Here is a 72,089-nt window from a genome sequence, read left to right on the forward strand (position 1 = left end):
TTACTGGTGTTACCTTCATCCTTTATCGGTGTTACCTTCATCCTTTATCAGTGTTACCTTCATCCTTTATCAGTGTTACCTTCATCCTTTACTGGTGTTACCTTCATCCTTTATCGGTGTTACCTTCATCCTTTATCAGTGTTACCTTCATCCTTCACTGGTGCTACCTTTATCCGTTATCAGTGTTACCTTCATCCTTTATCAGTGTTACCTTCATCCTTCACTGGTGCTACCTTTATCCGTTATCAGTGTTACCTTCATCCTTTATCAGTGTTACCTTCTTTATCCGTTATCAGTGTTACCTTCATCCTTTATCAGTGTTACCTTCATCCTTTATCAGTGTTACCTTCATCCTTCACCCGTGGTACCTTCATCCTTCACCCGTGTTACCTTCATCCTTCACCTGTGTTACCTTCATCCTTTATAAGTGTTACCTTCATCCTTTATCAGTGTTACAATCATCCTTCACTGGTGTTACCTTCATCCTTCACTGGTGTTATATCATCCTTTGTTAGTGTTTCTTAAAATCCAACTAGGGTAACCTTGATTTATAATCAGTGTAAGCTTCATGCTTTATCAAGTATTTTTATTTCGGGTCTTCTCTATTTGGGGTATACATGTTTGCGGTGGTATATTTTTGCGCTTGTGTATGAATGAGTGCCACAGTATTCAGGCAAATGACAAATATGAAAAAAGTTTGCGGGGTATTTTTAATTTCGTGCTACCTTTAACATCCGCAAATACAGCGAAATCAAATCCTCTGTGAATATTACCAACTACACAATATATTAAAACCTCTTCCATCTAAACACAACAAAATTGTAATAAGTCATCTGTCCCAAATCCCTCTGGGTGCAAAACATTAGATAACCATTTTGTTAGAATGTTTAATAATTACATAAGGTATCAGTAATAATTTTCATGTACATGTAAAGCAATGAGACACATAGAAAAAACCAGGACTTACAAAGATCATGCATCACTAGACCCTGGACATACCAATATCGTCTATCGACTTGGGGAAGTCAAAACATCTTATGGCTAGCGTAAAGTGCGCAGTTTTTCAGCTTCTTACTCGCAAAAACGCATAAAATGTTTAAAAAAAAACACTACGAGAAAACGATATAAAACGTTCTATTTTCCAATAGCATGTTACAAAACTAAGACTTTCTGTTAATTACTAAAATTAAAGGTCACTGCAACCATTTTTTATTGACACCTAAAAAATAAAGAATGTAAACACTGCGGTCTAATTCATACATTACCGCTCGTAACCCTGATGCTGCGCATGCGTATAAGCATAGAAAGAAGCAATATGGCGGACGCAAATACGAAAAGGCGACGAGGACATAAAAGTTACCTTACAGATTTTCCATTTCATTGTAATTGTCCATATATTCGACAACAAACCATTAGGCATGTTCACATTTCATAAATCCGAGTTTAACAGGCAAAATCAATTGGCATTCAACGTGAGGCTACGTATACTGTACCCAAAAAGGAACGCTACCCGATATTTTATCTTGCAATACTGAGGGCCACAACGTTGTCCGACGGAAATAGGCCTACATTAAAAGTTAACTTCACTTCTTGGTGTGGGAATAACTAACATGTTTAAGTGAGGATTTGATTTTGTGTCCGAGTGTTCATTGAATATGGTGTTAGGTAATCACTCCTTACGGTGGTAGGTAACACATCTAAATGTGATTTGTTTTTAAGGCTTAACATGCAAAGTAACACTTCTCAGAGACGATTTTGTGTAAAGACAGTCCCGCGCGGCCGTAAGGTAACACCTCTCGGTGACGATTTGGTGTAATGTCGCTCCACACGGTGTAAAATGACAGGTTTCAGTACTGATTTGGTGTAAAAGTAATTCCCTTACTGTGTAAAGTAACACTTTCAAGTGAAATTTTGGTGTAATGCCGCACCCGTGCGGTGTGAGTTAACATTAAAGGTATCGATTTGGTGTAAAGTCATTCCCCTTACGATGTAAAGAAGCACTTTTAGGTGAGAATCTGATGTAAAGTAACTCTCTTACGGTGTAAAGTAAAACTTATAAGCGAGAATTTGGTGTAGTGCTGCACCTGTGCGGTGTAAGATAACACAAAGGTATCGATTTAGTTTACCCCTTACGATGTAAAGAAGCACTATTAGGTGAGCATCTGGGGTAAAGTCACTCTCTTACGGTGTAAAGTAACACTTTTAGTTTAAACAATATTATATTCAATATTCAACATTGAGATATACATATAATTCAAAACTTAATCATGAGGATTTAGTAACAAGCTTAAAGCTTATGTAAAACCATTTCCTCAATTGTTTTTAACCGTAGATATATTAACAGAGTGGTCTTGTTCAACTAAAAAAGGAATGCTGATGTCAGCAATAAGATTACAATCCGAGTTCTGGTCATGTCATTGAAATGTTATAGCGTACAACTTAAATATGAGTTATTATTTTTCCCAATATTACCTCGTAGATGAAGAGTGCAGAGAGTATAGAACATTTATACATAACATTTACGTTACAATTAAACAGAAATACATTATAGATAGTGTACTAAAGTGTACATATACATTATAAGATAGTTGCACGTGTACATGAAAAAAATCGAATTAATAGAATTTCATAGAGTATACGTGGAAGAGTTTACATAGACATAGTAAGTTATAGTTTTAATTCCACATGTCAAGTAAATTGTCATACAAATTAGGATTAACATTGAGACATATATAATGTGGAAGCATAATGAAAAATGGATATTAATACATTTGTGTAAATACAATAATGTGCAATATATGCACTATAATGATAAGTACATTGTGACCAAGTGAATAAGAACGAGATCATTGTTAGGGTAAGCACATTCAAGCTACATTAACAAATGGAAATGGATACGATTATGCAAATCGTTCATTTTCATTATATATTCTTGAACAGCTATTACGATTTCCTCGTTTTGTTTCATAGTTAAATCGGGACTTCCCCCGAGTAAACATTTAGTATTTAAATCATAATTGAGTAACCAAATGTATTGTTCTCTTATGTTTGTGTATTTTTATTTTTCACAAGCAAATAAATAATGGAAGGTGTCTTCAATGTAACCACATGTACAAAAGATAATTCAGTTTAAGGACAGACACAGAGGGGTTTTCTCTAATAGTGGTAGATAGATTGTTCCACATAAGGGCAGTAGAAGGAAGGAAGGAGTTTTTGTAGAAACTGGTATTAGTTTTCATGGTAGATAATTGATTTGATTGTCTAGTTCTCATATTATGTATTTCGGAATTTCTCCGTGGAAGTATGCTAGAAAGAGAAGACGGAGTATGGTTATAGACCATGTTGTGGAGCTTGAATATCATATGGTTTTTCCTGCTTTCTGCCAATGTGTCCCAACATGTATCTTTATATAACAATTCTATACTTACTAATTTTGTTGCTCCAGTAACAATCCTTGCTGATTCCTTGTGAATAGATAATAGTTTATTAATAAGGACAACTGATAGAGACTCTACGCTTGAGAGTTCAAACAGATTTTCAGATAAATAATTAAAGGTTTCACAAAAAATGAATGCATGATCAGGACTTGGATGTAAGGCATTCCAATGACAAAAGTAATGAAAACAACAAAGTGTATACACATATAAAGAGACATACGGGGATATTATGCACCATGGAGTAGTTGAGATAAGATAAGTATTAAATATGTACATGTGCAGCAAATTTGGCTTGCAAACTTCAGAGTAACAAGATAGATTTCGGTATGTAAGATCAATCATTAATGAATAGTTAAAGTTAGGTATAGATATAATGGTTCTCATATCCTACGACCGGGTATGATAAGTTCAACAACGCTGCCAGTATTCAGCGTTCAGTAGTAACAAGGTTGCAACTCTTTAACAAAGTCCACTGAAAGTTGGAACCGCAGGACTTACCTGAAACCCGGATACGTAAAGTGGGTAGAGACACTTACGATCGGAATCAGATCGCGAACTGATACATATGATTAGTCTGAAATACAGTCCGTCATTCCACCACCGGATTTGGGAACCGAGACACCATTCCTATAGACGAAATGGCCGTAGGGTACGAGATCGCTCTCACGTCGAATAGAAATTCTTTCGTCCGCGAGGTTTTTAATGAAAATCTTGCCATCGATTGACCAGGTCTGCAGTATTTTTCTTGGTCTTCACTAAATTCCTGGCGTTATAAGAGATGGAGTTTCTAATCTTGGTTAGATCCTCATTTACCGTTATATGCTTATAAGTTGGGATTTCTTTAAAGTGTTTCCTTGCCATCATTAGATTGCGTTTCGCGTCTCGACTAGACAACCGAGCAGTTATCTGTTGTGGTTTATTGCACATTCTTGGACCAACACGATAAGGCCTTACAATGACCTCTGGTTTGAGAACTACCCCTGGGAGTTTGGTGACCGCATCGAGGATCATTTCCGTTGTACTCTCGACACCATTGGACTCCTCGAATACAGAAAATCTAACACATTCCAGACGGCTGTATTGCTCGAGATCATCTAATTTATCTTTAAGATCGTCATTTTCAGATTTACATTGATTTCAGCTTTAAGAGACACGATTTCATTATTCACCATAGCCTGTCAGGTATTATCATATTTCGGACACTAAGGGCAATGCGTTAAATGTCAAGGTCAGTCAGAGTGCAAGAGGGAGGCTGAGTGATGGGGGTTGACGTCATATGCGGTGTAAGTTGGGCAAGACCTTGGGAGAGGGGCAATATTGGAGATCCCAGGAAGCTGAGTTGCTGGGGCGGAATATGGTTCATGGCAATGATTGGACTATGGTGCTAAAAGTCCACAGACAGATAACTTCCGTCCAGCATAGTGTCACAATGAGATAAGGAATTATCGAGCTTATTTTTTTTTGGTGATCTCGACTTTAACGACGACGTGGTTTGGTGTCAGTGTTCTCTTTTACCAGTGTTTATTATAATGCTCCTGTTACATAGACAGTACACAAATACTTACTCGTACACATTCATTAGAGTGCACAGTACGTGCACTTGGTGAACCAGAGCACAGGTGAGTTGTTTATCGATTTATTAATAGGCTTCAGAAATCAAACGTACAGGTAACGTTGACATAACTGAAGTGAACTGTGACCTGAGAAAATATTGTAATGACTTATATTATTAAGTACAGACATTTTTACCATCTTTTCTCCTCCATGAAGCTACCTCTGTGGCTCTTAGTTTCCCAGACATTGAAATGACTCTCCATGGTGCAGAAATGTTGGGGAACTTTACATTTTCGTCGGAGCTCTGTTGAGAGTGACCACTCTGCTTACTGGTCACGTGTCTTTTAGGTGAGATTCTGGTGTAAAGTCATCCCCTTACGGTGTAAAGTAACATTTTTCGGTGAGAATCTGGTGTAAAGTCACCCCCTTACGGTGCATTTACACCGATTTAGGATTGAAACAACACCAAATGTCGGTATACTATACACTTTTCTTTGTTGTGATTAACTTTACATCAGAAATGGTGGTACCATAAATTTTACACCAAAACAGGAGTGAATTTACACGTTAAAAATACTATATATGGATGAACATAACACTAAAAGTTTACAATGTATTTTTAAGATGATGGACAGTTAAGGCAGTTCATGTTAACTGATAGTTAAAACAATACATAGAACAGTTTCGACAATCACAATTATTTCATCGCCAACCAAATATGTCAACCAAAAAATATGAATTGCATAAATTGAACTTCAACATAAACAGTACAAATCATCATCCGTTAATTAATTATTCCAGATATCTTAATTCAATATATCATTATTCTTCATATTCTCATCCAGTATATCATCATCCTTAGCAAATAAATCATCATTTTACATATCCAAAACCAATATATCATCCTTCCACATATCCTTGTCCAATATATCATCCTTCCACATATCTTTGTCCAATATATCATCACCCTAAATGTCTTAATTGTCTATTTAGGCTTAATTAAAGGGTTTTTGGAATATTAAGCCTACGATTTATCAGACTAAGGTGTAACAGGCCTTCGGAATACTGAGCGGACATCCTTTACATAAGACAACAAATAGTTAAGGACTACCGTCAATTTCGGATTTGAAGTTCAGTTTGTCAGTGATACCATCAGACGCCGAACGCCCTGAAACTAGCTTCAAAAGTTTCAATTTCAATGCAATATTAGAATGATTGATAACTAACTTACATCATGTATAAATTATCAATGTAATCCTTTTCAATCCATGAAATCAAAGTTTCGGTTTGACTGGTCTTTGTACCTCTTCATATTCTTGATATTGTTGTTCTCGCCTGTAAAGGAATACTTGGTTTGGGAGGCTTTGAAAGTGACGATATATACTGAAGTGTGAAAGTAAGTATACATTGGAGTTTAGGACAAAATCGTACTAAGGCAGAACACACGACGTCGCAGTAGTCTACAGGGTCCATCGCTCTTGTTGAGACAAAATCTAGATTCGTCTGTGAAAACTGTGGTGTTGAAATTGACGTTGGCGATCCCACTGGAGACGTTGACGTCGATGACGTTGTGGCAGAACCAAACCTTTTTATGGCCGCCGAGCTTTTAACGAAAAACGTCTTATCAATTATCAATGGCGAATTGCGGGGTTCACCTGTGGGATAAGACACAGTAAATATCCTCAACTCCGATGAGAACAGTAAAAATATGAAGCATCTCTAAATTATTTAAATACTACATATTTCTCTGGGACTGTGTTTCTGTATATCATGTTCCTGATGATGCAAGCCACATTTTAAACTAGAACACAATTATCTCCCTAACAAACAGAAAAGAAAAAGGTCTGAAAATGAATTTCTTTAAATTGTCTGAAATGCCTTAGCTGTGTTGACCTTAGCCCGTGTACAGGAATCTTTTTCTGTCAATCTTGTGTGACAGGAGAAATGTCGGGGTCAATATTTTAGTATATATATATCGATATTTCAGCATTTCACAAATACAAACGCAGAAGTCTTGCACTTTCATATTGGTTTTGTCTGGTCTGTAACAATCCCTTGAATAATAGTACGTTTCCTTACCAAACAAAGGAAAATGAGTAGGCAGTTTTCAGAGTTACATAAACCCAGTTCATCAGCCGTTTAAATCTTAATGTATGGGTTCGAGTTTCGCTCGAAGCAGTTTTTTCTAATCTTGAAGTCTTTTAATTTCGATTTTGAAGGGTTTTTTTACCTATACCAATATATAGCCATCAAATATTTTTATGTATATTCTTTACACAATTACTTTGTTTTGAAATATTGTATATACTTAAGTTTAAGTTGCCATATTGATAATATCGGACCAACGTCGGACCGACTTCCTTAAAGATGAAGATGATATTGGCCCGCTGTGAGACCGATTTAACCTTGCATTATGCAATCTACATGAATATTCATTTACGTGTAAACAGTTGTCCAAAGCTGCAAAACTTCATTCTGTCCTAGTTTTCATTTGTTCTTAAAGAAACATGAACATTCCAACATAGTCAGAAACGCAATAAAGGTCTGATGGCACTGACCTGATATCAGTATGACAAATGGCATGTATAGCCGACATTCCGTTATTCAGCCAACATCGGCCCTATCTCTGAATGCTAACAGGATACAAGTCATATTCAGAAAGGAAATCAGAGATAACATAACACCTGATCTGTCATGGGAGATGTTCATGTTATTTTGTTTCATTATTATTATATAATTTTGAGGAAAACACGGTGACATGTATATCATGGTCAGCGTGCGTTATTTCAGCAATCCTTGTCTCGTTAGACCAAGCCGTTACATAGACAATGCATGATCTGTACTTTCAAAAGGTGATACAGGTGGAATAAGAAAAGCTTACCCTCCAAATATATTAAATAGACATCACAGTATAAACACCATTCTTTTTATTGGTTGCACGTGTTATATGTACTTCCAGATGCGTTTCTATGCTATCCCGATATTCACAATTGATTTTCATTTTCGTGTTTGACCATTCAGTTTATAAGGAAACCATTTTCAAATTAAGAGCTAATATCACCTTGGGAAAGTTTTGAAAATGAGGCAGTTCAATTGCATATATGAACGCATGTGATGACGGAGAAAAATATAGTGGCACAGTACGTAAAACCTTGTTTTGCGGCACCTGAAATTATTATGGACGAGAAGACTTTGTTTAATGACCAATTCGAAATTACGAAAACTTTTACTAGCCATAATTTCTGTAAAAGTCTAACTCCAGTCGTACATGTATTGTATATTGTATAAATAACATACAAAGCTTTGACCTAGTTCACTTTGATCAGTTATCCTCAATACCATGCACCCCTTGATTTTCATTGGCTTTTCCAGGCAACATTGAAGGCACTGAAAACAACTGACCAACCTTACCATTAACAAATGAAAAAAAGTTTGAGCCATATTGAGATCTATTTCAAAAGAAGGAATGTATTTTGAAGTTACTGTTTGGAACTGGTATCAGACTGATTTGTTAAATTTTGATGTCTTTGTTATACATACAATAAATGAAACAACATAATGATACAGTGATTATTAATGTATAAAAAAGGTCCTCGATACGATGACCCCGCCCTCGCCTCCTATAAATTTTACTGGCCCTCTATGGCTCCGCCCTCGCCTCCTATAAATTTTACTGACCCTCTATGGCTCCGCCCTCGCCTCCTATAAATTTTACTGACCCTCTATGGCTCTATAGAGGGTCAGTAAGTGACAATCTAACTTATAATATCATCATTTTACATATCCTCGTCCATTAATTCATTATATCATCACCCTAAATGTCCTAATTGTCTATTTATGCTTAATTTATCGACTGCAGTTGTCTGAGGAATTAAGGGTTTTTGGACTATAGAGCCTACGAATCATCAGACTAAGGTGTAACAGGCCTTCGAAATACTGAGCGGACATCTTTACATAAGACAACAGATAGCTAAGGACTACCGTCAATTTCGGATTTGAAGTCCAGTTTGTCAGTGATACCATCAGACGCCGAACTCCTTGAAACTAGCTTCAAGAGGTTCAACTTCAATGCAATATTAGAATGATTGATAACTCACTTACACCCTCAAACGCCATTCCACATGACTGAAGCCTGCCATTTTGTTCCAGCACTTGTAATAACGACGTTTTGTAAAGTTGGCAATTACCGACTTTACAAGCAAACGTGACCAGCTTTATTTCCGTTATCTAATGCCAAAGCTGGTCAATTAACGAAAAGATGTCTTTTATATTACAGGAGAGGGTGTCTATATCTCTGAAGATGAAATAAACATGATGATCCGGAGAAAACAACCGTCTGGGGAGGAATGCCTAGATACCGACAGGACTACACAGATACGGACACAATTACCTAGATACTGACACAATTACCTAGATACCGACACAATTATCTAGATACTGACATGATTACTTAGATACCGACACAATTACCTAGATACCGACACAATTACCTAGATACCGACACGATTACCTAGATACCGACACAATTACCTAGATACCGACATGATAACCTAGATACCGACACAATTACCTAGATACCGACACAATTACCTAGATACCGACACATTTACCTAGATACAGACATGATTACCTAGATACCGACACAATTACCTAGATACCGAAACGATTAACTCAATACTTACAGGAGTGTATATCTCTAATCGCTAACATTTGCAATTTCCCTATAGGCCAGTTATTACAATCAAAATAAAATTCTACCTCAAACTAATTACAACAGAACGACTTTTATAATTTTCACAAAGTATTACGATATATAAATAAAATACTGAAAATCTACAGAAATCTAAATTGTGGAAAGTATTAAAACTAGCGGCTGAAAGCCGTAATTTTGTGTGAACGTTGTACGGCGCGTACAGGCCACCGTACGACACAAGGGAGATAACTACTCCTGGAGCTGAAATGACTGCACTAAGTTTGTTTTGATAGGATTAGAGTCGTTACCCTAAAGTAGTATCAGTTCCAACAGGTAAATTTACCTGTAATACTTACATCTTGGTACTCATTTTTTTATTTTAAAGTTAATGACACTTTTTGTAAAATAGAAATATCTCTTTTGGTGTAGTTGGGACATCAGATTTCAAATGATTCATTATATATAATTTTCTAATGCGAATCAATATCATAATAACTATTCTACATAAACATGTCGCACATGTGTAAAAATTAATCTTTTTATCATTTTTAGCCATATAATACGTAGAAACCAGTACACTATAATTCATCTTTCTTATTTTTATATCAGTCAAAAGTAGACATGCTCGTGCCCTGTTCAAAATAAACAGTGTAGCTTGGCGCATTTTCTTAATACTCAAAAAAAACTTACAAACATTTTGATAATAATGTGATCCAACTCCATTTGGTTGCTATGACAATATGTACGCATTTTGTCTCGGCGCTCAGTATCATTACCAGCTTAAGTGTTCATAACATTCCAAACCATAAAGTGCTGTTTCCTTGTTCTGTTAACGAAGTCTATTTATTTTTTTAAAAAAAGTCTCATAGTCTTTCTTTGTGTTGTTTAGTGCTAAATCATCCAATCTAATATTTTCTGGTTTTGTAAACTAATTTTATGTTTTATTGTAAAATGTAGTTATTCACTTTCTCCCTATTAAAGTTTCACATGTCTATTGCTGTAAATAACAACATTTCAATGTTTTCAAAATTGAAAATGTATTGTGTGAAACACTGGTTAAATTTCAGGTGAAAATCCAGGCGAAAAAGATAGCTTATATGAAACGGTATTTAATTATCTTGCCACTGTGTTTTGAAACAACACCTTCCTATTATTTGAAATAAAAAAAATGTTTGCGTTCAGAGAACACCTCTCATAGGTTTACCTAGATAATGCTAGAATAACCTAGGTACTGACAGGGTTAATTAAGCACTGACAGGATTACCTACCTACTGACAGAATTACAGGGATATTGACATGGTAACTTATAGATAATGAAAGGTTTTCTAATTACCGACTTGATTATCCGGATACCGACTCGATAATCACAGGATTACATAAACACTGACAGGATTACAGGGGTATTGACAGGATAATATACAAATGTTAAGGTAGAATTATCTTAACTAGGTAGGATTACCATAATCAGTTACCTACATCTAGGCAGGATAAACTAGAACATAATTATCAGGATCTGATGGCTATAACAGCTGATCAATGACTTTTCATAGATACACATGTTACATCCTAGTATTTTTACCTATAGCGCTGGCATCCATGAGCCTTTACTGTTATTTTATATCAGTAAATGTGATTTATAGTGCTTGTATCGATAGTTATTAATTATATAACACGTACTATCAAATTTCACTCATTTTCAATTTTGTCTGAAAAAAGGGAATCTCAAAATTTGTAAGAAGTATGATGAAGTACTTCAAACAGTGCGAGTTACCTCCCTGTAATCGAGTTTCTCGGAAAAACTTTTGTTTGTGACATTTTTCATGATCAACTGCATATTTCTGAAATCGTAATTACAAATGTATGATTTTGAAGACAGTGAAAGTGAGAACACAAATCGCATCCTTCCGGGATATAAGCCTTTGTATGTAGTACCCTACTTACAAAAGAATTCAGACACATAATTTATTGTAAACAATCACTTTATAAAGTGAAAGAGAGTTGAAATGTGATTGCATCAATTCATTTCGATGAAATATTTAAGAGTGCATGCAATAAATGAAGTGATAAACTCTGACAATAAACAAACTGAAAATTATATGATGGCGTTACGTTGTTATGTTTCTGAATGACTGCTATAACTATACGACTAAATTCTAGATACTGCAGGATGGATGTGTGACTAGAAACATCCGGGTACTGAAAATATTGGGGTATACCTATTACTGTTTAATTTTTTTACCGAGTGTACCACGCACAGCTACATTAATGTTTTCCTAATGTTCCTTCATTTAGATAAGCTTAAACAACTTCGATAGCCTCCAGAACAATATAATCCCGACATCCATTGGAAGGACCGAATTTTCCAGGCTTTATTCACGTTCGTACATGTGAACCAATGTAAATCCCCATGCATCCTCGATACTCCAGGGTTTGCTAAATATACCCTTCATTAGTATAAATAAAATACCACATACACACCCTAAATTACCTCTAAATACTAATTTTATCATTTCCCCGTCTCATTGTTTATATTTTCTGCCTCTACGTGTGGTAGTTTTATGAATACATCATGAATTCAAACTACATAGAGCTTCCTATAGTGTACAATCAAACGAACAAAACAGCATACTTAACAGAAATATGTCCGCCTATTAATGAAGCCTTAGTCCATTTTATTCCATTATAAATCTTAAATCAGACCTCCTAAATTCTACATCAAATGACTCGTACGGCTATTTGAAATAAACGCTTTGTTGGAAAAATCCGGTTTGCCCTATACCAAATTATGTTTGTACAAGGCATTACTACAAGAAAAAATATGCATTTCAAAACTGAAATTTCAGAATAACCATCAAGTATTCAGCGACAGACACAGGTGTGAAATACATTGTAACCTCAAAACATTGTTGGGGTCCATGCGCTATATGAAATTTCAAACAAGAATCATTCAAGAGTTAAATGGAAACCTTTGTACGTTTTTGGCATCGTTCATAGTGACTCAACATTTTGATATCAACACGAACTCATAAAAACTAGCATCCCGGATACCTACCTATGGCTGTGGCGAGCCTTACTCTGCAATGTCTATAAACAGTTTGGATCATGTCTGCAATAGTCCTTCTCTACTCCAGAGATGGCTAATGAAAGATGGGAAAACTTTAGACTGCCATATCTACATTAGAGGATGAAAAGACAGAACATATCCGATACCATATCAGCAATCAGTGTTTAGGATAAAGATCACAGACATGAAGAGAAGCCTAAAACGAGACATTCTGACTGTAGGGGGGAGAGACAAATGGAACGGCTTACCTAACGGTCTGATAATCTCTGGAAATGTGAATAAATAGGTACTGGGCAAATTGCTACACCAGACTGTCTCGCGATTGTCGTGTGTCAGTCTTTTATCTAAAACTTTAGATGTAAACTAATTCACCAGGCTGTCTCGTAAGTGTCATGTCTCATTCTTATATCTAAGGCTCTGGAGGTAAACTACGAAACCTGTCTGTCTCGTGTCATGTCATGTCTCAGTATTTCTATCTAAGACTCCGGAGGTAAACTACGTAACCTGTCTGTCTCGTAAGTGTCATGATTCAGTCTTTGTGTGAATTTAACTTCCTGTCATAATATTCATAGTTAACCGGCGGTTTCGGTTGGTCTTAGGTTACAGAAGATTTGAAAGTTCACAAAGATGACGAAGATCAAGTGTATTTCATAGTCAATTGTGGAAGGAAGAAAGGAAGAATTAATTTGAGTCTGAAATGCGGAATTTCAAAATCTTGTCTGTTTGTTTCGTACCAAATAGGGAATAGTTTGATCAACTGCTGGAGGTAATAAAGAATGCAAAAAGTCAGGAGCTTAACCACTTTTCATCTTATCCAAAGATTGTAACTTCTTTCTTTCGCTCCTAACTGAAAGTGTTTGAATACCTGTTTCAACATCAAAAAATGTTACTATAGCATAAGTGGGTAAACGTGTTAAGATACGTGCAGCCTAACACGGGACTTTTTCTAATAAATTAGAGTCATCTACACTACATCCGTCCTATAATGACTTAGCATATGCAACCACTGGTAAGATAAAAGTCCTATATATCCTTATCAACGCATTATGTTTGAGCACATAATTCAAATTTCTTATAACATTGATCTTTTTCATAACTGAAAAGTAAATATTTTCAATGCGGTCACCCCATTTGCCTTTGGCTTTGAATATGACACCAAAGTGTCTAGGATGATCACTTTGATGTTAAAATACACCATCGAATTTGAATTCCATATCACCAATCAAGTGCACTGAATTTGTTTCAAAAAGAACTTCGTTTGCTTGTTTAAATTGATAAGCCATGACCTTGCCCAGTTAGTTCGGTTTCTAATTTAGGAAGAAGATGTACCCATTGATAAAGTATCATCTGCCGGGATGCCGATTGTAAAACATCCGAAATATCGTTACGATAAATCAGGATTAATGAGGGGCTCTGGATACAACCTTGTGGAACTCCAGCTTTAATGAAACCATAGTCAACAAGTGCGTTTGAAATAAATACTATTTGTCTTCTATCTGAAAGAGAATTTTCTAACCTAGCCAACAAGTCTTCTGTTGTTCTTAACTGAATCAACAATCCCTTCTGCCAAACACGATCAAAAGCTTTAGATATATCAATGAACACAAAACAAACATGTTTTTTCTCTTCAAGAATTAAACAATTATTATGATAAATTTCAATGAGTTGATAAACAGTGGAGTAACCAGACAGAGGGAACACACCTCACTGTCGTGACGATTGAACAATTTCTGACAGAGAAAACACGCCTCACTGTCGTGACGATTGAACAATTTCTGACAGAGAAGATTGAACAATTTCTGAGAGAGAAAACACACCTCACTGTCGTGACATGCCTCTCTGTCACCATAACGCTTATTTTTGTCATAATCTAAGATGTACTATCAATTGCTGCAATTACCTCCGGGTGTTGTCGACTGAAGGCATTTTATGTATAAACACCAGCAGTGTTACAATTTTCCACAATCGTTTGCCCTGAAATGCTTCGTGCTTTAATTGCATACACGCGTGTTTGAGCCTACCATCATCAAAGTATGTTCAAATCGCCCGTCATCGTGACCGTCTCTCTGACTATAAATGATTTTTGTTATTATTTGTTTTCTTTCGGATCGATCACTCTAAAATTTTACATTATTTGTATGTTCTCTTTATTCGTTCGTTGTGCATGTCCAATGTTGGAAGTTATCGAATAACAAAATAACCGACAAATAGCCAGATTGTATTTTGAAAGCTAACAGTTGCAATACCTGTTTAAAGAAAGCAAAATACAGGCGCATATTATTTCACTTAAGATTTCCTTGGTCCCTAGTTGATCAGGATAAGTTTAGAACTGATCCGAAATAAATGGTGGCCGCCAAGCAGCTATCTTCAGGTTTTACAACTGAAAATTTGTGGCTATTCAGAACCAATTGATGGATTTTTGCATTCTATATGTAGAACCCCTTGGTCTCTAAGTTGGGCATGTTTAGCCTTTGGACCGATCTTGGCACCCACCATTGTATAAGTTGGATCTTTTCCCTTCTTTTCTCCTGTTTTTGCTCTAATGATATTTAAAAATAAAAATCCTCTCTTGAAATAGTGTAAAAAATATTTCACAGCCTAAATCTGAGATGGCCTCCCGAAAGTCTTTGTTGGTCACAGCTACATAGTCTACATATGGCATTTGAAAACGATCCATGAAATACTTCTAAAAAAATAGTGATAATTATCTTTCATAGACGAAATCCAGTATTGCTAAGTGCCAGTCATTATATTTTGTATTTTATCAGTCCACAAATTCAACAGGCACAAATTGGGACCAAAGGAGACTAGGTCCACCCATTACTTCTTGAGAAAAAAATGATAACAAACTTCATATTCAAAATCTGAGATTCTGATCATTGCGAAAACTAAAGGGCACAGCTAGGGACCAACGTATAAAACCTTCACATCTTACGGATAAATCTGGGGTAAGATTGGAATTACACAAGCTAAATACGTAGGCGGATATCATTATTGATATTCTAGTGATATTTCATGAACACATTGTCAGATGTTAACACAGAGATGTACAGTATATGTTACATGTTAGATGTTACATAAATAATGTATCTGTGAAACAGCTGTTTATATTTGTGCCATGACACTTTCTACAACACAGGAAAGTAATGACTATAACAGATAATTTAATTTAACATCATGAACATTTAATATATTAAGCGATTATTCTGTGATAGCGTTAACCTGACGACCCACTGGAGGTCCGTCAGGAATTTCGAGTTCTCGTTATTTGAACTATACTCATAATGCCATAAGTAACAATGTACAGGTCACCATATTCTTAGTCCTTTAGGGGTTGATTTTACACTAATGTTGTCCTGAAGAAACCCATATGTTACGGGTAGACGGAGAATAAAAAATAACAATTTCGGAATCCTAAGCTTGTTGTGATTGTCTCCTACAAGTAGGTATCTACAACATATATGTAAAACATATAGAGAAGAGTGAGATCTACAATGTAGGACACAAAACATCTGTTATGGTGATATGTAAACACAAAACATCTGTTATGGTGATATGTGAACACAAAACATCTGTTATGGTGATATGTAAACACAAAACATCTGTTATGTAGATATGTGAACACAAAACATCTGTTATGGTGATATGTGAACACAAAACATCTGTTATGGTGATATGTAAACACAAAACATCTGTTATGTTACGGTGATACAAAGTGATACATGTAATCTAAATAAGCACCTCTTTACAGCACTAGCTAGGATTTCACATGATATGCTTTTCTAAAAAGTACTCAAAGATATCTACTCATATTATCACAGAAATTGTATGCCTAAACTCATCATATAAACAAACATACAAAATTTTATTTGTGGAAATTATATCAGGATCATCTATAGCTATCGTGAATTACAAATAATAGCTCTACAACGATTGATTGAGCCACACCAGGTTTGTTTCTTATCAACTGAACAGTGTTAAATATTTATCTTTATATCAAACTCGACAAGGAATTAGCCAATTAAAGGAATGGAAAGGTGATTTCAGCAGAAATTTACAAGTGAACAGTTCACAAACCAATGTAATAACTCAATTCTCTGCATAAAATGTCTTATTCAGTTCCAAATTTCCTGATGTGGTTCATATACAAAGTTCAATTTTATACCAGCAGGGGGCATTTACACCAAGTATGTCTATACATACTGAAAATAGCAGAGATATTTAGACACTGACACTAGTTATGAAGTCATTTGAAAGAGTTCTAAAAACGAACAAAGCAGCTGTAAATCTTCCAGCTGGCTCAGATTACAAGTGTATCCTTTCAAAACTGGGTCATACTACCCCCTGGTCAGATTTAAATTTCTATAATCAATGGTTTTTTCAGAGGAATTGACACATGCAAAACAGGAGTCCTAGCAGCCTTGACGGTCACTGATATAAGCAATATTGAATATAAAGGTTAAAGTATAGTTATCAAGTGTAATGAAACAGAAATTGTGACACTGAATAAAGACAGTGTCAATACATGCATACAATCAAATCTGTCATCCTATACAGAGTCTTATAAAAGTTATTTCTAGTGCGGAAGTAACCAACGTTATGCTCAAAAATATTATTTTTCTATGAAAATTGCAGTAGAGTCTAAATAAAGTGATATTCCTCCCCAGGAAGATATGCGAGACTCATTTTGGTAATCAAAGCACCTTAAGATGCTTCCATTCATGAAGAGTATTTGATGCTAACATATCTGGGTCTTGAGAAGTAGATTTTTGAAATTTAAGTCAATTTGACTCCTTTTGGCCCCGCCCATCAGCCCCTTGGGTGTCAGTCAGGATGGAAACCGGCATACCATCAAGCCATCATCCTTCACTCATAATTCTTACCAAATTTGAAATATTTCCAATGGAAATTAAACAAGTTGTGCTAAAAATCTAGTTTTCCAGTATAAACTACAGTAAACTGTACCCCTTTCCCCACGGAGACATGCGAGACCCTGGGGCCATGAAATTCACAATTTTGGTAAAGCACCTTAAGGTGCTTCCATTCATGAAGAGTATTTGATTGTATCATACCTGTGTCTTGAGAAGATTTTTTAAATCTGAGTCAAATTGAACCATTTTGGCCCCGCCCCTGGGGGGCAGGGACTGTATAATTCACAATTTTGGTTCATCATAGGCCAGGGAAGTTTCTGCAAAATTTCATTGAAATTGGGTCAGGGGTTTCAGAGAAGAAGTCAAAAGTGTTAAATTGTTTACGGACAAACAACACATGACACAGGACACCGAATGAAGGGTATTAGAATAGGACATATGCTGCCTACAACATGTACCAATTGGTCAGCATTTATATATAAAGCAGGCAGACGGCAAAGCCTCTGCAAATTTGCTACAACAGACCTCAAATTTTAGGCTTTTTACTGGCTATTTGCAAGTTGAAATCCAAGAATTGCAAGTAGAAAAAATAAAGACTTGCTTTTTTTTAGCGAGTGGATTCATCAGATGCAAACTTCGAGTGCCTGTGTATTCCTAACATTTCACAGAATTAAATTGTTTTGATTTTCAAAGTGTAAATATTGGGACAAAGCAGTTCTATAATGTTGATATATATTGGATGAAGCAAGGTAATACATTATAAATCACAAAACAAAACACATTATTTGAACATGGAGATTTGTGATAATAGCAAGTAAAAAGTCATTTTAGCAAGTACAAATTTAAGGCACTTGCTGTTTTCATCTTGAGGAGCCCTGGTACTTTTGAAATAAAGAGTAAAATCAGCAGTAATATGGGCTGTACTATTGTTAGTCGTTTCATCTAAATAAAAAATGTGACTGAAAAATGTTTGTGAAATTATACAGCTAATAGGTCTATATTTTTGGAAAACTCCAGGCACATGATCCTCATTTATAATCTGTCACTGTTAACCATACATTGTGTAATCTCTGGAATTTGCAAGATGGAAATTTAATTTTATACACATTACCGCAATCTAGGTTCAAACATACCTTGCAGTAATGCTTTATATTTAAAGGAAATAAGAAAACTTAACAAAAGACAATTGCTAGAACTAAAATGTCCTGGTTTAAAAGTAATAAATATTAGGCCAATTCTATAGAATACCAAAGACCTTTGAATAATGGATCAAGATTTGTCAGTAAAATTACGTCTAAAAATAACCACTTGTTTACTGGAAGAATGGGACAAACACACAGAGTATTTTTGATGAAAGTTTATTCTATGAAACATATGTCAAAAATCAATATGCTGAGAATTCTATTTAAACCGTTTGATTTTGTAACTTGCTGTATATTAAAATGTCTCTTAGATGAAATTCTGTGTTAAATCCTGCCTTCATCAAACTGACGCATGCTGGGGTCATCTTGGATGCAATTTCCTCATTATTATCTTTCAATTCTGACTGACTATATTGAAATTTACATTTCTGTCCTCAGTCGTAAGTGATGGACATTTTGAGTCTACTTGCTTTACACACAGTAATCAGTGACAAGATTTTCAGCTGTTACAGTTTGTAAGTGGTGGCTGTTCATGGAGTCGTGAAAGTGCTAAATCTGTCCATTTTTGTTCCTGCTCTCGAAGAGTTTCATTGGTAGGGCCATTGTCGGGTTCCAATTCTGGCAACTCCATCTGTGGCACTGCAATATCTTCCATAGGTAATTTATCCTCGCGCCATTTCTCATCCACCATCTCCATCAAACGTCCATCTCTCACAACTTCACTGTCCATAATGACTGAAAATTCATGTGACAAAAATACAAGTGTTTAATGTTTTTTAATGAATGTGGTGAATTATGATGTAATAACTGACATTTATGTCAAGACATGGTAAGAAATGGTTATTTTTACAGATATTGTGTCACATGAGAAGTATAAGATGATGTTGTGTCTTACATATAGAGTGGTGTTATAACTTGTACCACATGTACATTACAATAGCACAAAAGAGAGTTATTTCCCTTAGATTACTTAAATTAAATACATTACAGTCATGGTAAGACTTTCATATGACCATTTTTTGGATGAGTGTAATTGCAGAGGTAACACCTGATCATGCCAAGTCAAGTGTGACTCTGAAATCTACACTGCACCTCTTATAGTGTAGTGCACAGTTATTGGCCACTGAAGGCTTAAAATAATTAACGGTCATAAATGAGTTGACTATTCTTTTAGCGGTTAAGGGGACTGGTTGAGATTTTAACATCATGATTACTAATAACTGGCTAGTGACAGCAGACCAATTACTTACTTGTTCATCCAATCAACTGCTGTTTTTTAAAGTACCTTACCATGAGGTTACTATCCCTCAAATGCAGGACTACTACCCATATGGAGGTTTCAGCCCAACCTGTCCAAATCCATTCTTTAGAATGAATATGTCAACAATCTAAATGAGGCCTTTTCAAATGTTTAACTTTCGTACAATACATTCATTGTGTAATCAATGTTACCAACTCCACTGACCAAGCGAAGCGACCCTATTTTGGGAAACTCGTAATTTTCACGTAACCGTTCAATATTTACAATGTACTGGAACTAGTCTACAATCAGGTTTTGGAGTACCGGTCAGTTGGACTATATAACCCGGTTTGGCGATGCTCTACTATCTGATAACAGAAACTGACCGACAAGGATCCCAAATGGGAAGGTCCTGTTCATATGAAAGTCACGCAATGTGATAAAGAACCGGAAATGTGGACACTTGTCATTCCAGCAGTGTATATATATATTACATAATATGAATATATACCTATCACAACTGCGGGGCCTCTCCCGGATTCGTGATTGCTAGTTTTGTAATCCTCCAACTGAATAAGGCTTATATGACCTTTACATGCATGCGCAGAACTTACTTCCGCTCACGTCTCAAAGAGAAAGTAGACGGCCTACGTGCAGTCGACTGAGGTGTACACAAAAAGAATTTAGTATTGAAAAGGTACGTAGCATTGTATCAATTTCTCATTGCATTTAACTTGTTTAGACAAGATAAACTTAAACAGAAACTCGATTTATGATATGGCAAAGTCAAAAAATGAATTATGAATCATGCATTTGTTTATAATTACTGTTCACACTATAGAAGCAGAGCGCACTGCTCCTACAGCTGTATTCTATTCTAGTGACCCAGTTCTGTCACTTTCAGCAACTCTGTTTATAGTCTCGTTCTGCCTTAATGGACCTAGACAGTTTTTTTTCTTTGAACAGATGACTTTATGTCGATGCTCACATTCATTCTGCTGTTAATTGGTCCTGACTGTGATACATTGCCAAATAGGAAAGATTCCTTGTTAAAAGAAAAAGGATCTAATAATGTTTTAAAGCTGTAGAGGAAATTTTGTACAATGGGACAGTCCCACAGTGTATGAACTATTGTTTCCCTATCTAGATTACAAATAACTAAGAAACTGACAGAGGGGTTGTATATGTTACAAAATTAAAGATATTAATTAATTTTCATCATTTTAATCTTATAATAATGTTAATGTACAGACTAGATAATGAAGTCTTAATCATGACCAAACACTATATTTACAAGACAAGATGCCTTCAAAATACTCTATCAGTAAATGCCTTAAAATATCACCATTTTGTTAAAAAAAATATATGAAAAAATGGAACAACTTCCTAGAATTATAAGATTAAAATTATGAAAATTAGTTAATATCTTTAATTTTGTAACATAATACAACCCCTCTGTTAGTTTCTTAGTTTTTATTTCAAATTACTATAGATATAATAAATATATATATATATATATGTGTGTGTGTGTGTACAGTTTAGCTTAGCTAACAAAGGGCTAAAACCTTTTTCTTATTGCTCTGCATTTATCTAACAGTTATGTCCCTTTGCCATACTTAATCTGAAAAACATACAGTTGAACTTCCTGTTTGAACATACCATAAGTTACCTTTATTATAACATGGATATATTTTTTGTCTAGATGGGTATAACCCGAACTCATTTTTTTATCCCTTTTTTTCCAATTTAAACCCAAAATGTAAATTGTGTCAGACCTATTCATTCCGTGTGTAAGGCCAAAAGTATCATAGTTCTTAAATTATTAAATTATTTATAAACTGATTTTATACCCAAATATATGCATAGTGATGAGCTACAGTACAAAAACAAGATTTTTTTTCATCCTTTCCTGTCTTTCTTTTTTCTTTCTCTGCCTTTCTCTTCCACTTTTCTTCTTTTCCTGTTTCTCTTAATAAGGTAATAATATATGTGTATTTTTTTTATCAACTGATGCAAGTTAGCATACACGTGAGCTGTGTGATGTCTGAGTGAATATAATATGCTATGAATGTAATAAATACCATATATTGCTGAAAATTCTGAATAAAAAAGAAAATTACAAAAAAAAAAAATTCTGATGAAATGTAATGTTAGCTTTAACAATAGATCACAGGTCCTCGTGTCTGATATACTTCTAGCCAATTTTGTTCTATCTTTCTGATCTAGTCAGAAATTGGAACTTTCAGTTCTTGTTTGATCCATTTCAGTGTATTCATTCGTTACTCTAATTGTTTTTAATTGGGATCATGTATACATAGCAATTTTAACTTTTCTTCCATACCCTTTCCACTTGTACCTCAGAACATTTCAGTTGTTCCATTTGCTATTTTAGAATTTTTCTCAATTCAAGTTAGCTTACTTTTTTTTCTTTTTGTGACATCAGCTTGTTCCAAGTTATGAGTAAACCCTTAGCTCCCAGGATTTTCAATGAAACTGAAGAAGATCTGTCATTTTACTTCAACATGAATTTTTACCCTTTTCCAGCCAAATTTTTGGTAAGCAACCCCTATATATGTAGGATGCAATCTTTTTAAATATTTTGACAAAAATCATGTTTTACCAGTAATGATGTTACCATAGCAACCATAATTTTGCATTCTTGTTCCCCAGGTCATATCAGCTTATCTAACTACTTTCCCTGTTCATTTCAGCTTCTGTTTTTCAACTTGCTCCTCTAGCAAGTTCATTTTCAAACTTATTCTGCTCGCCATTTCAGCTTGTTTCACTGGCCAGTTCAGTGTTAAGCTTTATGTTCTCCTGGTCATTTCATCTCACGAATTTGTTCTACTCACCATTTTATCTTATCCAACTTGTTCTCCGAGCCATTTCTGTTATCAGTGTTCTACGTTTCCCCTGGTAATTTCAGCATTTGTTCTTTGGACTATTTCAAGTTTTCTCCTTGACCTTTGCGATTTGGTTTTGAGGTCAATTTTTAAGTGATTTTTTTTTCAGTTTGTTATTTATGTCACTGTTATGTAACACTTATCAGACTTTGTATCGGCTTTATTGACTTTGTGTTAAGTATCTCAATAGATGTACTACGTAAAGTCTGTAATCATGTAACTGACACAGTCATCATGTAATTTATCAAAGCACCTTAAAAGAATGCATTAGATAGCCAAATACCCATCATTGTACGTTTACCATTATCGTCAGTAATATCACCAAAATCAAACAATATTGATATTAGTGGTATACAGTATATATATATCTATACCTGTACATTTGTCTGTCCTTATAGTACTAGAAGGAACTTTATAACTTTATAACCCCTCAACTACTTTGTTGTGTCACCTGCAGAGCTGGCAGACACTTAGGGATCACTTTGTCCATCGTCACACGTAGGCGGCATTGGCGGCGTCCGTACGAAAGTTTTCCAGACTTTTTTCGGTTATGCTTTTGAAAATTTGAAATTTTGAAATTTAGTAGATGGCTTCTTGTTGGAAGGGTACAGATTAAGTTTGATTCTTGGCTGTCTGTGACCCTTCTTGGCAGAGTTATGCCCCTTTGAACTTAGAAAATTCTCTTCTCATGGAATATTGTTTTCTGGACTTTCTTTGGTTATGCTTTGAGTTATCAAAATGAAATTTAGTATATGGCTTCTTGTTGGAAGGGTACAGATAAGTTTTGACATCCAGTTCGATTTCTGGGCGACCATAACATTTTATGCAGGCGACACATACAGTTCCGAGGAACTCTTGTTTTATCTTTACACCATATATACATCGTAGTGTAACGACATCAAGTTGTACATCTACATATGTGCATGCATGAGTATACATGACTTCTGTAGAAATAAAACCCTTGTATAAGTATATTGACCCCTCGTCAGGACCTGATTTGGATATCCTAATGCTAAAACCTTGATATTCAGTTTGAAAACTACTTTAATAAAACATTGTTTACCATGATACCGAAATCTACTTATTTATAACTAACTACTTGTACATGATTTTTTTTCTTCTTTCTTATCTTAAGTGATAAATCAAGTGGACATGCTGATAACCTACTTACTATGATTGGTTATATATATATATATAGATAACCTTGATTTAATTCAGGTAAGTGGTAGACCTAGTATGATTATGATAACCCGAGTTTCAGGTCAAATGTGCACCTCACAGGTATTGTATGCAGGCACAGTGGATTAGACGGTTACACTGTTTTCTGTTGGAAAAAGGTACAGATATATTTTTAGAATTTTCCTGCTGAAAATAATTTTGTTGTATGTTAATGTACTCTGATCTATTGCTGATGATTTCCACCTTAAGGACGTTGTTTACAGATCTGTAAGAAATATAATTAAAATATGCAACAGAGTCACGTTGAAACACCTCTATAAAAAAACATCCGGGGGAAATTAAAAAAGAACTTTTGACAAACAGGGAAATAGACTTTGATGTATTTATTGAAATACTTGAATTGCTTAAGAAAAACTGACTTAATAACTAATACTGATTTTTTTTTTTTTTTTTAAATTTCATAAAGTTTAGAAAAGTTTTCTTCAATTTTTGTCATTATAAGATGGTGTAGTGGTTGAATAGTAGGATGGCACAGTGGTAACACACTCGCCTTTCACTTAGGCATCCAGGGTTTGATTCTCGGCACAGTCGTGAAAAAGTTTTGGGTCACTGTCATGCCTGACCATGTGGGTTTCCTCTAGGCACTCACAATAAGACCCCTTGCATGCTTCCGTCTGGCTCAACAGGAGAGATTATCATAAGCTGATAGCTTGTTCTCCAAATGTTGTTATATTAAAACAGTTTATATTTTATCTATATTTATTCTAAGAAAAATGATCTGTAGACGAATGAAAGAATGATTTAACTGTTTTAATGTATATTCTAATCTATCTGAATTTGTCCCTAACACATATACCAATATCCCTTTCCCCTACAAACCCCTACCCACCTTGTAGTCCCATATTGCAACCTTTGTTGGACATTTCTTCAATATAAGCAATTTATTTGTCAACTGATGGTATCCTCATTTTAGATTTCAGTTTTTGAACATGGCGCAGCCCATGGTTAAATTGGCAGTTCTACGCCCTGGGTCATTTTTGCGGTCAGCCACGAACTCTAATTTCCGGGCTCGGTTTCTGTGCGCTGTCTCTTCCACTAATGCATTACATTGGAAGTGTTCCATATCAAAACTTCAGTCACAGAAGTCAGATTTTTTCTCAAAGTCAGCATTGTTAAAAAGAAACAGGAATTGTGTTTGCATAGGAACTCGAAAGATGTCTGACATCACTGGAAAAGAAAAAGATTATATTTTTAGACAGGTAAGGATTTTATACTTTTTTCTACCTCAACTTTAACAATTTTTAGGTTACCTAAGACAAAGTCTCAAGGTGACCTTTGTTTCAGGTGACCTTTTGTGATCCCCTTTAGTCCGACATCATGCATTTTCAATGAAATTTTACAAAAATCTTCCATGGCTTAAGTCACACCAGAATTGTAAATTATATGGTACCCAACCCCCAGGGGCCTGAGGGGTGGGACCAAAAATTGTCTCAAATTGACTGAAATTTAAACAATTTTCTTCTCCAATCCCAGATATAGTAGAATCAAGTGCTCTTTAAGGATGGAAAGGCCTTCTGATGCTTTACCTAAATTGTAAATATCATGACCCCGGGGTCTCCCATTTCCATCTGGGGAGGAGGTTAAGTTGGCTATGGTTTATGTAGAAAAATCACATTTTTGAATAACATTTATTAATTTCTATTGGAATTAGTTCAAATATGGACTGAATTATTAGTTTGAAATGACAGCACATATTGACCTTAGCTGACTCTCAGGGGCTGATAGTGGGACAAAAAGTGAGTCATATTAACTGAAATTTCAAAGATATCTTGTTCAGACAGGACTAGTAAGTCAAACTCTTAAAACTGTAATGGACTTAGATAAATTCTCTCAACTTCGACAAAGGATAGAAAGAGCTCAAAATAGTATTTAAAATGTATTTAATTCACTGATTTAAAGTTATATATGTATATGTGTATCAGTTTAACACCTGGAAACAAATATTTATAGAATAATGATATGTTATCTAGATTGTAAACAACCTTATACACCCTAGACCAACAATGCAAACAGACTAACAGTTTATTCCTCAATATCAGATCAACATTTTCCTGTACCTGAACATGTCTGATTCATTGGAGTCCTAATACTGTAAACCTCAAAGATTCAATCATTTTTACCCATCCAACTTTAATGTAAGAAGTTTTAAGGCATAGAAAGCATACCAATGATGAATAAAGGGATTTATCAATGACTTGGAAAGCATACACATGTTGAAAAAAGGGACTGATCAGAGACATGGAGAGCATACACATGTTGAAAAAGAGGCTTGTCAATGGCATGGAAAGCATACACATATTGAAAAAGGGACTTATCAATGGCATGGAAAGCATACACATATTGAAAAAGAGGCTTGTCAATGGCGTGGAAAGCATACACATGGTGAAAAAGAGGCTTGTCAGTGGCATGGAAAGCATACACATGGTGAAAAAGAGGGATTAATCAATGGCATGGAAAGCATACACATGTTGAAAAAAGGGACTGATCAGAGACATGGAGAGCATACACATGTTGAAAAAGAGGCTTGTCAGTGGCATGGAAAGCATACACATATTGAAAAAGAGGCTTGTCAATGGCATGGAGAGCATACACATGTTGAAAAAGAGGCTTGTCAATGGCATGGAGAGCATACACATGTTGAAAAAGACGCTTGTCAATGACATGGAAAGCATACACATGGTGAAAAAGAGGCTTGTCAATGACATGGAAAGCATACACATGTTGAAAAAGAGGCTTGTCAATGGCATGGAAAGCATACACATGGTGAAAAAGAGGCTTGTCAATGGCATGGAAAGCATACACATGGTGAAAAAGAGGCTTGTCAATGGCATGGAAAGCATACACATGTTGAAAAAGAGGCTTGTCAATGGCATGGAAAGCATACACATGGTGAAAAAGAGGCTTGTCAATGGCATGGAAAGCATACACATGGTGAAAAAGAGGCTTGTCAATGGCATGGAAAGCATACACATGTTGAAAAAGAGGCTTGTCAATGGCATGGAAAGCATACACATGGTGAAAAAGAGGCTTGTCAATGGCATGGAAAGCATACACATGGTGAAAAAGAGGCTTGTCAATGGCATGGAAAGCATACACATGGTGAAAAAGAGGGATTAATCAATGGCATGGAGAGCATACACATGGTGAAAAAGAGGCTTGTCAATGGCATGGAAAGCATACACATGTTGAAAAAGAGGCTTGTCAATGGCATGGAAAGCATACACATGGTGAAAAAGAGGCTTGTCAATGGCGTGGAAAGCATACACATGTTGAAAAAGAGGCTTGTCAATGGCGTGGAAAGCATACACATGGTGAAAAAAACGGCTTGTCAATGGCATGGAAAGCATACACATGGTGAAAAAGAGGCTTGTCAATGGCATGGAAAGCATACACATGGTGAAAAAGAGGCTTGTCAATGGCATGGAAAGCATACACATGGTGAAAAAGAGGCTTGTCAATGGCATGGAAAGCATACACATGGTGAAAAAGAGGCTTGTCAATGGCATGGAAAGCATACACATGTTGAAAAAGAGGCTTGTCAATGGCATGGAAAGCATACACATGGTGAAAAAGAGGCTTGTCAATGGCATGGAAAGCATGCACATGTTGAAAAAGAGGCTTGTCAATGGCATGGAAAGCATACACATGTTGAAAAAGAGGCTTGTCAATGGCATGGAAAGCATACACATGGTGAAAAAGAGGCTTGTCAATGACATGGAAAGCATACACATGGTGAAAAAGAGGCTTGTCAATGACATGGAAAGCATACACATGGTGAAAAAGAGGCTTGTCAATGGCATGGAAAGCATACACATGTTGAAAAAGAGGCTTGTCAATGGCATGGAAAGCATACACATGTTGAAAAAGAGGCTTGTCAATGACATGGAAAGCATACACATGGTGAAAAAGAGGCTTGTCAATGGCATGGAAAGCATACACATGTTGAAAAAGAGGCTTGTCAATGGCATGGAAAGCATACACATGGTGAAAAAGAGGCTTGTCAATGGCATGGAAAGCATACACATGGTGAAAAAGAGGCTTGTCAGTGGCATGGAAAGCATACACATGTTGAAAAAGAGGCTTGTCAGTGGCATGGAGAGCATACACATGGTGAAAAAGAGGCTTGTCAATGACATGGAAAGCATACACATGGTGAAAAAGAGGCTTGTCAATGACATGGAAAGCATACACATGGTGAAAAAGAGGCTTGTCAATGGCATGGAAAGCATACACATGGTGAAAAAGAGGCTTGTCAATGGCATGGAAAGCATACACATGGTGAAAAAGAGGCTTGTCAATGGCATGGAAAGCATACACATGGTGAAAAAGAGGCTTGTCAATGGCATGGAAAGCATACACATGTTGAAAAAGAGGCTTGTCAATGGCATGGAAAGCATACACATGGTGAAAAAGAGGCTTGTCAATGGCATGGAAAGCATACACATGGTGAAAAAGAGGCTTGTCAGTGGCATGGAAAGCATACACATGTTGAAAAAGAGGCTTGTCAGTGGCATGGAGAGCATACACATGGTGAAAAAGAGGCTTGTCAAGTACATGGAAAGCATACACATGGTGAAAAAGAGGCTTGTCAATGACATGGAAAGCATACACATGGTGAAAAAGAGGCTTGTCAATGGCATGGAAAGCATACACATGGTGAAAAAGAGGCTTGTCAATGGCATGGAAAGCATACACATGGTGAAAAAGAGGCTTGTCAATGGCATGGAAAGCATACACATGGTGAAAAAGAGGCTTGTCAATGGCATGGAAAGCATACACATGGTGAAAAAGAGGCTTGTCAATGGCATGGAAAGCATACACTAATTCTGACAGTTCTTTGGGTTTATTTTTTTTAATCTTTCAAACTGTTAACTTATAAAAAAAAAAACATGGTTAAATAAACCTTATTTTGTCTGCCTGTAGAATTTACATTCACTTTTGTTTTATATTTTGTGTTACAGCTGCTGGACTACAAATCCTTCACTTACACCTACCTCTTAGCTGATCCAGTCACCAAGGAGGCAATACTTATTGACCCTGTGTACGAACTTGTCGACCGTGATGTTAACCTAGTTCACGCCCTTGGCCTTGATCTCAAATTTGCAAGTATGCATAATTGGATGGTCCTCCATCTTTGATCTGTTTTCCGTCCAACTTTAAAGGTCGTTAGTGGGATATTGTCTGCATTTGGGACAGATCAGACAATTAAAATGGCAGACACACATTCATCTTTAGATAGTTACAGTTTGTTATTGATATTTCAGAGAAAAAATTGGATCAATCATTCTCCGATTTCCTATGTAGGTTTTTTTGGTCATTTTTGGAAAGTTAAGATGGCTGACTGTGAGCTTGACCTCCTGACTTGCAGTCAGAGGTAATGTGTTTAACCCTGGGCTTATCATAATATAGTGAGGGAGCAGCTGTTAACAGGAATAATGATTAATATCAATCTCAATCTATGAAATTATTTTCTCCTTACCTTGTATTAATAAAAAAGGAAATTTTATTTCTATGTGTGTCTATAGTTAACACACATGTCCATGCTGACCACATCACGGGCACTGGTGAGATAAAGAAGAGGATCCCCTCATGTAAAAGTGTGATCACAGAGGTCAGCGGAGCCAGTGCCGATATCAGAAGTAAAGACGGGTCAAAGGTCGAGTTTGGAAACTTTTCGTTGGAGGTGGTGAGAACCCCAGGCCACACCAATGGTAACTAGGAGGATCTCTGTTTCAATGGATCAGTAATTTAATGTGATGGATTTCTATCAATTCTGTATTTAGATATAAAACATCTAGATTTAGATTTTTTTTTATTTCATTTTATTTTTTTTTTTTTATTTATTTATTTATTTTTTTATTTTAGTATTTAGTATATAGATCACATCAAACAAACCAGATAGATACATAACATGGTTAATCTTACTTATTAAACAATATCTTAATGATATCTTGGATTATTTGTTGATAATTATAGATGGCATATTTATATCTGCTAGTAGTTACCTCCCTTTGCATAACACTCGGTCTATACAATAGTTCTTAGCTTTCATCAAGATAAATAGGCTAGAGTAATACTTGATCAAATGGGAAAAATTATTGTGTTGATGAATAATATATTTATAATATATATTAAGAGCAAGATGCTCCAGGCACATCAATTCAGGCCAGTAAATTATAAATATATTTCTTTTACATTAGGAGAAAGATCAAGTCTAATCTGAGTTTTTTTATTTATTTATTTATTTTTTTTAGCTTAGTTCAGTAACTGTAATAGATTGACAGATTTTTCTACGATCTTACTATGTGATACCTATGGGATTGTCTCTATTTCAGGGTGCTGTACCTACATTTGGCATGAGAAAGGGATGGCATTCACGGGGGATGCACTGCTCATCCGTGGCTGTGGGCGTACAGATTTTCAGGAAGGTCAGTACAAAAGTTTGTAGTAATTACATGTTTACAAAATAGTATTACTGTGGTTCATTGATTTTATGTATTGATAAGAAAACACAACTCAAGTACAGGAGGAAGCATAATCCTTCATTGTCAGATAAATTTATTTATCATAACATCATATAACTAATTCTCACCATGCTGCATTTGTCAAATCAAACCATGACTTTTGTAAAGGGAAATAACTCTGAGCTAAAATTTAAAAAACTGTTGCCCTGACTTGTATCAATGACATTTAAAAATGATGAGAGGAACACTTTCTGATGGTAACTACAAAGCTGTACTATGATAATACCTGTTCATATTACATGTACAAATGGGTAATATTTCAATATTCTTTGCAAAAATGCTGTATATCATAACAGTTGTGTTAATGTAGGCATCAGACTGTCCTGAAATTGATATGAGATTTTCATACAAATATGAAATTCTGAATTTTATGCAAAGTTGGCCCAGAATTTAATCAACAGCAAATCAATAACTGAAGCAGGTATAATACCTACAAAACTTCACAGGATGTCACCAGAACTACAAACAAAGGCTATAGGACGATGTGAATTGATAGACACTGAGTTAGCTAGCAAGGCTACTTATAGCCTGGGCCAAATTTTACACAACAAAAAGACCTAATAATGCACCTATACCTCCGCAGAGAGGATAAAAATGAATTTTAAAATTAGGTCAGTAGTTGATGATGTTTATTGTAAATACAGGTAGTTAAGATAAGTAGATAAAAAGGAAAACACAACAATGTTATAAGTGTTCAAATGTCTTATCATTAAGAGCAAAAAAAGAAGAAAAAAGAAAGGAAAGATCCAACATTCCAAGAACAAATAAAGATTAAACAATGGTGGGTTCCAAGATTCCTCTGGGATCTCATGTATATGGCTAAGATACCCAGACACATGCAGGGTTTTCCATAAGAGCCGGTTGCCGGCCAATTTGACCGGCTACTTTGATCATTTGGCCGCCTACACCAATCCAGTTCCGTAATAATGTTCCGTACACGACTACACATACACGGCAGGCAAGCCTCCTGCTTTCACTACACAGCCTACTATTAACAAAATTATGGAAAACCCTGCACATGATAAACACCCAAATTATTATCGTGTCTTCGCTGACACAATGATACCATCTTTAGCATTGTACTTTTATACAATGGCTACACTCCAGCAATGCAAGGGCTTCACATTGACTTGTTGCTTTCCTAAGACAATAAAGGTGCTGTCTCTTTCATATTGTCTTATAAGGCAAAAATACCCAACGGCACCAATGATCAAACAAAGCAAGTGTGATTTGATAGGACGCTGTCATGATGACCTTACAAAGGGCAAGTTTGATACGCAAATTCAAAATAGAAATGGACCTTTGCAATGTCTTTTGCCAGTTATTTGAATATGTCAGTACTCAAGAAGTTGCTTTCAGACTGTCACACAATAAGATGCATTCATGAATGGCCAGATGATTTTAAAATCAGAACTGAATTTGAACATTTCTTTCATGGTGTGTCCGTTTTTGCTCAATTAAGGGACAGTATGACGCTGGTGTTAAGGAAGCTAGGAGGTGTGTATGGTGACAGCTAGAAAGTGAGTGAGTGCTACGAGGGATAATGTTTCCATGTTTCCACTACTTGGAGTAATCAGAAGTTTGTGTTACCAGTTGAACCTTGACACCTAGAGTTGTAGGGTTGATATTTAGCTCCCTGTAAATAACACAGGACTTGTTTAAGTAAACAATAAACGTTTTGAATGACAGAGAATCGTAAACACTGGAGTCAATATGATTAGATCTGGAATTTGATTTACCTGTAGTTTTCTGGGATTGAAAGTTGTATAATTATATGAGGTGCAAGGAATGGATCTACGCTTAGACATTAAATTGACTGTAATATCTGTATCATTTTTAATTTTTCACTTATGTACGGAGAGGTACAGTAATCTCTTTGTGTCAGGACTTACATCCACCAATGGAAAATTTGTAACAAGACATATCTTATCCCAGAACTTATTTGGTTCATATATTCAAACCATAGCACCATACCACCGTGATGTGAAGTTTATAAAGTAGGCAGGTAGTTTGAGGCTTTAATTTATGAGGATATTTCATTGGAAGGTGAGATCTGGCAAATTAGTGCACTAGTTCTAAAAATAGCTAAAATGTAGGTAGAAGAAAAAAATATTTATATATATATCATTACATAGAGCATATGTCAGTTCTCCACCATTCTGTTCCAGGTGATTCAGCCACACTGTATGAGTCTGTACACTCAAAGATCTTCACTCTCCCATCTAACTTTTTACTATATCCAGCGCACGATTACACAGGTGAGTGAGAACAGTTGTAGTTAAGTAGGTCAAACTTCGGAGCCTGGTGTGGTTCCGTTTTGACAAAGGTTGTTCGTTTGTCCTTTAAATACATTTACATTAATTTCACACAAAAAATGGTTTTGATATACATACAATCAGAAGTTCTGCTATTCAACCGTCTTCAAAGAAGTTTTAGCTTTTCAAGGCAATCATAGATATTCACAGGAAATTCAGAAATCTAGTCGTTGGGTGTGATGTCCTTGTATCAGAGTAAAACTTGTGTAGCATTGACTGTGTTAAGTAAGTAAGGTAAAACTCATATCAGATTATACACGTTGTACATGTAAAAGAAATAGCTGTTTTTATAATCCAATCTTACAGGGTCTTTACCAAAGTTTACTTTATTCAATTTGAGATATTTTACATCAGCAGCCATTGATTTATTGTAAAGCTAGCTAAAGCTGTATTAATCAGTTTTATTTTTTCTGTTGTGAGGCTCTCTACTTGATTTTTTTAAAGGTCAAACAGTAACCACAGTGGCAGAGGAAAAGGTTTTAAATCCTCGTCTATCAAAAACCAAGGAACAATTTGTGGAGATCATGGCTAATCTCAAACTACCATATCCGAAACAGATAGGTATGATATATAACATTTAGAATTAACAGAGTTTGTAAACTCAATCTTCTGTACCTAGAACAGATAGGTATGATATATAATATGTAGAATTAACAGACTTTGTAAACTCAACCTTCCAGTACCTAGAACAGATAGGTATGATATATACTGTAGCACCAAAAATTACCAGTGTTTGGTAGTTGTGATGTTACAGTAAACAGAGATACAAAGGATTAAACATCAAATTAATTATTCTGACCATAAATAGATTGCTAAGAGTTATTTTTGATACAGAGTTATCCCCCTTCCAATTGGATTAGATTGTTAAGAGTTATCTTTGATACAGAGTTATCCCCCTTCCAATTGGATTAGATTGGATTGTTAAGAGTTATTTTTGATACACAGTTATCCCCCCTTCCAATTGGATTAGATTGTTAAGAGTTATCTTTGATACAGAGTTATCCCCCTTCCAATTGGATTAGATTGGATTGTTAAGAGTTATTTTTGATACACAGTTATCCCCCTTCCAATTGGATTAGATTGTTAAGAGTTATTTTTGATACAGAGTTATCCCCCTTCCAATTGGATTAGATTGGATTGTTAAGAGTTATTTTTGATACACAGTTATCCCCCCTTCCAATTGGATTAGATTGTTAAGAGTTATTTTTGATACAGAGTTATCCCCCTTCCAATTGGATTAGATTGTTAAGAGTTATTTTTTATACAGTTAACCCCCCCCCTTCCAATTGGATTAGATTGTTAAGAATTATTTTTGATACACAGTTATCTCCCTTCCAATTGGATTAGATTGTTAAGAGTTATTTTTGATACAGAGTTATCCCCCTTACAATTGGATTAGATTGTTAAGAGCTATTTTTGATATAGAGTTATCCCCCTTCCAATTGGATTAGATTGTTAAGAGTCATTTTGATACAGAGTTATCCCCCGTTCCAATTGGATTCATTTTCCATTGTTTTACAAGATCATATGGATGAAATACCTTAAACATGTGTATATATGTGCTTCTTATCAACAGATCGTGCCTTACCAGCTAACTTGGTTTGTGGAGTGTTTGATGATACCCCAAAGTAGGAACCAGTCACAACGCTTACATTGTTGTATGGTGGTTGTCATAGCTACCATTGCAGACTTGGTGTCTTGGAGAATGAACACAATATGGAAGCCCTTGAACAAGTTATATTTATCAATTGTCAGAAAGGTTTGACGACATTTGAAATTGTTACATCTGCCTGTATCATAGCCATGTTTACAATGTCTTTCAATTTAGAAATGCCAAGGAATCAATTTTTATGTAATTTTGTACAAACAGATTTACACCTTTTTATCAGTTAACAAAATGTGCTCCAGTTTCATATTTATTTTTTTGTAATAAATTTTTCTTTTGAATTAACTGGGAACTTCAGATCAAATTTTATAAGTTACAATGTTTTGGGTTAGTATAAAACATTGTTGTTTTGACTTCATAGTCTAAAGTATCAGGAAACATTTCGACATTATGCTAAGTTCCAGTGACTATGAACAGATCAGAGGACGAACTCTTCATCTTTATAGAATACTCATTTCTTCTTCAGTTCTTTTCTCTGATTTTAGGAACAAATGCATTCTTGCCACCTTTTGTGTTTTAGTGAGAGTTTTTTCTCACTATTTTGACCTTTAAACTCTATTCAGTTTAGGTATAGCTCTGAAACAGCCTATGACTACCTGATCATGATTAAGGCATTGTATTTCTCAGGACATTTAGTTTTTCTTAATGGTTTTATTGAAAAAAAAATAAAATGTTTGGCATATATATGGATTTTTACGACATATATGGCTTCATCTTCACATTTTTATTAATTTTTTTACCCAGAATTCTTTAAATAATTTTTTGTTGTATAGTTACCACTGTGCCGCCCGACCACCCATACATCATTTCATTTGCTATATCTGCCGACTGAAATTCTTTCTTGATATATTGTAATTATATAATAACCTTTGTATCAAACAATACCAAACATTTAATAAATAATACCTGGTAAGCTATATTTTTTCCCAAGTTAATATAAAACTGACTACATCAGGTATTTCAACTTCAAGTGGCACGGGTTTTAAGTCCTTTGTACTTGAAAATGGAGGGGAATACAAAGTTTGTCTTCATCTGTCTGGTTGGATGGATGGATGGATGCTGGTTTTTAGATGATAACTTGAAAAAAATGATGGATTTTAATGAAACTTCACTTAGTGTCAGGTTAGGAGGTAATACAGTGTGGACGTGAGTTTGGGGTTGACACATCAACTACGAAGTTACTAAAAATAGACTTTTATCGTCAGATTTTGTATTCAAGTTGATAACTTGAGAAAGGATTGATGTATTTGGTTGAAACTTCATACAGAGTTAGCTTATGAGGTAATACAGAGTGGAATTATGTTCGGGGTGAAAATGTCAATTATGAAGGTCACTGTTAAGAAAAAATACTTTTTTTCGTCCTATTTTGGCTTTCAAATGATTGACTGATTGTATGTAAACTTGATGCAATTTAATATCATTAGAGAATATGCATGATGGGATTGAGTCAGAGGTCAAAAAGTCAATTGTGAAGGTTACTTACTACAAAAAAACATATAGATGAGACATCTGGTCATCGCTCTCAATTCCTTTACAAATACATCTACTTGTAAGTATCAAGTTCAGCCATTCACTTCTAAAAGACCAGTTTTGGTTCTGATATGTTGATGGAATTAGATTTATCCTAAAGGTATTTATAACTGTCTAGTGCTGGATTTGTAATTGTTATTTTTATTACTTTTTTTTATCAACGAATATCTGTTCATGAAAATTTTGAGAATTGATTGCATTTTGGATATATGTACATGTAAATAGTAGTTTGAGAATCATCATTTTAAGATACTCTGGAGCATTTTTCATTGGCTGAAATTGATTGTGCTTTCCAAATATGGACAATGATGTTATGTCATGAATTTTAAATAGCACAACAAAATGGCTTCCGACGTTTGATTTTTGTAAAATTGTTAACTTAAGAGCTTGTCTAAAAGTATCTTTAATTTTTTTTTTCAAATTATCTTGAATGTTTTAATTTCGTATGGAGCTATGGCTCACAAAATGATTTGTTTTTATAAAACCTCATTATTGAAGATTCTATATATTTATACAATGTATATATGTGATTTTGATGATTCGTAGTAAATGTGTTTTAATAGTGTGTAATATAGAATGTTGTATAATATCAGAAAGTAAACAAATAGAAATAGTGAAACATATATATATACACAGGTAAATAAAAAGATATACAGGTTGTTGAATAATGGCCACATTGAATAAAAATTTTAATATTTTTTTTTACTTTTAGCAGCTAATTTAAAGGCAGTATGTTTTTGTTGAATATATAGATTGTTTTAGGTTGTCATTGGATACGTTGTGTTATGTTACAAAAGTGCTAAATTCGGTCATGTTGTATTATGTTACAAAAGTGCTAAATTTGGTCATGTTGTATTATGTTACAAAAGTGCTAAATTTGGTCATGTTGTATTATGTTACAAAAGTGCTAAATTTGGTCATGTTGTATTATGTTATAAAAGTGCTAACTTTGGGCTTGTTGTGTTATGTTACAAAAGTGCTAACTTTGGGCTTGGTGTATTATGTTACAAAAGTGCTAAATTTGGTCATGTTGTATTATGTTACAAGAGTGATAATTTTATGTTGTCATGCTTTTTTTTATATCCCAAAAATTTACCAGTAGTTTGTGATCTCACCTGGCCCAAAGCAGTAGAAACAAGTGTTTTGAATACTTTTCCCATAATTTAAACAAATCATTTCAGCTAACTCAACCAGGTGAGCCATACAGGCCATATAGGCCTCTTGTTTGGTGTTGTTTATTATTACTATAAATAAAGAAATGTATAATCTCCTTAGCTTAATTGTTACTTTTTTTCAAAATTGCTGCTCCGCTTACTCTAATAGGAAAAAAACATAGTCTTTGATTTCAGAATTTGTACCTTTACCAGACCTGTATTTAATTAATTGAACAGAGCAATAACGTATAAGAAATATCAAAAGTTTATTTTGTATACAAAGTTGTATGTTACAACCTTTTCACTCTTCAATCACATACAACTATGCATTTCAATGCTGGAATTCTATGAACAGACATACTGAAGGTTTAATGGTAATTAACTGTACTTTACCTATGACCAAGATACTATTTATAGAAAAGACAGATAGATGGATTCACACCAAACACAAGTATTTGTGGATTAGCTATTATGCCATGGTAACCAATTAATATAAAAGGAATTTTGATTAGAATTTTCTTCCCGTACAACTCCTCCAAAACTACGTGATCAATTTCAATGAAACTACACAGGAATGTTGGGGATCATGTGAAGACTATGCAACATTTTTTGTCCAGCAAATATTGGTTGCCATGGTTACCAGTCAATTTAAATAGGTTCTTTCTGGAAATTTTTCCGCACAATTTATAAACTAATGAATCAGTTTCGTTTTTATAACACATTAAATGTTAGGTGCAATGTGTAAATGTCCTTTTTAAACAAAAAAATGTGTGGTTGCCTTAGTAACATGTCATTAAAGATAGGATTTGTCCTCACTTGTTTTACCATCAATCTTGTGTGTAAACTTTCCTTTGAAACAAAGTCTTTTAATAACCAAAAAGCCCAGATTCTTATATTGGGCCTGTAGGATGCTGAGATTAGGTACTACCAAATTTGTTAAAGTGAAAGATCTCAATAAACAAAAGACCCTCTCTCTCTCTCTCTCTCTCTTTGACGGGATGGTCATTACTGATCAACCGCGGCACTCTTCACGAATCGTCGCCATTGACTACGGTTCTGCGCCAGTCTGAGCAACTCAGCCATGCTAATGTCCGCGATGTCCTTCACGTTGTCTGATATTCTTGTTTTTGGTCTTCCACGTCCTCTTTTTGCCAGGGATTGTAACAAAGAGCAGATCTTTTGTTAGGCTGTCTGTTCTGGCCACATGTCCCAAAAATCGCAATTTCCTGTCCTTGATGTTGTCTAGCAGTCTTCGGCTTGGTCCAATCTTCTCCACAACCCATCCGTTTGTGCAAAAGACCCAGGGTGCTGATATTGATCGTATAGCATGCTGGGATAAAGGTCAAGATTATTGGTATGGTTGAACTTTACGTCCTTTCAAGGTCATAGGGGTCCGATGAGGTAACATTTAAACACCTTGTCTTCAATAGTCAAGGCCCATGGTGCTGATATCGGGCCTGTTGCATGCTGGGATTAATGGCTACCAACTTTGTTCATATGATTTTCCTTGGCTCTTTTTAAAGTTCACAGAGGTCTAATGTGTTAAAATCTTTAAACGACATCTCAATAGCCAACATAATTTCAAGTTTGCAGAAACTGATTTTATGAACCGACAACGTTTTCTTTGTATGCTGTAGAATAGTTGAGAAATTTAGGCCTATTTAGCCTCAGTGATACAATGTTACATATCTTGAAAATCATATGACCGTTAAAGCCCTTGAACCTCTTGGTATATAACGAGTTTTTAGCCTACGAGTGACACAAATGATAAGGTTAGTACGTACATGCGTTGTAGTTAATGGGCAAGTGTCACCACAGTCCAATATTCCATATGAAAATATCCAGTCCTAGAGAAAGGAAACTGTCATCTTAAGCTAGTAATGCTAACCTGGTTTGAACTATTACCAATAGAAAATAAAACAAATGATGTTCAAATGTTCAAATTTTCTTACATTTGTGAAAAAAAACCTATAGTAAAATTTACCCCCTCTCCAGGGTGAAATGTACGACCATTGGGTCATGAAATTTACAATTTTATTAAAGCATCTGAAGGCCTTTCCATCCACGAATATTTGATTCTATCTTACCTGGGATTTGAGACGATTTTTGACTTTCAATCTATTTGGCGCTTTTAGGTCCTGCCCCTCAGGCCCCTAGGGGTTGTTGTTTTCCAAGTGAAATAGAAAATATTAAAAGTTTACGACGCACGAAGCTGGAAAAGAAGGGGCCGCAATTGGTCACCTGAGACAAGGTCTAAACACCAAACACAGAACGATACTCATGTCCCATTTCAGACACAAACCAAACGCGGAATAACCTCATATCCAAATCAAGATAGAAAACCAAACGCGGAATGACTATCACGTCTCCCTTCAGACAGAAAACCAAACGCAGAATGACCAACTATGTCCCCCTTCAGACAGAAATCCACACGCGGAATGACCATCACGTCCCCCTTCAGACAGAAAACCGAACGCAGTATGACCAACTATGTCCCCCTTCAGACAGAAATCCAAACGCAGAATGACCATCACGTCCCCCTTCAGACAGAAATCCAAACGCGGAATGACCATCACGTCCCCCTCCAGACAGAAATCCAAACGCGGAATGACGATCACGTCCCCCTTCAGACAGAAATCCAAACGCGGAATGACCATCACGTCCCCCTTCAGACAGAAATCCAAACGCGGAATGACCATCACGCCCCCCTTCAGACAGAAATCCAAACGCGGAATGACCATCACGTCCCCCTTCAGACAGAAATCCAAACGCGGAATGATCATCACGTCCCCCTTCAGACAGAAATCCAAACGCGGAATGACTATCACGTCCCCCTTCAGACAGAAATCCAAACGCGGAATGACCATCACGTCCCCCTTCAGATAGAAATCCAAACGCGGAATGGCCATCACGTCCCCCTTCAGACAGAAATCCAAACGCGGAATGACCATCACGTCCCCCTTCAGACAGAAATCCAAACGCTGAATGACTATCACGTCCCCCTTCAGACAGAAATCCAAACGCGGAATGACTATCACGTCCCCCTTCAGACAGAAATCCAAACGCGGAATGACCATCACGTCACCCTTCAGACAGAAATCCAAACGCGGAATGACCATCACGTCTCCCTTCAGACAGAAATCCAAACGCGGAATGACCATCACGTCCCCCTTCAGACAGAAATCCAAACGCGGAATGACCATCACGTCCCCCTTCCGATAGAAATCCAAACGCGGAATGGCCATCACGTCTCCCTTCAGACAGAAATCCAAACGCGGAATGACCATCACGTCTCCCTTCAGACAGAAATCTAAACGCGGAATGACCATCACGTCCCCCTTCAGACAGAAATCCAAACGCGGAATGACCATCACGTCCCCCTTCAGACAGAAAACCAAACGCGGAATGACCATCACGATCTCTGTTCAGTAACAAGATCAAATGTGAATTGATCATCATCATGATGGCAAACTAAACCAAACGCGGAATGATTATCATGCCCCAAATCAGACATAAAATCAAACGCGATATGATAATCATGTCCCAATCCAGACACAACATATCCTCTGATCAAGGGGGAGGGGGTGTGTATTAGCACCTTCTGGAAATGTGTTTTTCTTTAAGGCATATGGAGTTAGATGCATTCGATGCTCGTTGCTGTGTTTGAATGTTCAGTTGTTGCTAACAACGCTTTTATTGAGGACCTGACATTACTAACTTGGAGTGGCAGATTGTGTATACCTGGTATCGTTGATGAAGAAGAAGACGCTTATCCTTCTGGAACACCTGGTTTTCTCGCACCTTTACAAGAGTTTCCAGATTAAACGTATTGGTTTTATTTTGTCCTCGTTCCATCGCTTTTGAATTTGTATGTAAGTTTTATTTACATTTGGGCTTTTAGTTGTCTTTTAATCCGTTTGCGTTCAAAAATACTACTGTGCAGTCCATATTTACATCGAACAATCTCCAAAGATATTCAGAACGAATCTATTTATTGCAATGAATCATGACCTTGACTGCACGAGCGTCCCTCGACCTTGCCGCCTCGAATGCGTCGATCGTATCTTGTAAATCAAAGTGATGCGTTATCAGTGGTTTCAGGTCGACGCCGCTGTTATTTACAAAATCCAGTGCCGCAGGGTAACTGTAGAAAGTGAAATTTTAGACTATGTAACAAAATAGGGTTAAGACATATTGCTACAAAATGTGGTTTCGATATTAGTGTAACTCAGATGCATAAGTCAGTAATCTTTGGCTGACTGGTTGTAGGATTAATTTTATCAATACGTAATATAGGGTAGATTGGGTGTGAATTATGAATGTACACCGATATTTCGTAACTGTATTTATAGTGGACAGCACTGATATCTTCTGGTCCTATTAGTCTATTCTATTGACAAATTCAGCTATCTCTCGGACGGCGGTCTGCCTTTGAAAATGCCCGCCGTGCCAAAGGTTAAACTCTGACACATGCAATTCTTCCGGTTAACAGGTGTTAGGCAGTCTAATGAACTGAAGTCCACCCTGATATGAAATTCAACCAATGGGACATTTTTATGCCGAGATCATATAGAATAGGGATAAAAGGAGGGGAGTTTTTTGTTTTTTGTTTTTTGGGGTTTTTTTTGGGGGGGGGGGGGGGGGGGGCAGAGAGATCCCTAGGAAGAGAGCCCTGAGAAGAGAGCCATATGGACAGAGACCTATAGACTAGCCCTATGGACAGACGGGGAGATAGCTCAGAGCCATATGGACAGTTCTGATACGAGACACAACGTGAAGTACTAGTATATGAACTCTGTATGTTGATGGGATGTTGCTTTTGTTCATGTAACATTATCATTATTCAACATGAAATAAAAATGGCTATTACCAACAAGTATGTGTGTTTACGCCTACTGTGTTACAACAACTACAACAAAATATGATCAAAATGGAAAAAGTACTTCAATTTGACTTAGACATACGCGTAGATCAAACAAGATGAATAATTAAAATTCGTTTGGAAATTATGCTTTGAAATGACCTCATATAATACCCTAGTTGTATTAGCATCTTTTCCTCAATATCTGACACACCTTTCTTCAATATATTGAAATAACACGTCTTTTCTACATATTTCTACCTAACATGTTATATATAGTTCGTATTTCACACATCAAAACAAGTTTATACGAAAGCGTCAGTTCGTTGCTCTTTGGTACGTACCAATTGGCGTATCTGAAGATACCTTTAATATCTATTTCTTTAGTAGCTGCGATGTTGAGAGGGATGCCGCCACTGTTTTTATAACGTGCTACCGTCACCACACAACCCCCGGGATATGTTGCCTGAAATTAATTATTTCCTATTCTAAATGCTGGCAGTTGTAATGTTTCTCTTCACATCATGGAAAAATCTGGTATATCAGTTGCTAAAACAACTTTAAATATATTAACTGACTCTCTTGTTGCTAATGTAGTCTGTTATAGTAAACACATAATAATTAAACTATTACACAAAGATTGACTAATCTTTTAAACTTAACGAACAACTCAAAATCATGTATTATTTGATGAACATCTACTCTTCCCATATAAAAAGCAATTGTCGTTAAAGGAAGACAAAATGTCGATACCGGAAGCTTACATGTATAGCGGTGGCATAACTAATGTCTGCTCCACTGCATTCTATGGATACTTCCGGTTGACCTTCCATTATGACCTCGACCTGATCAGCCAGACACATGGGGTCATTTGATGTCACCTTCAGGGTGAGATCTGCTCCCATTTGACGGGCTACTTGTAAACGGTTATCATCTATATCTGAAAGTAGAATTAGAAAAAATAACCATGTTTTAGAATGTTTTTATAACTATATTGTCATATATATATTATCAGGTAGCAGGGAAACACGGACAGAACTGCTTTGTGACTTTGTCACTGATATCATCAAATCAGTAATACATATGTCATATTAATTAATACTGTATATATATAGTAACAAGGCTAAGATAACAGACAAACCAGATAACACGGTGTATTTGTAGTAGCCAGTTCAAGATAACAGACAGGTCAAGAAAAAAAGTGTATGTATAGTAAACAGTTTGAGATAACAGACAGATCAGGTAACACATTAAGTGTATGTTTTGTAGCCAACCAGGTAATGTGTGTGACACTTCTAAAGTTCTATTAGTACGATGATAATTAGTGGGTTTTTTTTTTTATTTTAAGAGCGCATCAATTATATGTATGGTGAAATAGCCTTGATCAAGTTACCACAAACGTTTCTATAGCCATATTTCACTGAACGGTACGAAAACAACAGTGGAAGAAACACTCAAAATCTTGTCTAGCAGTGGATAATGGATATTGATACTCCACTTCATTAAAGTCTCTTTTTTTCCATATGGTATTAACGTGATAATTTATCGTGAACAGTTGTAAACAAAGTGTAAGTTCGAATTAAGTATGGTAAAATTACACTGGTTTTATAGTGAAAAATTTCGAGACTTTTTTAAATGTTCGAAATACCGAGAAATTCGAAACATTGAAGTTCGAAATACCGAAGTTTGACTGTAGGTGATGACTAGTTGTGATAAGCAACACAATGTGACATGCCTCGGTGATCACATTGTTTTTATTATTCTTGGAATCAACTGCAGAAAATTAACAAAATTTAAACGACGGAACGAACCAAAGAGCATAAATAAACAAAGTTTTCAGGTGGATTTTTAAACTACAAACGAATGTGAAAACTTCGAGTATTCACAGTAAACTAAAATCTTCCTTTTTAACTCAAATCATTATGTCACTTTCTACACAATATAAAATTTAACACAACGAAATCAGCCCAAATACATTCCCATGGCTTATACACTATGCTTTCCTGTCCGTGTTAAAACACCTCAACATATTATAGCAATACACCTTTAAGTCTATCCAATCAAACCTTTATTCTCTGTCCTCACCTGTTATCAGAACCTTTGAAGCTCCAATTTGTTTGGCTACCAGCATTGTCAATATCCCGACAGGACCTAGGATTAATATAATATCATTTTTAATATTCCTATAGGACATAAGGATAGTAAAATAGCATTGTATGTATTCAGACTGCACCTAGGAATAATATGATATCATTATAAATATTTTAATATGACCTAGACATAAAAAAATATATCATGATTTCTATATTCCAACAAGACCTAGTGATGAAAAATTATCGTTATTTCTATACTTCGACAAAACATCGGAATGATAAAATATCATTATTTTTATATACCGACAAGACCTATGGATAATTAATTATCAATATTTCAATATTTCTACAAGACCTAGTGATAATATATCATGATTTCTATATTCCGAAAAGACCTACTCTTCGCTGTCTACTCTCATTTCCACTAATAATTTGAAAGTTTTACCAGAAACAAATTGTATATAAAACGGGGATGGAACGTTAGCGCCTGTACACATTTCGTACATACATTAGTACTATTACACATTTGACGTGCAAAGAGTTGAACACCATACCACGTGATTCGTGCCTACTGAAGAATACCAGATAGATATATATTAACCCTTAGGAATGAACAAATGAACGTCAATTTGTGGTACAGATTATTTTTAGTGAAGCGACAGTTATGGAAATATAATGACGTCATAGGAGACAGTCCTTTGTTCTGAAGTATAAATTGGAAATTTATTGCAAAGTGATATGATTAATGATCTAATGTCCAGATTTACTAGTATACTGATATAATAAAAAAAAACGGGTTCCGTATTGTTTACATTTATAAGGGGTGTTTTTCTGGTTGTAGATTTAAACTTAAAAGTATAAAATGCTACAAACTATTATATATTTGAAACATGACAAAAACTGTGTCAAGCCTCAACTCATGCTTGGTCAGGTGGCGCTCTCGCGCCTTTCATCTCGGCGTCCAAGGTTTGATTTCCATATCAACAAGAGTGATTAATGGAAGTTGTAATACAAATAAGAACAATTTTAAAGTAATGAAATGCCCTGCTGACCTGAACCGCATACCAAGACTTTGGTTCCGAGTCTCACATTACCGCGGCGACAGCTGTATATCGCCACAGCCAGGGGCTCTAACAATGCGCCCTCATCCAGACTTATGTTACCAGGAAGTCTACAAGAAAAGACACTGTCAGTACGAATTATTATACCAATGTTAAATCATATAAAGCCTGGCCAATTACTCTGTACCAAAGTTGTGCTGTTAAAGGAGGGCTTGGTCGATTGATACAGAACGTAAATAACTACGTTTTCTACTAACGATAGTCTCATGCGAAATAATGACATATCAACCGGATTTAATTACTTGTGCGTCTTTTGCACGTTCTTCAAGATTGCATGTTGTAGACACTTTTATCACTGATGAGTCCTAGAAGGACTGTATGATGCAGTTTGAATCACTCCACAATAGGGTTGTTTCTAGCGTTGGTTGAAATTCGTCAGTAGAAATCCATTATATTTGAAACATTTGTTTTCAATGTAGACTGATATATTTACCTGAAGCAGAAGTCAGCTGGGTGTTTGTAGTACATACACAGGTTGCCATCGTCGGGGGGCGTGGCACAGAAAAATATGCTCTTACATAAATTGTATCTGCCGTTCTTACAAAGGGCACACTTCCGGCACGGAACTCCAGGCTCTATCGCCACCCGGTCACCTGACCAAAAGGCACCAAAACCACTGTATGATAGTCTTAATGGTGATAAGAAATGCTTTGAACGTCATGATAGTTATGCCTTGTTTTTTAAGACGTCGCCATAAAATTTACGTTAACAAAGCATTAATATAAAGAATATATATATATATAAAGAAAATAGGAGTCAGTAGGAATATATGAAGTACCTATGTTCAAGGTCCTAACACCTTGGCCGACCTTGACGACAGTCCCACTTCCCTCGTGCCCCATCACCATTGGCTGTCCGAGGGTGAAAATGCCACACTTGCCCTCTGTCCAGTACTTAAGATCAGATCCACATATCCCTACCGATCCCATTGAGAGTAGCACTTCTATATGAGAACAAAAGCGAAGATTTAGAAAAAAAAGGTATTGCATGTTTCATTTGTTGATGTTTTTTATTCACGATCTCTTAAACATCTCCACTTTGAAGACAAGTATTATTTGAGTTTTTGATTTATTGTTCTTCGCTTTAACACTTTGTGTGACTTTCTGTTGAAATACAAACCATTCTTTTCCAGTTCTGGCACGGCTATTTTCTCCTAAACAGAAAGAGACGTTAGAATATTGATATTGGTGACTTTATAAAACAAGGCCTCAAGTCTTACATAAATAAATCTTTATTTTTAAAAAATTGTGCAACAAACTCGTTACCTTATCAATCAACGGAACACCAGTCATGTTAAGGATGTAGGTTATTTCAAACAGAGATGTCGATCAACATATTTAATGAAGTACATATATAGATTTATTGAAAACAAGCATTTTGTTATAAGCAGAGAAACACCAGAGAGTAGACAGAATAATGAGAGAGAGAGAGAGAGAGAGAGAGAGAGAGAGAGAGAGAGAGAGAGAGAGAGAGAGAGAGAGAGAGAGAGAGAGAGAGAGAGAGAGAGAGAGAGAGCTAATAAAACACTATATGACCGTTTGTTTACATAATAGCATTTTAATACCTTCTGATTCTACACCGGTAGATTTAGGTCAGTATGAGATGTGTGACAAAACATTATCTATAACATATGCCTTAACACACTATCACAGATAATGTACAGACACGCACTTTGCTACATTTTGACCCCTCTGTTTATAAATATATCAATGCAATATTTAGAGAGCTATGTTGTTGGACAAATTTAAACATTAATACAGTCAGGCATTTCTACGATGTGATTAAATGACCTAACAATTATGAGTGTTTATTCTGCGGACTACTCGGGTGATGTTAATTGTATCTGTGCCTGTTTTAGAATTAATACGACAGCAATGAAGCATTATGCAATTGATGTTATAATGACTATGTCAATATATGTTTTAAACATGTCCCCGTATGCTCGACATAAACGATCCATGCTCTACTTCTCATGTAAGCTGCCTGCTTAGTTTATGATAAACTATGTTTTGCATAATCACATTTTTACACTGATGTTACTTTACATCGATGAAGGAGAATCAATATTTGGAATATACCAGACGAATGTCGAGTTTCCCGTGTAATACGGCCGCCAGGTTGTCTGTCTTGATATCACAGGAGGACGCCATGTCAGTTCTGTGTGTCACATCAACGCTGACTAATACAGTATTGTTAAAGTTTGTCGAACCTTATCTGTAAGGTTGTGTATTCAATCTACAAGCTGTAACACTGGTGTAAACAGGTGGAGAGGCCAGGAGGGATCGGACGTGGTTGTCACGCTTTCTAAATTCAAATTCATTTGGATATTTAGCATTCTTTGTCCCCTTCTAAAGCACGTGGTAAACAGTACTTCGTGTAGATAAATCACACGTTCTCTCACTTTATTGAAATAAATACTTGGTAGGATGAGAACTGAAATTGGCGATAAATATCGGCGTTTCACAAAGTGTATAAAAATAAAACGAAACGGAAAAAGAAACCAGACACAATTTTCCCTTTGGTAATGTTTTGGATGATTTTGGTTTTAAAACCTGCATGATAAAGACGGCAGTAGGACCGTACTTATCTCGATCCGTCTGTAGCTTGAAAAATGATAACAAAGGCATAGTGAAAAGATGTATTGATACATGAGCATAAGTATGTCATATTAGGATATCAACATCAAATTGAACAGAAAACAAAACTAATTTGCCTAATATACAATATTAAAATCATGGTGTAACATGTAAATTCGTCAAGTCCATCTCTGAGTGGTAAACGTTTTGGTTTACTCAAGTAGATCGATAAAACAACTGACTTCGCGGATAGGCATCGACAAGAAGTCACGACGGGAAACTCACTTCGAAGTCGTCAATACGTTTCTTCCAAATGGAGATTGGGATTTGTGTATCATTCTCTGTAATATTATTCAGAAAAGGTAGGAGACAATATCACATGATATGATTTTATTAAGTGGTGATATTATAACTGGTTTTTGTCCCCGGATTGAGAATATCACCTACTAGGCACAGTGTATCGTCTTCATCAACAGTCTGCCATTACCCACAAACTCACTTGAAGCGGAAAAAAATTCGGAACATGCCACATACATTCTCATCATCGTTCTTTCAACTTCAAATCTTTGTGACATATTTTAGCATGTCGCTATAACAAATTTCTCCGGTGTCAATTTTTGTGTCAATCATCTGCCTAAAAGGGAAGGATGACTGCCATCTTTGGGATAGCGTCAGAATCCATGAGCATATCTGGGATTAGATTTGACTTAACTTTGCGTTTTCTTCTACGCGTGGTCACCGTTCATGGACAAGATAAGATCGTTATAACGTCCCGGTCATTTCGTCACATCTCAAATTGAATATTCGTACAACGATCATTCTAATCATTCCAACAATATATTCTCTGGTGTCGATGACTATATTAAGCATATTGTGAAATAAACTTCTACAATCAGAAGACGCCGTAACAAAACAAGAAAACCATGGATCAATTAACGGTCATCTCACCATATAAAGACCTACATATAAAAGGAGGCCAAATCAGTCTAAAATTGCTCAACTACTTTACAGCTTACAAAGAAGTCAATGCCGATTAATAAAAACATATTCTACACACTTGAAATCCTATTCCTTATACATGCAACTACACATGACAGAACCAATATCAACAGCATGGACATTTTTGTTAATGATAAGTCGTTTGAAGAATTTAACATATTTGACAAGGTCAATATCATGAATGAAATCGGTAACGCTTCATCCAAGCATACCACAGATCCAATATCAGCACCCAAGGTGTTTTGGTTCTTAAGAAGAAGTCGTTTAACGATTTTGACATATTTAACACATGTGACCATCAACCCATCACGCTACAGGCTACTTGGTTTTGTGTTACCGAGAAGAAGTCGTTCATGCTACAGGCCCAATATTGACACCCTGGGCCATTTGGGTATCAAAATGATGTCGTTTAAAGATTCTGATATTTTTTACATATGTAATTTTGAATGTGGGTCAAGGTAAATAGTGTGACTAAATTGGCACACCTTTTCATTCCATCATGCTACAGGCCCAATATCAGCGCCCTGGGACTGGGTTGTTGAACAGATGTCGTTTGAAGATTAAGTCATATTCAACTGGTAAAGGTCATTCATTTAAGACAAACGTGATAGTGCTTTATCCGTGCATACTACAGGACCAATGTCAAAACTCGGGGCATTTCGGTTATTGAAAAGAAGTCGTTTAAAGACTTTGACATATTTGACACTTGTGATCTTGAAAGTGGCTAAAGGTAAAAAAAAATCATAACAAACATGGTAACGCTTCGTCCCATAATGATACGGGCCAAATATCAACACCCTGGGCCTTTTGGTTATTGAGAAGTAGTCGTTTGAATATTTTGTTACATTTCAACGCTGTGGCCTTCAACGCCGATCAAGGTCAATATTGGAAGCACACTTGGAAGTCTCTCATACCCCAATGCTTCAGGCCCAATATAGACACCATAAGTCATTTGATTATTGATAAGTCGTTTAAAGATTAAAAAGTTCACGAACGATGGACTGCACAAAACGACGAAACAAACTTGTCAGTCCTTCATCCCAGCTTACTATGAATCAAATATCCGCACACTTAGCCTTTAGGTTATTGAGATAAAGTCGTTTAAAGAGTTTAGCATATTTGTGTCATTTGACCTTGAAAGGCGGTAAAGGTCATTCATATCAATAAACTTGTAGCCCTTCATCCGTGCATACTACAGGCATATTGTGCGCACCCTAAACGGTTCAGTTACTGTGAAGAAGTTGTTTGAATATTTTAAATATATTTCACCTTGCGACCTTGAAAGTCAGTTAAGGTCAATCACAAGAACAAAGTTTGCCGTTCTTCTTTCCAGCATGCAATTTAGCTATTTAGAAGTTGTTTAAAAGTTTTAATGCATTGACCGCTATGACCTTTACGAAGTGTTAAGGTCAATCATATGAACAAATTTGGTATTCCTTCCGGCATGCTACAGGCAAAATATCAGTACCCTGAGCCTATTGGTTAATAAGAATCTGTTAAAAAAGATAAAAATCATTTGACCCGTTTAACTTGAACGTCGGTCAAAATCAACTTTTAATTGTTAGATATTTTATTCAAGTATGCTACAGATCCAAAATCAGGACCATGGGCCTTTTGGTTATTGAGAAAAATTCGTTGGAATGAAAAGTTTACGCACCACTCAACGCGCACTTCATACGACGGCAGACAAAACACGATGCCTATTGATCATCCTCAGACTTGGGTCAGCTCACCTAAAAACCTCCTTTATTTCACACCGTAAAAGGCATTTTACTCTTACTAACATACGGCAATGACTAGATCTGTAATTCATTATATTTATAAATGCGTCATGTATCTCTTTCAATATCTTCATTTATCCATAATCTATTACTGAAGAAAAGGCGTGAAATATTAAGTCGGAATACGACACATTACATTACGTACATCATCATCCTCGGGAGTGAGTGAAAAGCTGTCTTACCTACACAGGTTTCGCGCAATTTACCAATAATATTCTATGTTACTTAGCAACGTGTTTTGAACGTTATTGTTACAGGTTTAGAACGGTGTTATATTAATATAACCAAGATTTATAGCACACATTACGTCAATTTTCGTTGCATTATATCCTAGATACCTCTTGTCTGTGAGAAGGGTTGGATTGATAGCATTACTTTGTCTCTTGTATAGAAGGGTGGTCACAATAGAGCTGTTGTTATAGACAAGCTTTATCCCATTCCTCCTTCAACATGAGGTTGGCATTATACTTTAAGTTTATTTTCTTCTTGGTTGGGATCTTTAATTACAGTCAGTGCTATCAGGCAATTTTTAATCAGGAATGTTATAATTTATTGTATTCCTGTTCAAGTACACTGAAAAACAGATATTGTCTCTGTGACTCTTTGTGTGAATACTATGATGACTGTTGTTTCGATGCCCGAAACGAAACAAAGATGAAATCAGAATTTGAAACCAAGCATAGACTGTTTCTTAACAAGACCACTTGTGAATCTGTCACCTTTGGGAAAGTGCAAGGTACAAGTCGAAATTTCGGAGTTTTCATGGTGTCATCTTGTCCTGAATTCTCAAGTGCTGATGTAGACGTTAAACGTCAATGTGAAAGCACTCACACTGACTGGGATCTTATAGATATTATACCTGTTACTGAGAACATTACAAATATCACATTCAAAAACAGACATTGCGCAAAATGCAATGCGATATCAAACTGGATTCCTTGGCTTTTTGAAGTACAATGTGGAATACAGTACTTTGCATACGACATGAGCAAGACGTTTTCACTTGTTGAGTCGGTTCGTCATCGACTAAGAAGTGAATATTGTAGTTATTATTTTATACAACCAAAATATACAAAACCAAGAAGTTGTTTAAAACATTTCAAATATGATTTAAGAAACAGTTTGTTCTCTGTAAACAAGACGGCTTGTGAAAATCGCGTATTTAAAGCAATTCAAAGCTTACATGGTGTGTACAGGAATCTACAATGCTTTCTCGATTTTTTTAAACTTCAATATGTACCAGAATCACACATATTGATTTGCTACCGGGATTTGTCTATAATCTCTGCAAAGGATCATTTTCTTACAATGAGCAGTTTGATAGATGTATCATCCTTAGTGGAGGATGTTTCCACTACTACACGATGTGGTAAACGAGAAGTATACGTATCAAAACAGGTAGGTACAGCTAATAGATAAAACAAATGACAAACTATTATAAATAATTGGAAATTGAGTTCGTAAATATACGACTTAAAGTAACATGGATTCCAGATATACACCTTGATATCTCTGTCTAGTGGGCTTTGCGGGGTTACCAGGGACACAATAATAATTTTGAACAGTATAATGAAGCTTACAGATATTAAAATAAAAAATATATACTTTAGGGATATCTGAAGAGATCAGTGAGATAGCGGACGAAATACTACTTGAATAATGTGTTCAGTCTTTTGATATGGGAGGTCATTTTCAAAGAAAAGTTCATGGTTGTGAAATTGTTTTATGAAGAGTTTGTGTTAAGCCAAGAATTTGCCATGGACGAAGTCGCGAAAAAGATTTCTGGGTCACAGTTTCTCCGTTGAATTTGGTGATAGGACAGGATGTTACAGTATGTTACCAAGCGATGTTCCTCTTTTGTGTGACATTTTTCTTTCCATACTGCTTTTCAGAAAGATTTTAACAATAAATGGTATTAAAAACCTTGCTGGATCTTCGAATTTAACATATTATTTAACCAAGTCTTGAATAACAAGAAATTGAATAACTTGCGTATATTGCAGGCATATCCCACAAAGGCGTCTCTAACATTACATTGGTCGTTTGCCAAAACCAGAAGGAACATGTTTCTATTCAGCTTTATAATAAACGAAATCTTCATTTCCAATTCCTAATGTTCATTTTAAGAAAGTAGCATCCCTGTAGCCCCAGCCTGTCGGTTTAACAAGATAAAGTGGATTCGATATTTTGATAGCTTATAGTGACATTTGCATCACAGGGTGGAGAAAGTGCAGAAGCATCGGGGATCTCTATAGTCCTCAAAGTGATCTTATTGGACAAATGATTTGTTTCTTTGTGCGACCTCAAGTTAAATCTCTTCAATTCTCATTTATTTACAAAGTGGTTTTGCTGTTATTAACATCATTTTCACTTGAAAATTGATTGTCCCACATTGACTTGCTAAATATCTTTTCAAAGTTCTGTATGTATATCTTTCGTTTGTTCATGCCGTGCTGACGTTTCATCAATTTAGATTTTTGAGTTAGATTTTGTCGACAAATCTGTGGTTTTTTGCTGTTTTAGGTAAACTGCCAGCGACTGTATTGTCCGATCAACACTGAACCGCATAATGGACGATGCAAGAAGGTCAGTGCTACATATGGAGGCAAAATACTAGATCTTTTATTTCAAGTAAACATTAACTCTTCTCAATCAAACTTGCATATTTATGAATTTGATAGTATACTTACAGCAGTCGGAATTATACTGAGCAGTTGTTTCAACTTCAGAGCAATACAAAGACAGTCATTTCAACAAACATTAACAGGTGAATTGGTGACTACCGGCAAGGCTTGTGCCATAGTGATGGTAAGATCGCCAATAGCAGTGAAACCGGACACAAATTGCAGCATAGAAAATGAAAGCAATTTGGTGATGAGTTACGTTGCAAACTACAGCGAGCTCTTCGAAAACGGACTCATGATTCAACTTATAAATGACGTGAAAATAGCATCATGTAGGGTTAACTTCTCGCTCAGAAATCCTGCCTATATAATGAACCACAGTGAGCGTCAGTTACCATGTCAAGCTGTAAGGGTTGATGTTCAAGAATACAGACCAGACCTTCTGAATATCAATAATACCATTTCGCCTGAAAATAATTTACAATTTGATTTAAATGGGATATCTATTAATTCATCAGATGTTTTATTTTTCAATGATATTTACTTTATTTGTATAAATACTTATTTATCGAAGTACGAATACGCGGTACAAAAACAACAAAATCTCCATTACAGGACAGTCATCAGTACCTCGTGCACTAGTGTATCTATTCTTTGCTTAATCTACACTTTGGTACAATATTATGTCATTCCATTCATGAGGAATGGTAAATCAGATCTGATTATAGCGTTGATAGTATTTCTTTTGTTTGCGCAGACAAGTTTCTTAACGACGTCCTATCTCCCTGTTACAAATGTTGTTTGTGGGTGGCTGGGAATGCTACATCATTTTGCATGGTTGGGCGCCTTTGTTTTCATGTTCCTCTGCTCCTTCAGATTGGCCAGAGAATTAAGGACCTTAAAAACGTATAGCAGAATGGAAACAACACAAGGTACAGTGAAATATACCTGCGTCGGGCTTATCATTGTCATTGTAATTGTTTTATCCACGAAGATAATGAATTTATATTTATCACCTTCCGAAAACTGGTATGGAGGAAAGAGTTGCTTTATTTCGAATTCTTTCGCCCTATTGTTAGCTTTTGTAACACCGATATCCTTCATTTTGTGTGGAAACTTGGTCGTTTTTGTTTGTATAATGTATCACATATCTACAACATCCATACAGTCTGCATCGAGCACAGTCAAACCCAAATTGGTTGTCTTCATAAAAATTTCATCACTCATGGGATTTAGCTGGCTTATCGGTATTGTTGCCACGCTAGTCGAATCAGAAGTGCTACTTATTATATTTGAAAACATAGCAAGTTTACAAGGAACGTTTATAACCTTAAGTTTTGCTTGTAATCATCGCGTCCTGACATTTTACAAAAATCTGTATCACAAAAGATCGCAATGATAACTTTAGATAGAATTACTGAAACAAATAATATTAGTAAATGAAAAGAATTAAATTCTGCAATATGTCCTAGCGATCTTTTACAATCTTTGAGATTGCAGATGGTAGATATTGCTGGTGGTTGAAAAATAAAAACTTAAACTTGATGTAATTATACAATTACCAGATTTACGAAAATTACGAATGTTATTGAATTAAGGGGCTAATGCTACTCCCCGTTTAAATTTGGACTTTGCGTTTGATTACTTTTGCTGCTTCTCAGTCGCCTCCTAGTCTTCACAAATTAGGCCCATAGCATCACTGACGATTCCTAGAAGGACTAAACAGCTACAAAATACAGTTTAATTCAATGCTATATCAAAGTCTAAATTTGTATTAAAAGATATACTTACAACTTGTGTATATTTGTGTTTTAATGGCCCATTTACTACATATAAAGTATCATTGTCATCATTAGCACAACTTTGAAAAAAAAAACTTATTGCATGGTGTGCAAAATATTATGTTTGGTCGCCATGTTGGATCATAATTTATTAAAAACAGTTGTAATTAGACTTGGCAGCTGCATACATTTCAGGACGGTATTTATGTATGCTGGGCCATTTTAAAATGCCACTACACTGATAGTTTAAGGTAAGTGAACCTTCCCATTCAGCAACACTAATTAGACTCAGAGTCGGTTGTATTATTCATCGTTACTCATTATTTGACTATACAATTATATTTTTACATCGAAATGTGATATTAAATCGTCTGTCTCTTGTAGAATTTACTAAAATGTCAGAACCGTATCATGACAATCCACTCGATCATATTTCCAGTCCTAAAGTCTCATTTCAATCTTAAGGTCAAGCAATGCCATAAATCCGTCATATGTCAGAAGCAAAAACCATAAGGTGGATCGACTTTAGCGGGCGCATAGTAATAAAGATGGAAAAGAAGTGTAAAATGAAGCATAAGAAAACCTGTCTTCTTTTACAACAAAAACATAATATGGGTGTAACTATCAAATTAGGTTCATAAAGGGACGGTAAAACACTACTAATAAAGTTATTTAGTTTAGTAAGACAAACGTTGTATCAAAACAATATTGATATAGCTGTTTAGTTTAGTAAGACAGACGATGTATCAAAACACTACTGATATATCTGATGTACGTTGTATCAAAACAATATTGATATAGCTGTTTAGTAAGACAGACGATGTATCACAACACTACTGATGTAGCTGTTTAGTTCAGTAACACAGACGTTGTATCAAAACAATATTGATATAGCTGTTTAGTTTAGTAAGACAGACGATGTATCACAACACTACTGATGTAGCTGTTTAGTATGTATCACAACACTACGACAGGCGATGTATCACAACCCTACTGATGTAGCTGTTTAGTAAGACAGACGATGTATCACAACACTACTGATGTATCTGTTTATTAAGACAGAGGATGTATCACAACACTACTGATGTAGCTGTTTAGTAAGACAGACGATGTATCACAACACTACTGATATAGCTATTGAGTTTAGTAAGACAGACGATGTATCACAACACTACTGATGTAGCTGTTTAGTTTAGTAAGACAGACGATGTATCACAACACTACTGATGTAGCTGTTTAGTAAGACAGACGATGTATCACAACACTACTGATGTATATGTTTAGTAAGACAGACGATGTATCACAACACTTGATGTAAGACAGTAAGACAGACGATGTATCACAACACTACTGATGTAGCTGTTTAGTTTAGTAAGACAGACGATGTATCACAACACTACTGATGTAGCTGTTTAGTAAGACTGTGATGTAGCTGTTTAGTAAGACAGACGATGTATCACAACACTACTGATGATGTGATGTAGTTTAGTAAGACAGACGATGTATCACAACACTACTGATGTAGCTGTTTAGTAAGACAGTATCACAACACTACTGATGTATGTATCACAACACTACTGATGTATGTATCACAACACTACTGTGTAGCTAGTAAGACAGACGATGTATCACAACACTACTGATGTAGCTGTTTAGTAAGACAGACGATGTATCACAACACTACTGATGTAGCTGTTTAGATATAGCTGTTTAAGACAGACGATGTATCACAACACTACTGATGTAGCTGTTTAGTAAGACAGACGATGTATCACAACACTACTGGTGTATATGTTAAGTAAGACAGACGATGTATCACAACACTACTGATGTAGCTGTTTAGTTTAGTAAGACAGACGATGTATCACAACACTCCTGATGTAGCTGTTTAGTAGGACAGACGATGTATCACAACACTACTGATGTATATGTTAAGTAAGACAGACGATGTATCACAACACTACTGATGTAGCTGTTTAGTTTAGTAAGACAGACGATGTATCACAACACTACTGATGTAGCTGTTTGATGTATCACAACACTACTGATGTAGCTGTTTAGTAGGACAGACGATGTTTATGTATATGTTAAGTAAGACAGACGATGTATCACAACACTACTGATGTAGCTGTTTAGTAAGACAGACGATGTATCACAACACTCCTGATGTAGCTGTTTAGTAGGACTGACGATGTATCACAACACTACTGATGTATATGTTAAGTAAGACAGACGATGTATCACAGCACTACTGATGTAGCTGTTTAGTTTAGTAAGACAGACGATGTATCACAACACTACTGATGTAGCTGTTTAGTAAGACAGACGATGTATCACAACACTACTGATGTAGCTGTTTAGTAGGACAGACGATGTATCACAACACTACTGATGTATATGTTAAGTAAGACAGACGATGTATCACAACACTACTGATGTATTTGTTTAGTAAGACAGACGATGTATCACAACACTCCTGATGTAGCTGTTTAGTAAGACAGACGATGTATCACAATGTAATAGAGGTCATTTTTCATCTCAATGCCTCCGCTAGGAATCGAACCCGGGACCCCTGGTTTACTAGTCTGACTCTCAACCAATCGAGCTAAAGAGAAGTTCTCCCTAGCCGAGTGGTATGTTGCGGCTAGTATTTTACCAGGGTTACATACTCCCCCTCCAGGAAATAACTCGTCCTCGAGTTTCCAGGGGTTACAGCGACGCCGGTGGGGCATGGCTAAGTACTATTCCCGGGTCCCTACATGGGCGCCAATGTAACAGAGGTCATTTTTCATCTCAATGCCTCCGCTAGGAATCGAACCCGGGACCCCTTGTTTACTAATCTGACGCTCAACCAATCGAGCTAAAGAGAAGTTCTCCCTAGCCGAGTGGTATGTTGCGGCTAGTATTTTACCAGGGTTACAACAACACTACTGATATAGCTGTTTAGTAAGACAGACGATGTATCACAACACTACTGATGTATATGTTAAGTAAGACAGACGATGTATCACAACACTACTGATGTAGCTGTTTAGTTTAGTAAGACAGACGATGTATCACAACACTCCTGATGTAGCTGTTTAGTAGGACAGACGATGTATCACAACACTACTGATGTATATGTTAAGTAAGACAGACGATGTATCACAACACTACTGATGTAGCTGTTTAGTTTAGTAAGACAGACGATGTATCACAACACTACTGATGTAGCTGTTTAGTAAGACAGACGATGTATCACAACACTACTGATGTAGCTGTTTAGTAGGACAGACGATGTATCACAACACTACTGATGTATATGTTAAGTAAGACAGACGATGTATCACAACACTACTGATGTATTTGTTTAGTAAGACAGACGATGTATCACAACACTCCTGATGTAGCTGTTTAGTAGGACAGACGATGTATCACAACACTACTGATGTAGCTGTTTAGTTTAGTAAGACAGACGATGTATCACAACACTACTGATGTATGTGTTAAGTAAGACAGACGATGTATCACAACACTACTGATGTAGCTGTTTAGTAGGACAGACGATGTATCACAACACTACTGATGTATGTGTTAAGACAGACGATGTATCACAACACTACTGATGTATTTGTTTAGTAAGACAGACGATGTATCACAACACTACTGATATAGCTGTTTAGTAAGACAGACGATGTATCACAACACTACTGTTATAGCTGTTTAGTAAGACAGACGATGTATCACAACACTACTGATGTAGCTGTTTAGTTTAGTAAGACAGACGATGTATCACAACACTACTGATGTAGCTGTTTAGTAAGACAGACGATGTATCACAACACTACTGATGTATATGTTAAGTAAGACAGACGATGTATCACAACACTACTGATGTAGCTGTTTAGTTTAGTAAGACAGACGATGTATCACAACACTCCTGATGTAGCTGTTTAGTAGGACAGACGATGTATCACAACACTACTGATGTATATGTTAAGTAAGACAGACGATGTATCACAACACTACTGATGTAGCTGTTTAGTTTAGTAAGACAGACGATGTATCACAACACTACTGATGTAGCTGTTTAGTAAGACAGACGATGTATCACAACACTACTGATGTAGCTGTTTAGTAGGACAGACGATGTATCACAACACTACTGATGTATATGTTAAGTAAGACAGACGATGTATCACAACACTACTGATGTAGCTGTTTAGTAAGACAGACGATGTATCACAACACTCCTGATGTAGCTGTTTAGTAGGACAGACGATGTATCACAACACTACTGATGTATATGTTAAGTAAGACAGACGATGTATCACAGCACTACTGATGTAGCTGTTTAGTTTAGTAAGACAGACGATGTATCACAACACTACTGATGTAGCTGTTTAGTAAGACAGACGATGTATCACAACACTACTGATGTAGCTGTTTAGTAGGACAGACGATGTATCACAACACTACTGATGTATATGTTAAGTAAGACAGACGATGTATCACAACACTACTGATGTATTTGTTTAGTAAGACAGACGATGTATCACAACACTCCTGATGTAGCTGTTTAGTAAGACAGACGATGTATCACAATGTAATAGAGGTCATTTTTCATCTCAATGCCTCCGCTAGGAATCGAACCCGGGACCCCTGGTTTACTAGTCTGACTCTCAACCAATCGAGCTAAAGAGAAGTTCTCCCTAGCCGAGTGGTATGTTGCGGCTAGTATTTTACCAGGGTTACATACTCCCCCTCCAGGAAATAACTCGTCCTCGAGTTTCCAGGGGTTACAGCGACGCCGGTGGGGCATGGCTAAGTACTATTCCCGGGTCCCTACATGGGCGCCAATGTAACAGAGGTCATTTTTCATTTCAATGCCTCCGCTAGGAATCGAACCCGGGACCCCTTGTTTACTAATCTGACGCTCAACCAATCGAGCTAAAGAGAAGTTCTCCCTAGCCGAGTGGTATGTTGCGGCTAGTATTTTACCAGGGTTACAACAACACTACTGATATAGCTGTTTAGTAAGACAGACGATGTATCACAACACTACTGATGTATATGTTAAGTAAGACAGACGATGTATCACAACACTACTGATGTAGCTGTTTAGTTTAGTAAGACAGACGATGTATCACAACACTACTGATGTAGCTGTTTAGTAGGACAGACGATGTATCACAACACTACTGATGTATGTGTTAAGTAAGACAGACGATGTATCACAACACTACTGATGTAGCTGTTTAGTAAGACAGACGATGTATCACAACACTACTGATGTAGCTGTTTAGTTTAGTAAGACAGACGATGTATCACAACACTACTGATGTATATGTTAAGTAAGACAGACGATGTATCACAACACTACTGATGTAGCTGTTTAGTAAGACAGACGATGTATCACAACACTACTGATGAAGCTGTTAAGTAAGACAGACGATGTATCACAACACTACTGATGTATTTGTTTAGTAAGACAGACGATGTATCACAACACTACTGATGTAACTTTTTAGTTTAGTAAGACAGACGATGTATCACAACACTACTGATGTAGCTGTTTAGTAAGACAGACGATGTATCACAACACGACTGATGTAGCTATTTAGTTTAGTAAGACAGACGATGTATCAAAACACTACTGATGAAGCTGTTTAGTAAGACAGGCGATGTATCACAACACTACTGATGTAGCTGTTTAGTAAGACAGATGATGCATCACAAAACTACTGATGTAGCTGTTTAGTAAGACAGACGATGTATCACAACACTACTGATGTAGCTGTTTAGTAAGACAGACGATGTATCACAACACTAATAATGTATCTGTTTAGTTTCGTAAGACAGACGATGTATCACAACACTACTGATGTAGCTGTTTAGTAAGACAGATGATGCATCACAAAACTACTGATGTAGCTGTTTAGTAAGACAGACGATGCATCACAAAACTACTGATGTAGACAAGTTTCTTAACGACGTCCTATCTCCCTGTTACAAATGTTGTTTGTGGGTGGCTGGGAATGCTACATCATTTTGCATGGTTGGGCGCCTTTGTTTTCATGTTCCTCTGCTCCTTCAGATTGGCCAGAGAATTAAGGACCTTGAAAACGTATAGCAGAATGGAAACAACACAAGGTACAGTGAAATATACCTGCGTCGGGCTTATCATTGTCATTGTAATTGTTTTATCCACGAAGATAATGAATTTATATTTATCACCTTCCGAAAACTGGTATGGAGGAAAGAGCTGCTTTATTTCGAATTCTTTCGCCCTATTGTTAGCTTTTGTAACACCGATATCCTTCATTTTGTGTGGAAACTTGGTCGTTTTTGTTTGTATAATGTATCACATATCTACAACATCCATACAGTCTGCATCGAGCACAGTCAAACCCAAATTGATTGTCTTCATAAAAATTTCATCACTCATGGGATTTAGCTGGCTTATCGGTATTGTTGCCACGCTAGTCGAATCAGAAGTGCTCCTTATTATATTTGAAAATATAGCAAGTTTACAAGGAACGTTTATAACCTTAAGTTTTGCTTGTAATCATCGCGTCCTGACATTTTACAAAAATCTGTATCACAAAAGATCGCAATGATAACTTTAGATAGAATTACTGAAACAAATAATATTAGTAAATGAAAAGAATTAAATTCTGCAATATGTCCTAGCGATCTTTCACAATCTTTGAGATTGCAGATGGTAGATATTGCTGGTGGTTGAAAAATAAACACTTAAACTTGATGTAATTACACAATTACCAGATTTACGAAAATTACGAATGTTATTGAATTAAGGGGCTAATGCTGCTCCCCGTTTAAATTTGGACTTTGCGCTCGATTACTTTTGCTGCTTCTCAGTCGCCTCCTAGTCTTCACAAATTAGGCCCATAGCATCACTGACGATTCCTAGAAGGACTAAACAGCTACAAAATGCAGTTTAATTCAATGCTATATCAAAGTCTAAATTTGTATTAAAATATATACTTACAACTTGTGTATATTTGTGTTTTAATGGCCCATTTATTACATATAAAGTACCATTGTCATCATTAGCACAACTTTGAAAAACAAACTTATTGCATGGTGTGCAAAATATTATGTTTGGTCGCCATGTTGGATCATAATTTATTAAAAACAGTTGTAATTAGACTTGGCAGCTGCATACATTTCAGGAGGTATTTATGTATGCTGGGGCCATTTTAAAATGCCACTACACTGATAGTTTAAGGTAAGTGAACCTTCCCATTCAGCAACACTAATTAGACTCAGAGTCGGTTGTATTATTCATCGTTACTCATTATTTGACTATACAATTATATTTTTGCATCGAAATGTGATATTAAATCGTCTGTCTCTTGTAGAATTTACTAAAATGTCAGAACCGTATCATGACAATCCACTCGATCATATTTCCAGTCCTAAAGTCTCATTTCAATCTTAAGGTCAAGCAATGCCATAAATCCGTCATATGTCAGAAGCAAAAACCATAAGGTGGATCGACTTTAGCGGGCGCATAGTAATAAAGATGGAAAAGAAGTGTAAAATGAAGCATAAGAAAACCTGTCTTCTTTTACAACAAAAACATAATATGGGTGTAACTATCAAATTAGGTTCATAAAGGGACGGTAAAACACTACTAATAAAGTTATTTAGTTTAGTAAGACAGACGTTGTATCAAAACAATATTGATATAGCTGTTTAGTTTAGTAAGACAGACGTTGTATCACAACACTACTGATGTAGCTATTAGTTTAGTAAGACAGACGATGTATCAAAACACTACTGATGTAGCTGTTTAGTTTAGTAAGACAGACGTTGTATCAAAACAATATTGATATAGCTGTTTAGTTTAGTAAGACAGACGATGTATCACAACACTACTGATGTAGCTGTTTAGTACGACAGGCGATGTATCACAACCCTACTGATGTAGCTGTTTAGTAAGACAGACGATGTATCACAACACTACTGATGTATCTGTTTAGTAAGACAGAGGATGTATCACAACACTACTGATGTAGCTGTTTAGTAAGACAGACGATGTATAACAACACTACTGATGTATCTGTTTAGTTTAGTAAGACAGACGATGTATCACAACACTACTGCTGTAGCTGTTTAGTTTAGTAAGACACACGATGTATCACAACACTAAAGATGTATATGTTTAGTTTAGTAAGACAGACGATGTATCACAACACTACTGATGTATCTGTTTAGTTTAGTAAGACAGACGATGTATCACAACACTACTGATGTAGCTGTGTAGTAAGACAGACGACGTATCACAACACTACTGATGTATCTGTTTAGTAAGACAGACGATGTATCACAACACTACTGATGTAGCTGTGTAGTAAGACAGACGATGTATCACAACACTACTGATGTAGCTGTTTAGTAAGACAGACGTTGTATCACAACACTCCTGATGTATCTGTTTAGTAAGACAGACGATGTATCACAACACTACTGATGTATCTGTTTAGTTTAGTAAGACAGACGATGTATCACAAAACTACTGATGTAGCTGTTTAGTTTAGTAAGACAGACGATGTATCACAACACTACAGATGTATCTGTATAGTTTAGTAAGAGAGACGATGTATCACAACACTACAAATGTAGCTGTTTAGTTTAGTAAGACAGACGATGTATCACAACACTACTGATGTAGCTGTTTAGTTCAGTAACACAGATGTTGTATCAAAACAAAATTGATATAGCTGTTTAGTTTAGTAAGACAGACGATGTATCACAACACTACTGATGTAGCTGTTTAGTTTAGTAAGACAGACGATGTATCACAACACTACTGATGTATCTGTTTAGTAAGACAGAGGATGTATCACAACACTACTGATGTAGCTGTTTAGTAAGACAGACGATGTATCACAACACAACTGATATAGCTATTTAGTTTAGTAAGACAGACGATGTATAACAACACTACTGATGTATCTGTTTAGTTTAGTAAGACAGACGATGTATCACAACACTACTGATGTAGCTGTTTAGTTTAGTAAGACAGACGATGTATCACAACACTACTGCTGTAGCTGTTTAGTTTAGTAAGACAGACGATGTAGCACAACACTACAGATGTATCTGTTTAGTTTAGTAAGACAGACGATGTATCACAACACTACTGATGTATCTGTTTAGTTTAGTAAGACAGACGATGTATCACAACACTACTGATGTAGCTGTTTAGTAAGACAGACGATGTATCACAACACTACTGATGTAGCTGTTAAGTAAGTCAGACGATGTATCACAACACTACTGATGTAGCTGTGTAGTAAGACAGACGACGTATCACAACACTACTGATGTATCTGTTTAGCAAGACAGACGATGTATCACAACACTACTGATGTAGCTGTGTAGTAAGACAGACGATGTATCACAACACTACTGATGTAGCTGTTTAGTAAGACAGACGTTGTATCACAACACTCCTGGTGTATCTGTTTAGTAAGACAGACGATGTATCACAACACTATTGATGTATCTGTTTAGTTTAGTAAGACAGACGATGTATCACAACACTACTGATGTATCTGTTTAGTTTAGTAAGACAGACGATGTATCACAACACTTCTGATGTATCTGTTTAGTAAGACAGGCAATGTATCCCAACACTACTGATGTAGCTGTTTAGTAAGACAGACGATGTATCACAACAGTGCTGATGTAGCTGTTTAGTACGACAGGCGATGTATCACAACCCTACTGATGTAGCTGTTTAGTAAGACAGACGATGTATCACAACACTACTGATGTAGCTGTTTAGTAAGACAGACGATGTATCACAACACTACTGATGTAGCTGTTTAGTTTAGTAAGACAGACGATGTATCACAACACTACTGATGTATCTGTTTAGTTTAGTAAGACAGACGATGTATCACAACACTACTGATTTAACTGTTTAGTTTAGTAAGACAGACGATGTATCACAACACTTCTGATGTATCTGTTTAGTTTAGTAAGACAGACGATGTATCACAACACTACTGCTGTAGCTGTTTAGTTTAGTAAGACAGACGATGTATCACAACACTACAGATGTATCTGTTTAGTTTAGTAATACAGACGATGTATCACAACACTACTGATGTATCTGTTTAGTTTAGTAAGACAGACGATGTATCACAACACTACTGATGTTGCTATTTAGTAAGACAGACGATGTATCACAACACTACTGATGTAGCTGTTAAGTAAGTCAGACGATGTATCACAACGCTACTGATGTAGCTGTGTAGTAAGACAGACGATGTATCACAACACTACTGATGTAGCTGTTTAGTAAGACAGACGATGTATCACAACACTACTGATGTAGCTGTTTAGTAAGACAGACGATGTATCACAACACTACTGATGTAGCTGTTTAGTAAGACAAACGATGTATCACAACACTACTGATGTAGCTGTTTAGTTCAGTAACACAGACGTTGTATCAAAACAAAATTGATATAGCTGTTTAGTTTAGTAAGACAGACGATGTATCACAACACTACTGATGTAGCTGTGTAGTAAGACAGACGATGTATCACAACAGTACTGATGTAGCTGTTTAGTACGACAAGCGATGTATCACAACCCTACTGATGTAGCTGTTTAGTAAGACAGACAATGTATCACAACACTACTGATGTATCTGTTTATTAAGACAGAGGATGTATCACAACACTACTGATGTAGCTGTTTAGTAAGACAGACGATGTATCACAACACTACTGATATAGCTATTGAGTTTAGTAAGACAGACGATGTATCACAACACTACTGATGTAGCTGTTTAGTAAGACAGACGATGTATCACAACACTACTGATGTAGCTGTTTATTTCAGTAACACAGACGTTGTATCAAAACAAAATTGATATAGCTGTTTAGTTTAGTAAGACAGACGATATATCACAACACTACTGATGTATCTGTTTAGTTTAGTAAGACAGACGATGTATCACAACACTACTGATGTAGCTGTTTTGTAAGACAGACGATGTATCACAACATTACTGATATGGCTGTTTAGTACGACAGGCGATGTATCACAACCCTACTGATGTAGCTGTTTAGTAAGACAGACGATGTATCACAACACTACTGATGTATCTGTTTAGTAAGACAGAGGATGTATCACAACACTACTGATGTAGCTGTTTAGTAAGACAGACCATGTATCACAACACTACTGATATAGCTATTTAGTTTAGTAAGACAGACGATGTATCACAAAACTACTGATGTAGCTGTTTAGTTAGGCCAGTAGGGTTAAATGTCTTAACTCGATTCGGAAAAGTATTGACTTACGGAAAATCATGGACTTTATATTGTCTTTCATTCTCTCTAGCATAGAGCCAAAGCAAACATATCTATAATTTTTTTGATAAAAAAAAATCTGGTATAAAAAATGGGCGCAATTGTTTTATTCTGAAGATGCTACATTGGCTAACATTTCTCTTTACCTTTTCAAACAACAAATATTTCTAAACTTCAGTGGTTTATTTCAGAATTCTACAAAATATTTTGACTACAAATTCAATTCTTTATAAAGCGGACATAATTGTCAGTCTACTTTGTACTTTATGTAATTCTGAGACAGAAACCATCCATCATATCTTCTGGGAATGTGAGAAGGTCAAGAATGTTATACAAAGTTTAGAAATATTCCCATTACTCATTCCTTATATACTCATTAAGGAATTCTTTATATTTGGTTTCTTGTCTGTTAATGTGTGTATATTAATATTGATAATGAGATCGAAATTATTATCAAATAGTATATTTATAAATCTAGGTGTTCGAAAATTCTCTAAACATAACTGTACTTGTAAACTTAACAAGCTACAACTAAGGGAGACCCCTCTCTTGAGCGCTTCAATGAAGAGTGGAGAAAATGAAACAAGGTAATGATTCACAATATCTACCCTAATTTAAGGTCCTCGACCTTGACAGTTTAAGTTTACAGCTGTTAAAAAATATTGCTTTCGCTGTTTGTCTGTCTGTCTGTGTTTTCCTTAAAGACCACGTGTAAATTGAAATACATAACACCTTCTCACGAGGTTGTGTTTGGAGTGAGGATGGAGGTCAACAGTTCATTGATTGACGACGACGATGATGATGATGATGATGATGATGATGATGATGATGAGCCTAAGTCTGTTTGTGAATCTTAATGATGTACTGTTGTGTTTCGTTTAATGTGTTTATGAAATATTAAAAATACAAAAAATGGTATTCTTTGCTTGTTTTATTTGCTGTAATGAACACATTGGTCAGATCTGAGATATGTTATGAGTGGTGTTTCCAAAAATTGTCCCTAGATGGTGTAATAGCTTAAATCACTTTGGCGTGCTACTAAAGGTAACAGAATAGAACACAAACGACTGAAGACATTTGTGTCGAAAATGAGGTTGCTACGACATCAGACTTTGTGCAAAAGTGCATCATGAGGAGGCAGTACTGATATGATTGTAAATGAGTTAGTAACTCGAAATTTTGAGTTTGTAATCCAAAATTGTGAAGATATAATGAAATTTCACATTACTGCGCAGCAAACGTGTTGACATGTTGGTCAATTTGTCATGTCTAGAAGTTGTATTGGCGGTGTATTTTTCTTTGGCTGTTTAACGAATTATTTAGAAAACAATACACCATAAAGTCCTACCTCGAGATCAGGCAGGTGAAGGATAGGATGGAGAATGTTGATGAACGTGACTGACAAGAAAGGATGCAGAGTAGTGACCACGTTGAGGAGTTAAAATTGGCAACCTTGTAGTTTCATGATTTGTAGTCTAAGCACAAACAGTATTTTCTTTGTTCTATAATTTGATTTGAAACTACTTAAGACTAGTCTTGCTTGAACTCTTCCTTTGTGAACAGCAGCAATGCAAATTTGTAATTGGAACAGTCTTTCTTTGATTCTACTTGTATACTGAAATGTGCTATAAACATCGAGACTTTTGCTGCTGAGGTTGGCCGTAAGCTTCAAGCCACGTTTTAATTTATTCGCACTGCTGCATGGTTCAGCGTATACCCTTAGACTCGAGTTCATCAGATATTATCAGCGAAACGAAAATTACATGATTTATTGAATAATTGGGTTAGTGTCATTTGTTTCCATGCTTAGGTATTTCAAATTATGCTAATATGGCCAATTAAGACAAAATTATCAATATTAAACTTGATGGAGGCCCAAACACAACATAACGGAAACTTCTTTTACTGATGTCAAGTCAGATATACTCGTGTATACTGAAATAATCGAATGGTAATGCTGTATAAATATCTTTAATGCCGTGCATAATTTTACGTGTCTTTTTTAATTGATTGGCAGATCTGAATTGCATATCAGGATATTGCCCATGTAAGCAAAAAGATCGTTGACTCTGTCAGCGTATTTTCCATTCTCTTTGAAGATGTTGAGTGACATCCAGTGTCGACAGCTGTAAAAACTGAATGTTATTATATAACCATTACTCCTCCCACAGTTTATATTAACCAACCATCTCGTATTTCACTTTTCAATACATCGAGAGGTCTAATTATAATGTTACACTATCATAGGATCGATATTGATTTGGCTAAGAGACAAACGTACAGTATGTGCATTTCATGTTAAATGAAAACGGAGACGTAAGTGTTTAACAGTTTAAGCTGGACTGTTACCATTCTTTTAGTGGATAAAAACAAATTTTATCAAAAACTTAAGTATTCCATATTGATATCAATTGAATAAATTCAATTGTTGAGTGTCGACCGAATTTCACACAAAGGCTCCAAAATGAAATATTAACCAGAAAATGGATAAATTTTATCAAATAGCTGTTTCTCTAGCTGTACTGGTAATAAAAAGAGGAAACCTATCGGAGCCACCGCCCAATGGACTTAATGTTATATGCACATCACCGCCATTTTATACTATTCATACCGTTGGGTACATTCAGTGTCAGCGCGCGTGTTACTGCCGTTCAGAATGTGGCTGGATGAGATATGTTAAAAACAAATTAGTATGCAGTATGTTTTTCGACGGAACTTGCAATGCTGGACCTGAACAAGTCGAATACACCAGGAGAATGGATATATCTGAGGTTAAGTATGACAAAACACTTGCTTGGTGTTATTTCTAATTTCATCAAAAACTCAAAAAATGGGATAACGTTCAGAATATGAAACCTTCCGGTGTTTAACATGTGGTTGTCTAGATCTTACACATAAACTCTTCTCCGCCTGTTAAAGCAATAGACATATGTGATAATATGATGTACTTAACGCTTATAATATTGACGTTTCATGAAAAAAGATTTTGTTTCTTTCATAACCGATCTTCTAATGCCAAACAGGGAAGTATATTTAATTCAAACATATTTTCTGTGAAATTTGTGAAATGGTAGAAGACAACGGAAGATTCTCGAAAGCGAAAAGTTCGTGACCAGCTTATCTAAGTAACAATTTGACATATCTCAGAAAAGTCTTCTTATCAGGATCAGATTCTCTAACATTCCTTAACTTTGGGAAATCACCACAGAAAGCATTAAATAAGTTGAAGGAAAGCTTAAACTTAAGGAAATTTCCTCACTAATGTAATGCTTTCGTATTGGCAAGTTCAGAAAATATCCTTAAGGACGATTAATGAAACTGGGACCTGAAAAACTCGAAGGAAAATAGGACCAGAATATCTACTACACCGACAAAACTGACATCCAAGCAAAGAAACGTCCTTAAAACTGAAATCTAAGACCATTTTGTTGTTACTTAATTATCGTTTTTATTGATGTAGAACAATGGTGGCCCCTGTAATGGGAACGACTGCCCGGCTGATCATACCTACGTCACACTAAGCAGTGGGATTAGCACCTGCCTACCAGATCAAGGTATTATATCTTACAAAGACATGTCCTTCCATGTTTTTTCTTTATGTGATATTTTACCTCCTACAAAGAAATTAACTTGGAAAGATTGAAAACAATGTATACTATTTTCGCTGCTAAAGAAATTGTGTATAATGTATTGATTATGGTGTGTTCTTCCCGAACACCCCATACAAGACTAGGACCGATTTGTTATATAGTACAGACGATTAAGGTAAAGCAGGTCAGTTGGAATTCTACAGTTCCTTTCGCACACTGAGCAGACTAAACTTTGTCAGATACACCTAATCCAACTCCACGAATCTTTGTCACCTCATCTCTTTGGTATATTCTTTCTTAATATAATCTAGAAAAAAAAATTAGCAAAACTGTTCAAAGAAACAAATCTTGGTATCTTATTATAAATATGTGTTTTAATTGTTATTGTTTAACTTTAAGAATCGCAATTTGCTCGTCAGAACCAATCGGGATTTGTTCATTTTGATGGAATGATTTTCGTTCCGTTGCGTAAACCGTCGAGCAGGAACATGGCCGCGGCGACGTGTATGTCACTATCAGGACATCTGGCCGTTATAGACACCATGCGAAAATTCGACGTTATGAATACAACAGTATCGGATCTACCGTCCTGTAAGTAATTAGATTCATGTGCAGGCCGGTATAAATCATACAACTAATATATAGGATAGTACGGAAGCGTATTCCGGCCACGTTGTGTTTCATTTTTTCTCGAAATTTCGAGATAGCAACTCGAAATTTTGAGTTAGTAACTCAAAATTTCGAGTTGCTATATCGAAATTTCGGGTTACTATCTCAAAATTTCGGGTTAATATCTCAAACTTTCGGATTACTAATTCAAAATTTCGGATTACTAACTCAAAATTTCGAGTAACTATCTCGAAATTTCGAGTTGAAATAAAACACAACGTGGCCGGAATACGCTTCCGTAGGATAGGACTTAAGTTAAAGTTTTGATTTCATATGTTTTCATTGTATGTTCATTTCATAACGTAATCTATTTCTGACTGGTGCAATCAACATTGAATGTTCCAAGGTATATTATACCCAAGATTGTGACATAAAATGGACAGCAGTGTGTGATAAAACAAGCTTAGTTATGTTAAGACTTCAACAAATTTGCTTCTGTTTGGTATGGCAGTGTTTAACCTGTTCCATGATCTGTGTGAACGCAATGCTCCACAGGTCAGTGTTAAGGAAAAGAGTGGTTATAATTTGATCTCTACTGATTAGAACTAAATTAAACCGATTCTTTAAGGGAACACCACTGCAAGGTACTTTCTCTCCAAATTTACATGAACAAGTGGTGTAAGGTCTTTATGAGCGGACCTGAGGACGGATCTGTTTTGTTACACCATGAAAGGCGTGTCAATAACATCAGCCATCCACAAGAAACACATTAAGACATTTTTGCTTTTTGCAGATTATATCTATCCTCTTATGACATCACGTTCTCAACCACAAAAAAATACATTTTATCTATAATTTTAGTCTTGACATTAAATATCGTTCGATTGAATGTGTCCGTACATCACTACGTTAAATAGATGAAACGATTGTGACGATGTAGAAAAAGTCATAATTACGTTCAACCAGAGACATATATAACACATGTGATATATACGTCTCTGGTGCAACCCAAAAAAAAGAGACCTCTTCTCGTATTTCAAGTATAGGTATTTGGCATTTTTCACTGGCCACACTGCTAAACGTAATACCTAATTCTTTATTCTTTCTGTCTGCAACAGCTTCCTGGTGGCTTAGAGGACTGTATTTTGGGTCTGGTCCATTCATCTGGTACCCTGAAGAAACAGTTACTGATACAGATCAAACTTGTTTGTTATTCCGGCTTGGAACTGGTTTCATGTACGGACCTTGTTCTTTCACCTTGTATTTTGTGTGTGAATTATGATGTGCCTCCAAAGGAACTTATTCAGACCTTTAACAGAATAATGAAATGTGACTCTGTATATATAAACATTCAATCATAGTGTATCCCAAGATCCCTGGATA

The 72,089-nt window shown here is 35.9% G+C and overlaps 3 protein-coding genes across 5 annotated transcripts; 1 reads left to right on the forward strand and 2 right to left on the reverse strand.

Annotated features, from left to right (window-relative positions):
- Positions 1-19,001: 19,001 nt before the first annotated feature.
- Positions 19,002-20,580, reverse strand: LOC132548040 (anaphase-promoting complex subunit 13-like). Of its 3 annotated transcripts, none has more exons than XM_060211874.1 (2): positions 20,513-20,580; positions 19,002-19,496 (listed from the first exon to the last, which is right to left on the reverse strand). In XM_060211874.1, the coding sequence occupies exon 2, from the start codon at positions 19,489-19,491 to the stop codon at positions 19,261-19,263; it is 231 nt and encodes a 76-aa protein (XP_060067857.1). In that variant the 5' UTR covers positions 19,492-19,496; positions 20,513-20,580; the 3' UTR covers positions 19,002-19,260. The 3 variants fall into 3 exon arrangements, with proteins under 3 accessions (XP_060067857.1, XP_060067849.1, XP_060067865.1); XM_060211866.1 differs by lacking the exon at positions 20,513-20,580 and adding an exon at positions 20,388-20,436; XM_060211882.1 differs by lacking the exon at positions 20,513-20,580 and adding an exon at positions 20,012-20,354.
- A 44-nt stretch (positions 20,581-20,624) lies between these two features.
- LOC132547579 (persulfide dioxygenase ETHE1, mitochondrial-like) lies at positions 20,625-37,448 on the forward strand. Its single transcript, XM_060211360.1, has 8 exons — positions 20,625-20,698; positions 25,057-25,342; positions 29,105-29,249; positions 29,669-29,854; positions 30,479-30,571; positions 32,836-32,925; positions 33,427-33,543; positions 34,559-37,448. Exons 2-8 carry the CDS (start codon positions 25,073-25,075, stop codon positions 34,612-34,614), a joined length of 957 nt encoding a protein of 318 aa, XP_060067343.1. The 5' UTR covers positions 20,625-20,698; positions 25,057-25,072; the 3' UTR covers positions 34,615-37,448.
- A 3,871-nt stretch (positions 37,449-41,319) lies between these two features.
- On the reverse strand, positions 41,320-47,557 carry LOC132548130 (sorbitol dehydrogenase-like). Its single transcript, XM_060211954.1, has 9 exons — positions 47,486-47,557; positions 46,527-46,560; positions 46,186-46,350; positions 45,841-46,000; positions 45,339-45,457; positions 44,279-44,344; positions 42,958-43,133; positions 42,538-42,659; positions 41,320-41,476 (listed from the first exon to the last, which is right to left on the reverse strand). Exons 1-9 carry the CDS (start codon positions 47,555-47,557, stop codon positions 41,320-41,322), a joined length of 1,071 nt encoding a protein of 356 aa, XP_060067937.1.
- Positions 47,558-72,089: the final 24,532 nt, after the last annotated feature.

Source organism: Ylistrum balloti, unplaced genomic scaffold (assembly GCF_031769215.1).
Source record: "Ylistrum balloti isolate Yb309-2 unplaced genomic scaffold, AGI_CSIRO_Ybal_v1 Utg369614, whole genome shotgun sequence".
Lineage (NCBI taxonomy): Eukaryota > Metazoa > Mollusca > Bivalvia > Pectinida > Pectinidae > Ylistrum > Ylistrum balloti.

Excerpts from the sequence above, each read along its gene's own strand:
- LOC132548040 (XM_060211866.1), bottom strand. The coding sequence starts at position 20,421 with ATGAACAGGACCTTCCCATTTGGGATCCTTGTCG. Across the intron at positions 19,497-20,387 it reads CCCATTTGGGATCCTTGTCG|TCATTATGGACAGTGAAGTT; the intron begins GTCAGTTTCTGT and ends ATGAATTTTCAG.
- LOC132547579 (XM_060211360.1), top strand. The coding sequence starts at position 25,073 with ATGGCGCAGCCCATGGTTAAATTGGCAGTTCTACGCCCTGGGTCATTT. Across the intron at positions 32,926-33,426 it reads TCCAGCGCACGATTACACAG|GTCAAACAGTAACCACAGTG; the intron begins GTGAGTGAGAAC and ends ATTTTTTTAAAG. Across the intron at positions 33,544-34,558 it reads ACCATATCCGAAACAGATAG|ATCGTGCCTTACCAGCTAAC; the intron begins GTATGATATATA and ends TCTTATCAACAG.
- LOC132548130 (XM_060211954.1), bottom strand. The coding sequence starts at position 47,557 with ATGGCGTCCTCCTGTGATATCAAGACAGACAACCTGGCGGCCGTATTA. Across the intron at positions 46,561-47,485 it reads GGAAACTCGACATTCGTCTG|GAGAAAATAGCCGTGCCAGA; the intron begins GTATATTCCAAA and ends CTTTCTGTTTAG. Across the intron at positions 46,351-46,526 it reads GCCAGAACTGGAAAAGAATG|AAGTGCTACTCTCAATGGGA; the intron begins GTTTGTATTTCA and ends GTTCTCATATAG.